The sequence below is a fragment of the Pelodiscus sinensis genome, chromosome 22, assembly GCF_052426305.1.
Source record: "Pelodiscus sinensis isolate ZL-2025 chromosome 22, ASM5242630v1, whole genome shotgun sequence".
Classification (NCBI taxonomy): Eukaryota; Metazoa; Chordata; order Testudines; family Trionychidae; genus Pelodiscus; species Pelodiscus sinensis.
In genome coordinates this window covers 27127501-27184217 of record NC_143073.1, presented here as the reverse complement: position 1 = coordinate 27184217, position 56717 = coordinate 27127501, and the positions used below count along the sequence as shown (strand labels likewise).

At 69.9% G+C, this 56717-nt stretch overlaps 2 protein-coding genes across 2 annotated transcripts; one reads left to right on the top strand and one right to left on the bottom strand.

The window, feature by feature from the left end:
- Positions 1-3974: 3974 nt before the first annotated feature.
- ARHGEF1 (Rho guanine nucleotide exchange factor 1) lies at positions 3975-33062 on the top strand. Its single transcript, XM_089772761.1, is given in 29 exon segments — positions 3975-4297; positions 4445-4519; positions 4591-4704; positions 4778-4876; positions 6735-6777; positions 8577-8682; positions 12310-12450; positions 13852-13881; positions 14057-14159; positions 16278-16365; positions 17425-17463; positions 17809-18011; positions 20416-21065; positions 21177-21361; positions 21446-21592; positions 21681-21763; positions 23904-24029; positions 24240-24354; positions 25094-25194; positions 25858-25935; positions 26316-26391; positions 28112-28279; positions 28715-28802; positions 29600-29707; positions 30239-30306; positions 31215-31358; positions 31541-31702; positions 32679-32830; positions 32909-33062. Coding segments are annotated over 29 exon segments (3744 nt in total). The 5' UTR covers positions 3975-4123; the 3' UTR covers positions 32987-33062.
- A 1621-nt stretch (positions 33063-34683) lies between these two features.
- ERFL (ETS repressor factor like) lies at positions 34684-39704 on the bottom strand. The gene is made up of 4 exons (XM_089772340.1): positions 39466-39704; positions 37868-38054; positions 37651-37771; positions 34684-36326 (listed from the first exon to the last, which is right to left on the bottom strand). The coding sequence occupies exons 1-4, from the start codon at positions 39495-39497 to the stop codon at positions 35815-35817; spliced, it is 852 nt and encodes a 283-aa protein (XP_089628466.1). The 5' UTR covers positions 39498-39704; the 3' UTR covers positions 34684-35814.
- Between the last annotated feature and the right edge of the window lie 17013 nt (positions 39705-56717).

The window sequence follows — 56717 nt, the reverse complement described above, 5'->3', positions numbered from 1 at the left end:
AGGGGGGTGCACGGGGAAGGGGGCAGGCGGGGGAGGGGTGCACTGGGGGAGGGGGCTGGCGGGGGAGGGGGCAGGCGGGGAGCGGGGGGTGCACGGGGAAGGGGGCAGGCGGGGGAGGGGTGCACTGGGGGAGGGGGCAGGCGGGGAGCGGGGGGGGTGCACGGGGAAGGGGGCAGGCGGGGAGCGGGGGGGGCACTGGGGGAGGGGGCAGGCGGGGGAGGGGTGCACTGGGGGAGGGGGCGGGGAGCGGGGGGGGCTGGGGGAGGGGGCAGGCGGGGAGCGGGGGGTGCACGGGGAAGGGGGCAGGCGGGGGAGGGGTGTGGGGGAGGGGGCAGGCGGGGAGCGGGGGGTGCACGGGGAAGGGGGCAGGCGGGGGAGGGGTGCAGGGGGGCTGGCGGGGGAGGGGGCAGGCAGCGGGGGGGGCGGGGAGGGGGCAGGGGGGGGGGGTGCACTGGGGGGGGGGTGGGGGAGCGGGGGGGGCAGGCGGGGGAGGCGGGGAGGGGGGGTGCACTGGGGGAGGGGGCAGGCGGGGAGCGGGGGGGGGGTGCACGGGGAAGGGGGCAGGCGGGGAGCGGGGGGTGTGCGGGGAAGGGGGCAGGGCGGGGGAGGGGTGCACTGGGGGAGGGGGCAGGCGGGGAGCGGGGGGGTGCACGGGGAGGGGGCAGGCGGGGGAGGGGTGCGCGGGGGGGTCCCGCGCTCTCGGGCCCGGGCAGGAAGCGCTGCAGGCGGGGGGGAGGGCCCGGAAAAGGCGGCGGCTTTTCCTGCTCCCTCCCCCGGCCTGGGCCCGCCGCGGAGCCGAGCGCAGCGGAGCCCTGAGCCCGGCCCGGCCCGGCTCGGCGCGGAGCGAGCGGCCGGTGAGACCCGCCCCACGCGGCCGGGCGGGGGGCGCGGAGCGGAAGTGGCGTTTCCGGTGGGAATCCCCGCGGGGCGGGGCCGGGGCGCGCGGGGGGGGGAAGGGCTCTAGGGGTTCGGGGTACGGGGGCGGGACCTGCGCTGGCCCCGTCCCAGGTGGCGCCCCCTAGCGGCGGACGGGCCCCCAAGCTGCCCCCGAATGACCCCCCTGGAGCGGGCTGTGGGGGGGGGGCAGGAGCCCCCGCCCCGCGGCTCTGCCCCTCGGCTCCCAGCGCTGGCCCAGGGAGCCGGGCTAGGGCGCCCGGTGGGGAAATGGGGCACCTGGGGGGCAGGGCTGGAGCATGTTAACCCCCCCCCCCCCATTTCCTGCCATGTCTGGAGTTGGTGAAATGTTTCACGGGCCTTTTCCTGCCACCTGCCCCTCCCGGGTCAGGCAGGGACCCGCGGCAGAGCGGGGGCTGCGTTTGGGAAAGCGCCCCCCCCCCCCCCGCCTGTAGACACAGAGACCCCCCCACCCTCCACCTGTCAGCAACAGCTGGGAGTAGATATGGGGGGTGGGGGGGGGGTGCTGCTGGCTCAGAAAGAGGAGGCCATAAGGGAATATGGGGTGGGAGTGGGGGGGGCACTGGCAGGGCTGGGGCACAGGGACAGGTTGGCAGGGCTGGGGGTTGGGCATGGGGGGTGCCAGCAGTGCTGGGGCCAGGGCTGAGGAGGCAGGGGCTGTGGGTCAGGTGTGGGGGGTACTGGCAGGGGTGGGGGTAGAGGCGAGGGTCAGGTGTGGGGGTGCCGGCAGAACTGGGGGCAGGGCGGAGGGTCATGGGGGGGTCAGGCAGGGCTGGGAGCAGGGTGGGGGGTTGGGTGTGGGGGCGCTGGCAGGGCAGGGGGTCAGGCCAGGGGGCGCCGGCCGGGCGGGGTGTCAGGCCAGGGGGCGCCGGCAGGACGGGGGGCCGGGCGGGGGGTCAGGCCAGGGGGCGCCGGCAGGGCGGGGGGCCGGGCGGGGGGTCAGGCCAGGGGGCGCCGGCAGGGCGGGGGGCCGGGTGTGGGGGCGCCGGCAGGCGGGGGGCCGGGCGTCGGGGTGCCGGCAGGGCGGGGGGCCGGGTGGGGGTCAGGCCAGGGGGCGCCGGCAGGGCGGGGGGCCGGGTGGGGGGGGCCGGCAGGGCGGGGGGCCGGGCGGGGGGCACCGGTAGGGCGGGGGGGCCGGGCGGGGGGTCAGGCCAGGGGGCGCCGGCAGGGCGGGGGGCCGGGCGTGGGGGGGCCGGCAGGGCGGGAAGCCGGGCGGGGGGTCAGGCCAGGGGGCGCCGGCAGGGCGGGGGGCTGGGCGTGGGGGGCCGGCAGGGCGGGGGGCCGGGCGTGGGGGGCCGGCAGGGCGGGGGGCCGGGTGTGGGGGCGCCGGCAGGGCGGGGGGTCAGGCCAGGGGGCGCCGGCAGGGCGGGGGGCCGGGCGTGGGGGCGCCGGCAGGGCGGGGGGCCGGGCGGGGGGTCAGGCCAGGGGGCGCCGGCAGGGCGGGGCGCCGGCAGGGCGGGGGGCTGGGCGGGGGGTCAGGCCAGGGGGCGCCGGCAGGGCGGGGGGCCGGGCGGGGGGGTGGGCGGGGGGCCGGGTGGGGGGGCGCCGCAGGCCCGTGTGTCCCTGGGGGGTGCCCGGCTGCAGGGGGGGCGGGGCCGTGGCTCCCCCCTGCGTTTCCTGCAGGAAGTCGAGTCTCTCGCTGTCAGTAATTTGGGGCCTCGTGTTGGTGTCGCAGCCCAGCCGAGCGGCCTTCCGGCTGGGGGAGGGGCGCGTGAGGGACCCGGGGTCCGGGCCTGAGCCCCCGGCGGGGGCCGGTTTGCTCTGCAGCCGCCTCTAGGTGTCCTCTGGAGGTAGGTCCCGGCTACGGGCGCCCCACGGCCGGGCCCTCACCCCGCTGGAGGGGAGTCAACTCCTGCGCCCCCTTGGTTCAGGCTGCCCCCCATCCCCTCCCTCTTCTTCCCAGCCTGATGCCCCCAGCCCGGCCCAAGCCCCTCCCCCCACGTACTGCCCCAGCCCTGCCCAAGCCCCTCCCCCCACGTACTGCCCCAGCCCAGCCCAAGCCCCTCCCCCCACGTACTGCCCCAGCCCGGCCCAAGCCCCTCCCCTCACGTACTGCCCCAGCCCGGCCCAAGCCCCTCCCCCCATGTACTGCCCCAGCCCTGCCCAAGCCCCTCCCCCCACGTACTGCCCCAGCCCGGCCCAAGCCCCTCCCCTCACGTACTGCCCCAGCCCGGCCCAAGCCCCTCCCCCCACGTACTGCCCCAGCCCGGCCCAAGCCCCTCCCCCCACGTACTGCCCCAGCCCGGCCCAAGCCCCTCCCCCCACGTACTGCCCCAGCCCGGCCCACGCACCTCCCCCCACGTACTGTCCTCTGCCCTCCTCCCCCAGCTAACATTTTTCAGCTGCTTTGGGAAGGCTAAGGGGGTCAATTTCCAACCCCAAGGAGGAAGAGGGGGGATCCCCCACACTCCCATTCAGCCAGGCCTGTGACACGCACACACACGCCCCGCGGGCAGGGTGGTGAGTACACGCACACGTACATACACACCCACAAGGGGGCGGGTGAGTACACATACACACATGTACATACACACACATGGGGAGGTGAGTACACACACGCGGGCAGGCAGGGGGGTGAGTACACACACACACACACACACACACACCTGTGCGCGTGGGGGGGAGAGCACACATACACATGTACATACACACACACGGGGGTGAGTACACGCACACAGGTACGTACACACATGCGGGCGTGCGGGGGGTGAGCGCACACACACACACACACAGGTACGTACACACACGCACACGCACACAGGTACGTACACACACGCACACGCACACAGGTACGTACACACACGGGCGGGCGGGGGGTGAGCACACACACACACACACAGGTACGTACACACACGCAAACGCACACAGGTACGTACACACGCGGGTGGGTGGGGGGTGAGCACACACACACACACATGCACACACACACACGCACACGCACACACGTACGTACACACGCGGGTGGGCGGGGGGGTGAGCACACACACACAGGTACATACACACACACACACGCACACACAGGTACGTACACATGGGCGGGCGGGCGGGGGGGTGAGCACACACACGCACACACGTACGTACACACACGCACACGCACACGCACACACCCCGCCGTGCGCGGGGGAGGTGAGTCAGGCTGGCGGGGATGTGAGGCTCTTTGTGCGGCACAGACCCTGCATTCATCCCGCTCACCTCCGCTCGCGCCGCCATGTCGGAGCCAGCCCGGGAGACGCGGTGCGCAGGAGAACCCCCCAGCGCCTGCGGGGGAGGGGCGGGCAGCCTTTCCCTTGGGGGCTCAGTCCGGCTGAACTGGGGGGCCGGGACTGACCCTGGTGCCGTTGGCAGGTGGGTCCCCTGGAGCAGCATGGAGCCGTACAGCGAGGTGAGTGGCTGGGGGCAGGGGAGGGTCCCCCGTACCCCATGCTGATGCGCCCCCCACTGACGCAGGTGGGGGGGCTTCCTCAGTCCTGACCCCTTTGTGTTCCCCCTGGAGTCCCCAGGGGCCGTCCCACCCTCTCTCTGCCCCCAGGGCCCGGGCCCCGGCGCCGCCAGCTTGCCCATCATTGGGGCGGAGGACGAGTACTTCGAGAACGACATGGAGCCGGTGAGGGGGCCGTGTCCCTGGGAAGGGGGGGCCGGGCCGGGCCGTGGGGCTGACTCTCGGCTTCCCCCCAGACTCCCGACGAGCAGAGCAGCGTCTTCCAGAGCATGGAGCTGGTGCTGCGGCACCCGGCCTACCTCATGGCCTTCCTGCACCACGTGGTGCTCCAGTTCGACTCCAGCCCCGTGGTGAGTGGGGGGCAGGTCGGGGGGTCGGGGGGGCTCCTCAGTGCCCCTGTGCTGACCCCCGTCCGCTCCTCAGCTCTGCTACCTGCACGTGGACTTGATCAACAGCATGAGCGCCAAGGAGGGCCGGAAACTCTTCCTGGATTTCTGCCACACCTTCCTGGACAAGGCGGGGGTGAGCCTGGCGCCCCCCTCGCGCTCCCACCGCCCCCACATCCGCCCACCCCCACAACCCTCTCGTGCCCCCCTTGCACTCCCACCGCCCCCACATCCCCCCTCGTGCCCCCCTCACACTCCCGCCACCCCCACAACCCCCCTCGTGCCCCCTCACACTCCCACCGCCCCCACATCCCCCCTCGTGCCCCCCTCACACTCCCGCCACCCCCACATCCCCCCTCGTGCCCCCTCACACTCCCACCGCCCCCACATCCCCCTCATGCCCCCCTCACGCTCCCACCGCCCCCACATCCGCCCCTGCCCCCTTGCACTCCCACCGCCCCCACATCCCTCTCGTGCCCCCTCACACTCCCACCGCCCCCACATCCCTCTCGTGCCCCCCTTGCACTCCCGCCACCCCCACATCCCCCCTCGTGCCCCCTCACACTCCCACCGCCCCCACATCCCCCCTCGTGCCCCCCTCACACTCCCACCGCCCCCACATCCCCCCTCGTGCCCCCTCACACTCCCACCGCCCCCACATCCCCCCTCGTGCCCCCCTCACGCTCCCACCGCCCCCACATCCGCCCCTGCCCCCTTGCACTCCCACCGCCCCCACATCCCTCCGTGCCCCCTCACACTCCCACCGCCCCCACATCCCTCTCGTGCCCCCCTTGCACTCCCGCCACCCCCACATTCCCCCTCGTGCCCCCTCACACTCCCACCGCCCCCACATCCCTCTCGTGCCCCCCTCACACTCCCACCGCCCCCACATCCCCCCTCGTGCCCCCCTCACACTCCCACCGCCCCCACATCCCTCTCGTGCCCCCCTTGCACTCCCACCGCCCCCACATCCCTCTCATGTCCCCCTCACACTCCCACCGCCCCCACATCCCCCCGTGCCCCCTCACGCCCCACCGCCCCCACATCCCTCTCGTGTCCCCCTCACACTCCCACCGCCCCCACATCCCTCTCGTGCCCCCTCACGCTCCCACCGCCCCCACATCCCTCTCGTGTCCCCCTCACACTCCCACCGCCCCCACATCCCTCTCGTGCCCCCTCACGCTCCCACCGCCCCCACATCCCTCTCGTGTCCCCCCCTCACGCCCCACCGCCCCCACATCCCTCTCGTGCCCCCCTCACGCTCCCACCGCCCCCACATCCCTGTCGTGCCCCCTTGCCCTCGCACCGCCCCCACATCCCTCTCGTGCCCCCTCACACTCCCACCGCCCCCACATCCCTCTCGTGCCCCCTCACACTCCCACCGCCCCCACATCCCTCTCGTGCCCCCTCACACTCCCACCGCCCCCACATCCCTCTCGTGCCCCCCTCACGCTCCCACCCCCCCACATCCGCCCTCGTGCCCCCCTCACACTCCCACCGCCCCCACATCCGCCCTCGTGCCCCCCTCACGCTCCCACCGCCCCCACATCCCCCTCGTGCCCCCTCACACTCCCACCGCCCCCACATCCGCCCTCGTGCCCCCTCACACTGCCACCGCCCCCACATCCGCCCTCGTGCCCCTCACACTGCCACCGCCCCCACATCCGCCCCTGCCCCCTTGCACTCTCGTGCCCCCCCACATTCACCCCACCCCCACATCCTTCTCGTGCCCCCCTCACACTCCCACCGCCCCCACATCCGCCTGTGCCCCCCTTGCCCTCCCGCCACCCCCACGTCCCCCCCTGCCCCCTCGAGTTCCCCTTGCACTGCCACCACCCCCACGTCACCCACGTCCCCCCTTGTGTCCCCCCGCGCCCCTGCCTGCCCCCATCCCCCTCGTGCCCCCCTCATGTCCCCGCCTGCCCTCCATCCTTCCCCAGCCCCCCTGCCCATCACAAGCTCCTCGTTCTAACCCCCCTTCTCTCTCTGCTCAGCTCCTGCGGGTGCCGGTCCCACCCCATGTGCAGTTTGAACTGGGTGAGCGTCGTGCTCCGAGCCTGCGGGAAGGAAGGAACCTGCCCCCCCCCCCGCCCTCCCATTCCCGGAGCATCAGATGGGGACACTGGGCCCCCGAATCCTGTCGCTTCTCCCCCCCCCCCCCGTGCTCGGCAGCTCTTTGTACCACCAGCACCTTAGAACAGGGAGCATTCTGGGGCTGGGGGGCAGCGGCGGGGCCGGGGGGCAGGGGTGAGAATGGGGGGCAGTGGTGGGGCTGGGGGGCAGGGGTGGGAATGGGGGGCAGCGGTGGGGCCGGGGGGCAGGGGTGGGAATGGGGGGCAGCGGCGGGGCCGGGGGGCAGGGGTGGGAATGGGGGGCAGCGGCGGGGCCGGGGGGCAGTGGCGGGGCCGGGGGGCAGGGGCGGGAATGGGGGGCAGTGGCGGGGCCGGGGGCCAGGGGTGGGAGTGGGGGGCAGTGGCGGGGCCGGGGGGCAGGGGTGGGAGTGGGGGGCAGTGGCGGGGCCGGGGGGCAGGGGTGGGAGTGGGGGGCAGCGAGAGGCCTGGGGGGCAGGGGCAGGAGTGGGGGGCAGCAGCAGAGCCAGGGGACAGGGTTTGGGGGTCTGGAGTGAGGGGCAGCTGGGGTCCCTGTCCTGGCCCAGCCGGGACGGGGATGGGGGAGGGGCGGAGCCGAGCCAGGCCAGGCCCTGCCAGGCTGGCACAGGGAGCCACCTGGTGGGCGTCCCGCAGCACTGCAGCCACAGAGCCGGGGCACCTCCCCCCTTCCTGTCCTGCCTCGATTTTCCTCCCCTCCCTGCCTGCCTCCAAGGAAGCGCCCTCCCCCCCCCCAGCCCAGGATTCACCTGCACTTCCTGTCCCACCATGGCTGGGTCCCCTCCTGCTCCCCGCTGTGCGTGTCCAGCCTGTGAACGCGTGTGGGCCTGGCCTGGGCGTCGGGCTGGGCCTGCTATTCCAAACGCAGAGCCAGGAGCCTTCGCTCAGTCCAGGCTACTGGCTGGAGGCACTGCTGGGGGAAGCTCGCAGCGCTGGGCTCCCTAGCAGGGGGAACTGTTGGGGGAAGCTCGCAGCGCCAGGGTCCCTAGCGGAGGGCACTGCTGGAGGAAGCTCACAGCGCCAGGGTCCCTAGCGGAGGGCACTGCTGGGGGAAGCTCGCAGCGCCGGGGTCCCTAGCGGGGGCACTGCTGGGGGAAGCTCGCAGCACCGGGGTCCTTAGCGGGGGGCACTGCTGGAGGAAGCTCGCAGCACCGTGGTCCCTAGCGGGGGCACTGCTGGAGGAAGCTCGCAGCGCCGTGGTCCCTAGCGGGGGCACTGCTGGAGGAAGCTCGCAGCGCAGGGGTCCCTAGCGGGGGCACTGCTGGAGGAAGCTCGCAGCGCAGGGGTCCCTAGCGGGGGCACTGCTGGAGGAAGCTCGCAGCGCAGGGGTCCCTAGCGGGGGCACTGCTGGGGGAAGCTCGCAGCGCCGTGGTCCCTAGCGGGGGCACTGCTGGAGGAAGCTCGCAGCGCAGGGGTCCCTAGCAGGGGCACTGCTGGAGGAAGCTCGCAGCGCCGTGGTCCCTAGCGGGGGCACTGCTGGAGGAAGCTCGCAGCGCCGTGGTCCCTAGCGGGGGCACTGCTGGAGGAAGCTCGCAGCGCAGGGGTCCCTAGCGGGGGCACTGCTGGAGGAAGCTCGCAGCGCAGGGGTCCCTAGCGGGGGCACTGCTGGGGGAAGCTCGCAGCGCCGTGGTCCCTAGCGGGGGCACTGCTGGAGGAAGCTCGCAGCGCAGGGGTCCCTAGCAGGGGCACTGCTGTGGGAAGCTCACAGCGCCTCGTCTCTCCCTGCAGACCGGAACCGCCCAGAGCTGATCCCGGACGACGTTCTGCGCCGGTTCCTGGCTGAGATCCAGAACTTCCAGCACCCCATGATCACCAAGCAGCTGGAGGATTTCAGGTGAGTCCCTGCAGGGCTCCCATGGGGGGGGGGGGGGGGGGGGGCGACAAGGGACAGTGGGGGATGGGCAGGGGAGCTTGGTGGGGCCTGGATTGCGGGGACTGGGTGGCTGGGGGGGTTGGGCAGTGGGGGGGAGGATTAGTGGCGTGGATGGTATGGGGGCGTGGGAGGCTGGGTAGGCAGTGCAGGGGCGGGTGGGCGGCACAGGGGAGTTGGGATGCGTGGGGGACTGGGGGCAGGGTGGGGCAGGGCGGGCAGCACAGGGGAACCAGAGTGGGCAGGCGGCTGGGGGTGAAGCGGGGCAGTGCAGGGGCGGGTGGTGCAAGGGGCTGGGTGAGGGGCGGGGCAGTGCAGGGGCGGGTGGCATGGAGGTGCTGGGGGCGGGGGGATGGGCGGCACAGGGGAGCCGGGGTGGGGGTGGGCAGAAGGCCGGGGGCGGGGCAGGCGGCACAGGGGAGCTGGGATGCGCGTGGGGCCCGGGTGGGGCGGGGCAGGGCAGGACGGGCAGCACAAAGGAGCCAGGACGGGGCGGGGCGGGCAGCACAGAGGAGCCAGGGCGGGGCAGGGCGGGACGGGCAGCACAGAGGAGCCAGGGCGGGGCGGGACGGGCAGCACAGAGGAGCCAGGGCGGGGCAGGGCGGGACGGGCAGCACAGAGGAGCCAGGGCGGGGCAGGGCGGGACGGGCAGCACAGAGGAGCCAGGGCGGGGCGGGGCGGGCAGCACAGAGGAGCCAGGGCGGGGCAGGGCGGGACGGGCAGCACAGAGGAGCCAGGGCGGGGCGGGGCGGGCAGCACAGAGGAGCCAGGGCGGGGCAGGGCGGGACGGGCAGCACAGAGGAGCCAGGGCGGGGCGGGGCGGGCAGCACAGAGGAGCCAGGGCGGGGCGGGGCGGGACGGGCAGCACAGAGGAGCCAGGGCGGGGCGGGGTGGGGTGGGCAGCACAGAGGAGCCAGGGCGGGGCGGGGCGGGCAGCACAGAGGAGCCAGGGCGGGGCGGGGTGGGGTGGGCAGCACAGAGGAGCCAGGGCGGGACGGGACGGGCAGCACAGAGGAGCCAGGGCGGGGCGGGGCGGGACGGGCAGCACAGAGGAGCCAGGGCGGGGCGGGGTGGGGTGGGCAGCACAGAGGAGCCAGGGCGGGGCGGGGCGGGCAGCACAGAGGAGCCAGGGCGGGGCGGGGCGGGACGGGCAGCACAGAGGAGCCAGGACGGGGCGGGACGGGGCGGGGCAGGACGGGCAGCACAGAGGAGCCAGGGCGGGACGGGGCGGGACGGGCAGCACAGAGGAGCCAGGACGGGGCGGGGCGGGACGGGCAGCACAGAGGAGCCAGGGCGGGACGGGGCGGGACGGGCAGCACAGAGGAGCCAGGGCGGGGCGGGGCGGGACGGGCAGCACAGAGGAGCCAGGGCGGGGCAGGGCGGGACGGGCAGCACAGAGGAGCCAGGGCGGGGCGGGGCAGGACGGGCAGCACAGAGGAGCCAGGGCGGGGCAGGGCGGGATGGGCAGCACAGAGGAGCCAGGGCGGGGCGGGGCGGGACGGGCAGCACAGAGGAGCCAGGACGGGGCGGGACGGGGCGGGGCAGGACGGGCAGCACAGAGGAGCCAGGACGGGGCGGGGCGGGACGGGCAGCACAGAGGAGCCAGGACGGGGCGGGACGGGGCGGGGCAGGACGGGCAGCACAGAGGAGCCAGGACGGGGCGCGGGCGGGGCGGGGCAGGACGGGGCGGGACGGGCAGCACAGAGGAGCCAGGGCGGGGCGGGACGGGGCGGGGCGGGGCGGGCAGCACAGAGGAGCCAGGATGGGGCGGGGCGGGACGGGCAGCACAGAGGAGCCAGGGCGGGGTCGGGCGGGGCGGGGCGGGCAGCACAGGGGAGCCAGGGCGGGGCGGGGCGGGACGGGGCGGGGCGGGCAGCACAGAGGAGCCAGGGCGGGGCGGGGCGGGACGGGGCGGGCAGCACAGGGGAGCCAGGGCGGGGCGGGCGGGACGGGGCGGGCAGCACAGGGGAGCCAGGGCGGGGTCGGGCGGGGCGGGGCGGGCAGCACAGGGGAGCCAGGGCGGGGCGGGACGGGGCGGGGCGGGCAGCACAGAGGAGCCAGGGCGGGGCGGGGCGGGACGGGGCGGGCAGCACAGGGGAGCCAGGGCGGGGCGGGCGGGACGGGGCGGGCAGCACAGGGGAGCCAGGGCGGGGCGGGCGGGACGGGGCGGGCAGCACAGGGGAGCCAGGGCGGGGCGGGCGGGGCGGGGCGGGCAGCACAGAGGAGCCAGGGCGGGGCGGGGCGGGACGGGGCGGGCAGCACAGGGGAGCCAGGGCGGGGCGGGCGGGACGGGGCGGGCAGCACAGAGGAGCCAGGGCGGGGTCGGGCGGGGCGGGGCGGGCAGCACAGGGGAGCCAGGGCGGGGCGGGGCGGGGCGGGGCGGGCAGCACAGAGGAGCCAGGGCGGGGCGGGGCGGGGCGGGGCGGGCAGCACAGGGGAGCCAGGGCGGGGCGGGCAGCACAGAGGAGCCAGGGCGGGGCGGGGCGGGGCGGGGCGGGCAGCACAGGGGAGCCAGGGCGGGGCGGGGCGGGGCGGGGCGGGCAGCACAGGGGAGCCAGGGCGGGGCGGGGCGGGGCGGGCAGCACAGGGGAGCCAGGGCGGGGTCGGGCGGGGCGGGGTGGGGCGGGGCGGGACGGGCAGCACAGAGGAGCCAGGGCGGGGCGGGGCGGGACGGGCAGCACAGAGGAGCCAGGGCGGGGCGGGGCGGGGCGGGGCGGGCAGCACAGAGGAGCCAGGGCGGGGTCGGGCGGGGCGGGGCGGGCAGCACAGGGGAGCCAGGGCGGGGCGGGGCGGGGCGGGCAGCACAGGGGAGCCAGGGCGGGGCGGGGCGGGACGGGGCGGGGCGGGCAGCACAGAGGAGCCAGGGCGGGGCGGGGCGGGACGGGCAGCACAGGGGAGCCAGGGCGGGGCGGGGCGGGACGGGGCGGGCAGCACAGGGGAGCCAGGGCGGGGCGGGCGGGGCGGGACGGGCAGCACAGAGGAGCCGGGGCGGGCGGGGCGGGGCGGGCAGCACAGGGGAGCCAGGGCGGGGCGGGGCGGGACGGGCAGCACAGGGGAGCCAGGGCGGGGCGGGGCGGGACGGGGCGGGCAGCACAGGGGAGCCAGGGCGGGGCGGGCGGGGCGGGACGGGCAGCACAGAGGAGCCGGGGCGGGCGGGGCGGGGCGGGCAGCACAGGGGAGCCAGGGCGGGGTCGGGCGGGGCGGGGCGGGGCGGGCAGCACAGGGGAGCCAGGGCGGGGTCGGGCGGGGCGGGGCGGGCAGCACAGAGGAGCCAGGGCGGGGTCGGGCGGGGCGGGGCGGGCAGCACAGGGGAGCCAGGGCGGGGTCGGGCGGGGCGGGGCGGGCAGCACAGGGGAGCCAGGGCGGGGCGGGGCGGGCAGCACAGGGGAGCCAGGGCGGGGTCGGGCGGGGCGGGGCGGGCAGCACAGGGGAGCCAGGGCGGGGCGGGGCGGGGCGGGGCGGGGCGGGCAGCACAGAGGAGCCAGGGCGGGGCGGGCAGCACAGGGGAGCCAGGGCGGGGCGGGGCGGGGCGGGCAGCACAGAGGAGCCAGGGCGGGGCGGGCGCCCAGCAGACCCCGGCTCGCCCCCCAGGTCGAAGCGCATGATGGGGATGACGCCGGGCGAGCCGGAGCTGGCGGAGCTGGAGTCCTACCTCACCCGCGACCGAGGCATCCGGGACAGCAAGGAGAAGCAGGTGGCGGAGCTGCTGCTGGGCCGGCTGGAGGAGATGCAGTGAGTGAGCCCTGAGATGTGGGGGGCTGGACGCCTGGTGGCCTGGTTGGCTGGGGGCTGAGTTGGGCTGGGGTGACCCCTGCTGGCCGGTGTCTGCAGCGCTGCCCGGGGCGGGGGCGGGGCAGCGGGCGGCTGTTTCCCAGATGGTTCCATGGAAGCCGGGGTCCCGCGAAGTGCAAAGGGCTCTGGGCCGAGATTCCATCACAACCCCCATGTGAGTGTGACGGCGCGTCGGGGTCCCCCCCCCCCGGAGCGGCGCGGACAGACCCCCCCAGCCAGGACAACGGGGGGGGGGTTTATCACTTCTCCCGGACACAGCCCAGCACAGATGGGATCTGGCTCCAGGGCCTGGGACGCCTCAGCCCCCTTCAGATGGGGGAGCCTGGGCCCCTAAACCCCAGCCCCTGCCTAGGCTGCTTCCCCCATGATCCCAGCCAGGAACTACCCAGCCCTGCCCCCCAGCTGGGGGCTGGTCTCCGCCCCCCTCCCTTTTTCTCTCCCTGGGGGGCTGAGCCTGGGTGTCTGGTTAGTCCACATCTAGGGGAGTCCGTGGGAATCCCCGTCCCAGCGCAGGGGGCCCCGGTCCCAGAGCCGCCAGCCCCCCGCGCCACAGTGAAAACAGCTCGCGCTGCGTGTCCCGGTGGAACGCCCCCGACGTCGCTGGCAGCCTGCGCGCTGTCCCGGCCCAGGGCGACTGAGTACGAATCGCTCGCGCCGCTCCGGCCGCCCGCCGGCGCCTGCCCCTGGCACGGCCCCCTGACAGCCCAGAGCCGCAGCCCGCGGGGGCTCGACACGGGACGAGCGTCTGCACGTCGTGACCTTGTGTCGCGTTTGCCTCGGGGGCGACTTGGCAGCTCCGAACCTCAGACTGTTCTCAGGGCCGCACGAATTCTTCCGCCTTTTCAAGGGATCCGTGGCCCAATAAAAGTGGCAAACGCGGAGGCAGACCCTGGGGCAGGCAGACCATGGGGGCACCGGGGGAGGAGGGGCAGGCTGAGCGCGGGGGAGCGTGGAGGGGGCAGAGTGACGCCAGTTCGGGGGTTCAGGGGCCTGTGAACCCCTCCCCCCGGGGCACTAGGGCCGTCGGCCTGCCCCATGGCCACGCCCAGCCTGCGCCGCGCTGCGTCTCGGAGCAGTGACCCCCCTCTGCTCCACGGGCCGGCGGAGTCACATCTGCAGATGGGGGTGCAGGGTCGGGGGGTCCCCAACGTGCTGCCACAGACCTCGGCCCAGAGCCACCCCCCTCCGGCCCAGACACAGCCCTTGAGCCGAGTGACTCGTGCTCCCTGCCCCACAGCCAGCACCATGCAGGGCCCCCCCGGGGCAGGCGCGAACGGGGGGGGGTCTGGAACCATCATCGACCCGGACGCCTGGGTTCACGTTTCCCTCTTTGTTTTCCAGCTCCACCATCTCTCGCGACGAAGAGAAAAGGTAACGAAAGAGGCGGCCGCCGGGGGGGGGGCTCCCTGCACCCAGCTCTCTGCTCTGGGGGGGTCGCACCGGACATGGGCTGTGGGGGAGTCTGTGCAGCCTGTCGGGGGCTGTCTCGGTGGGAGTCCCAGCTCCACCCTGCCCCTTGCTGACCCCCCAAACTGCCCCCCCCCAGCGCCGCGATTTTCGCTGCCATCGTGACGTACATGAAGCACCTGGGGGTTAAAACCAAACTGGGCGACAGCAAGAAATCGAAAGGGAATTTCTTCCGCAAGAAGGTGAGATACTGCTGGGGGAGGGGCTGGGTTCTCTGGGCGGAGAGCGGGGTGCAGTGGTTAGAGCAGGGAGGGCCGGGGGCCCAGACACTTGGGTTCTCTGGGCGGGGAGCGGGGTGCAGTGGTTAGAGCAGGGAGGGCCGGGGGCCCAGACACTTGGGTTCTCTGGGCGGGGAGCGGGGTGCAGTGGTTAGAGCAGGGAGGGCCGGGGGCCCAGACACTGGGGTTCTCTGGGTGGGGAGCGGGGTGCAGTGGTTAGAGCTGCGAGGGCCGGGGGCCCAGACACTTGGGTTCTCTGGGCGGGGAGCGGGGTGCAGTGGTTAGAGCAGGGAGGGCCGGGGGCCCAGACACTGGGGTTCTCTGGGCGGGGAGCGGGGTGCAGTGGTTAGAGCTGCGAGGGCCGGGGGCCCAGACACTTGGGTTCTCTGGGCAGGGAGCGGGGTGCAGTGGTTAGAGCTGCGAGGGCCAGGGGCCCAGACACTGGGGTTCTCTGGGCAGGGAGCGGGGTGCAGTGGTTAGAGCTGCGAGGGCCGGGGGCCCAGACACTTGGGTTCTCTGGGCAGGGAGCGGGGTGCAGTGGTTAGAGCAGGGAGGGCCGGGGGCCCAGACACTTGGGTTCTCTGGGCAGGGAGCGGGGTGCAGTGGTTAGAGCAGGGAGGGCCGGGGGCCCAGACACTTGGGTTCTCTGGGCAGGGAGCGGGGTGCAGTGGTTAGAGCAGGGAGGGCCGGGGGCCCAGACACTTGGGTTCTCTGGGCGGGGAGCGGGGTGCAGTGGTTAGAGCTGCGAGGGCCGGGGGCCCAGACACTTGGGTTCTCTGGGCGGGGAGCGGGGTGCAGTGGTTAGAGCAGGGAGGGCCGGGGGCCCAGACACTTGGGTTCTCTGGGCAGGGAGCGGGGTGCAGTGGTTAGAGCTGCGAGGGCCGGGGGCCCAGACACCGGGGTTCTCTGGGCAGGGAGCGGGGTGCAGTGGTTAGAGCTGCGAGGGCCGGGGGCCCAGACACTTGGGTTCTCTGGGCAGGGAGCGGGGTGCAGTGGTTAGAGCAGGGAGGGCCGGGGGCCCAGACACTTGGGTTCTCTGGGCGGGGAGCGGGGTGCAGTGGTTAGAGCTGCGAGGGCCAGGGGCCCAGACACTTGGGTTCTCTGGGCGGGGAGCGGGGTGCAGTGGTTAGAGCAGGGAGGGCCAGGGGCCCAGACACTTGGGTTCTCTGGGTGGGGAGCGGGGTGCAGTGGTTAGAGCAGGGAGGGCCAGGGGCCCAGACACTTGGGTTCTCTGGGCGGGGAGCGGGGTGCAGTGGTTAGAGCTGCGAGGGCAAGGGGCCCAGACACTTGGGTTCTCTGGGCAGGGAGCGGGGTGCAGTGGTTAGAGCTGCGAGGGCCGGGGGCCCAGACACTTGGGTTCTCTGGGCAGGGAGCGGGGTGCAGTGGTTAGAGCTGCGAGGGCCGGGGGCCCAGACACTGGGGTTCTCTGGGCGGGGAGCGGGGTGCAGTGGTTAGAGCAGGGAGGGCCGGGGGCCCAGACACTTGGGTTCTCTGGGCGGGGAGCGGGGTGCAGTGGTTAGAGCAGGGAGGGCCGGGGGCCCAGACACTGGGGTTCTCTGGGCAGGGAGCGGGGTGCAGTGGTTAGAGCAGGGAGGGCCGGGGGCCCAGACACTTGGGTTCTCTGGGCGGGGAGCGGGGTGCAGTGGTTAGAGCAGGGAGGGCCGGGGGCCCAGACACTTGGGTTCTCTGGGCGGGGAGCGGGGTGCAGTGGTTAGAGCTGCGAGGGCCGGGGGCCCAGACACTGGGGTTCTCTGGGTGGGGAGCGGGGTGCAGTGGTTAGAGCAGGGAGGGCCGGGGGCCCAGACACTTGGGTTCTCTGGGCAGGGAGCGGGGTGCAGTGGTTAGAGCAGGGAGGGCCGGGGGCCCAGACACTTGGGCTCTCTGGGCAGGGAGCGGGGTGCAGTGGTTAGAGCAGGGAGGGCCGGGGGCCCAGACACTTGGGTTCTCTGGGAGGGGAGGGGCTGGGGGGCTGGTGAGTGGAGCAGGGGGCCCGGACCCCTGGGATCTCTGGGTGGTCAGGGGACAAGCGTCTGGGGCCCCCATCTGCTTTCTGATCTTTCGACTCCCCTTCCCCGGCTGCAGATCTCGGGGAGCCGGAAGCCTGAGGAGGCCCCGAAGACGAGGAAACCCTTCAGCCTCCTGGATGCCACGCGCTGGAGGGAGCTGCACAGTACGTGGGGTCCCTGGCCCCTCTGCTCCCCCAGATTCCCCAAGCCCTCCCCTGCCGGCCCTCCGCCCCCAGAATCTGCCCTGTCCCCCGGACCCCTCAATTCCTATGAGCCCCCAACTTCTCTGTGCACCCCAACTCCCTGAGCACCCCAACCCCCCGACTCCTCTGTGCTCCCCCAAATCTCTGTACACCCCAATCCCCAACTCCCTGAGCACCCCAACCCTCCTGACTCCTCTGTGCACCCCCAAATCTCTGTACACCCCAATCCCCAACTCCCTGAGCACCCCAACCCCCCTGATTCCTCTGCGCACCCCCAAATCTCTGTACACCCCAATCCCCAACTCCCTGAGCACCCCAACCCTCCTGACTCCTCTGTGCACCCCGAAATCTCTGTACACCCCAATCCCCAACTCCCTGAGCACCCCAACCCTCCTGACTCCTCTGTGCACCCCCAAATCTCCACACCCAATCCCCAACTCCCTGAGCACCCCAAGCCCCCTGACTCCTCTGTGTACTCCCAAATCTCTGTACACCCAGTCCCCAACTCCCTGAGCACCCCAACCTCCCTGACTTCTCTGTGCACTCCCAAATCCCTGTACACTTTGATCCCCGACTCCCTGAGCACCCCAACCCTCCTGACTCCTCTGTGCACCCCCAAATCCCTGTACACTTTGATCCCCGACTCCCTGAGCACCCCAACCCTCCTGACTCCTTTGTGCACCCCCAAATCTCTGTACACCCCAATGCCCAACTCCCTGAGCACCCCAACCCTCCCCATTTCTCCTGCACCCCAACTCCTTTGTGCACCCCCAAATCCCTCTACACCCCTCAAGCCTGACTTCCTTTGCGCTCCCAGCTGTGAAGCTTGGAGGGTGTCTGCAACACCCCACTTCTGGGATGTAGGGGGCACCCTGTCTCACCGGGCCTGTCCCTTCGCTGCACCCCTGGGCCCTGCTCAGGCCCCAGAGGCTCTGGTCCAGGGTGGGGCTCCCCACTGGGAGGATGACCCCTGGGGACTTGTGGGGTGCCCCATTTCTCTCCCTCGCTCTTCTCTTGCAGATTCCGATTTCAGACCAAACAAAGTCCCCGAGGGTGAAGGTACCGGCCCCCCGGCCCCATGCATGGCCCCTTCCCCATAACCTCCTTAACCCTCTTCACAGAAGCTCAGCGTCTCTCTGACCTGGGGGGCAGGTGTCTGGGCTGCCCCCCCATACACTAACCCATCCCCCCCATCGCGCCAGCATGCGTCCGCCGCCCCCCATCTGCCTGTGTCCCTCAGGGCTAGGCTGAGCTGTCTAGTGGTTAGAGCGGGCGGCGGGGCGGGCGGGGAGCCAGGACTCCTGAGTCCTATCCGGGTTCTGGGAGGGGAGTGTGGTCTAGTGGTTACAGCAGCACTTCATGCTGATTTGGGGGTCTCTGACTCACCGGCCCGTGTCCCCCCAGCCGAGAAGGCCGCAGCCCCGGAGCGGAAGGCTCTGAAGTTGGAGCGTGAGAGCCGGGCCAGGGGGGCTGCGTCCGCCACTCCAGGCCCGGAGCTCCCCAGCGTTTCCCTGACTGTCAACCCCCCTCCGGGGGAGGGGGCCGAAGGAGAGCTGGGTAAGCCATGGGGGGCTAGGGGGTGGGGGAGGGGCCGAAGGAGAGCTGGGTAAGCCAAGGGGGGGGCCAGAGGGTGGGGGAGGGGCCGAAGGAGAGCTGGGTAAGCCAAGGGGGGGCCCCCCGGGGGGTGGGGGAGGGGCCGAAGGAGAGCTGGGTAAACCATGGGGGGGGCGGGGGGGGAGGGGCCGAAGGAGAGCTGGGTAAGCCATGGGGGGGCGGGGGTGGGGGAGGGGCCGAAGGAGAGCTGGGTAATAGCGTCCCCAGTGCTCCCCACAGCACCCCTACAGCACCCCCAGTGCCCCATAGCGTCCCCAGTGCTCCCCAATGCCCCATAGCGTCCCCAGTGCTCCCCACAGCACCCCTACAGCACCCCAATGCCCCATAGCGTCCCCAGTGCTCCCCACAGCACCCCTACAGCACCCCAATGCCCCATAGCGTCCCCAGTGCTCCCCACAGCACCCCTACAGCACCCCCAGTGCCCCATAGATCCCTAGTGCTCCCCACAGCACCCCCAGTGCCCCATAGATCCCTAGTGCTCCCCACAGCACCCCCTACAGCACCCCCAGTGCCCCATAGCGTCCCCAGTGCTCCCCACAGCACCCCTACAGCACCCCCAGTGCCCCATAGCGTCCCCAGTGCTCCCCACAGCACCCCTACAGCACCCCCAGTGCCCCATAGCGTCCCCAGTGCTCCCCACAGCACCCCCAGTGCCCCATAACGTCCCCAGTGCTCCCCACAGCACCCCTACAGCACCCCCAGTGCCCCATAGCGTCCCCAGTGCTCCCCACAGCACCCCTACAGCACCCCAATGCCCCATAGCGTCCCCAGTGCTCCCCACAGCACCCCTACAGCACCCCCAGTGCCCCATAGCGTCCCCAGTGCTCCCCACAGTGCCCCCTACAGCACCCCAGTGTCCCCATAGCATCCCCAGTGCTCCCCCAGTGTCCCCATAGCGTCCCCAGTGCTCCCCACAGCGCCCCCTACAGCAGTCCCAGTGCCCCATAGCGCCCCCATGAGCCCATAGTGCCCCCAGCACTTCCAGTGTCCCCACAGCATCCCCAGTGCTCCCCCCAGTGCCGCATAGCATCCCCAGTGCTCCCCACAGCAACCCCTACAGCACCCCCAGTGCCCCATAGATCCCTAGTGCTCCCCACAGCACCCCCAGTGCCCCATAGCATCCCCAGTGGTCCCCACAGCAACCCCCATAGCGTCCCCAGTGCTCCCCACAGCGCCCCCTACTGCACTCCCAGTGCCCCATAGCGTCCCCAGCGCCCCCTACAGCACCCCCTACAGCACCCCCAGTGCCCCGTAGCGTCCCCAGTGCTCCCCACAGCACCCCTACAGCACCCCAATGCCCCATAGCGTCCCCAGTGCTCCCCACAGCACCCCTACAGCACCCCAATGCCCCATAGTGTCCCCAGTGCTCCCCACAGCACCCCTACAGCACCCCCAGTGCCCCATAGTGTCCCCAGTGCCCCCCACAGCACCCCCTACAGCACCCCCAGTGCCCCATAGCGTCCCCAGTGCTCCCCACAGCACCTGTACAGCACCCCCAGTGCCCCAGAGCGTCCCCAGTGCTCCCCACAGCACCTGTACAGCACCACCAGTGCCCCATAGCATCCCCAGTGCTTCCCACAGCGCCCCCTACAGCACCCCCTGTGTTCCCTATAGCATTCCTCAAGCCCCTTGATGCTGCCTGTAGCATGGCCCCTCCCTGAGGCGGGTGCATGGTGGGGGCCCTGGTCCGGTGTCTGACCCCCCCCCATCTCCACCCCGGGCCTGACCTTGTCTTCCAATCCTTGCTGCCCAATGGCTTCTCCACCCCCTTGCTTCTCCCATTGGTCCATTTCTGCCCTCTGTGGCTTCTCTGTGATTGGATGGTTCTGCCGCTCTGTGTGGTTGGTTTGTGATCCCCCTCCCGGCTCTGCGGCTGACACCATCTGGGGCTCCTCTGTCCACACCCCCGTCCGTGGCTGGTCCGTGGTGCCCCGCTCCTCTCCGTGGCTGCTCCATCGTGCCCTCTGCTCTCCCTGTTTGTGGCTGGTCCATGGCCCCGCCATCCATGGCTGGTCCGTGGCCTCCTGTCTGTGGCTGGTTCATTACATCCCCTCATCCATGGCTGGTCTGTTGTGCCTCCCGCCATCCGTGGCTGGTCCATCGTGCCCCCTCCATTCGTGACTGGTCCATGGCACCCTGCTCCCCTCCCCATGGCTGGTCCATCATGCCCTCCGTGGCTGGTCCATGGCCCTGCCATCTGTGTGTGGTCCTTTGTGCCCCCTCTTTTGTGGCTTGTCCGTCGCACCCGCCGCCATCCGTGGCTGGTCCTTCATGCCCCCTGCCATCTGTGACTGGTCCATGGCGCCCCGCTGTCCGTGGCTGGTCTGTCATGCCCCATGCCATCCGTGGCTGGTCTGTTGCCCCCCTGCCATCTGTGACTGGTCTGTGGCACCCTGATCCCCCCCCCCATCGCTGGTCCATCATGCCCTCTATGCTCTCCTGTCCGTGGCTGGTCCATGGCCCTGCCATCTGTGTGTGGTCCGTCGTGCCCCCTGCCATCCGTGGCTGGTCCGTCGTGCCCCCTGCCATCCGTGGCTGGTCTGTCGTGCCCCCTGCCATCCGTGGCTGGTCTGTCGTGCCCCCTGCCGTCCGTGGCTGGTCTGTCGTGCCCCCTGCCGTCCGTGGCTGGTCTGTCGTGCCCCCTGCCGTCCGTGGCTCGTCCGTGGCCTCCCACCGTCCGTGGCTGGTCTGTCGTGCCCCCTGCCATCCGTGGCTGGTCTGTCGTGCCCCCTGCCGTCCGTGGCTGGTCTGTCGTGCCCCCTGCCGTCCGTGGCTCGTCCGTGGCCTCCCACCGTCCGTGGCTGGTTTGTCGCGCCCCCCGTCTGCGGTGTCCCCCGCTCCCGCGCCCACAGGCTGCCGGGGAGGCTGGGCCGGTCGGAGAGCCTGCGCGTGGCCGAGCGGAAGCGCTCGCAGCGCGGTTCAGCCAAGGGGAAGCAGCCGCGTTCCCGCAGCGACGTGGACCTGGACGCAGCCGCCCGCGCCGGGGAGCTGCAGGAGAGACCCCCCCTGGCGCAGGGGCGCCCGAGGCCCGGCAGTGTCACGTAGGTGCCGGAGCCCCCAGCCCCTGGGTGAACCCTTGGCAGGCCACGGGCAGAGATCTGGGGGAGCCAGGGGGCGGCTCTCCCGCCTCTCAGCCCTCTTCTCCCCACAGCCTGGAGCCCGGGGGGGGCCGGGGGAGGGGAGCCCCCGCCGTCCTTTCTGCCTCCCCAGTCTGAGGAGACTGAGCCGCGCGTTGTGGAGCTGGAGCCGGAGCCGGAGCCGCCCACGTGGCGCCAGCGCGTCCCCCCCGACGCCCTCCTCAGGCTGAAGAAAATCGAGGTCAAGCGGCAGGAGGTCATCAACGGTAAGTGGGGAGCCCTGGCTCCGCCCCCGGCCCCGCCCCCACGGGAGGCAGGCTGGAGGCCCCCCTGACGCCCGCCCCCCCCAGAGCTGTTCCTCACTGAACACGCCCACGTGCGGATGCTGCGGGTGCTGCTGGAGGTTTTCTACCAGCCGCTGCTCAGCGAGGGCTTCTTCCAGGAGACGGAGCTCACCAACATCTTCCCCAGCCTGGACGACCTCATCGAGGCGCACGGTGAGCGGGGGGGGCTGGGCCTGGGGGCCAGGGCGGGGGAGGGGCTGGGGCACTGACTGGCTCTGACACCCCCCCCCCCCCCCCGCAGCCCTTTTTCTCGAGAGTCTGAAGAAACTTCGGGAGGAGAGTGACTGTGTCATCGCTGAGATCGGGGACGCGCTGCTGGCCCGGGTAGGGGGGCCGGGAAGGGAGGGGGGCCGATTACCCATGTACGGGGGGGCTGGGGAGGGATGGGGGGCCGGTTACCCGGGTATGGGGGGCCGGTTACCTGGGTATGGGGGGGCTGGGTAGGGATGGGGCCGGTTACCCGGGTACGGGCGGGGAAGGGGGGGCCGGTTTCCCGGGTACGAGTGGGGAATGGGGGGGCCGGTTACCCGGGTCCGGGGGGGCTGGGGAGGGATGGGGGGCTGGTTACCCAGGTAGGGCGGGGAAGGGGGGCCGGTTACCCGGGTACGGGCGGGGAACGGGGGGGCCGGTTACCCAGGTACAGGGGGGCTGGGGAGGGATGGGGGGCCGGTTACCCAGGTAGGGCGGGGAAGGGGGGGCCGGTTTCCCGGGTACAGGCGGGGAAGGGGCCGGTTACCCGGGTACGGGGGAGGAAGGGGGGGGGGGCCGGTTACCCGGGTATGGGGGGGTTGGGGCGGGATGGGGCCGGTTACCCGGGTACGGGGGGGCCTGTTACCTGGGTATGGGGGGGCTGGGTAGGGATGGGGCCGGTTACCCGGGTACGGGCGGGGAAGGGGGGGCCGGTTTCCTGGGTACGGGCGGGGAAGGGGGGGGGGCCGGTTTCCCGGGTACAGGCGGGGAACGGGGGGGGCCGGTTACCCGGGTACGGGGGGGCTGGGGAGGGATGGGGGCTGGTTACCCAGGTAGGGCGGGGAAGGGGGGGCCGGTTACCCGGGTACGGGCGGGTGAACGGGGGGGCCGGTTACCTGGGTACGGGGGAGGAAGGGGGGGCCGGTTTCCCGGGTACAGGCGGGGAAGGGGGGGCCGGTTACCTGGGTACGGGCGGGGGAACGGGGGGGCCGGTTACCTGGGTACGGGCGGGGGAACGGGGGGGCCGGTTACCTGGGTACGGGGGAGGAAGGGGGGGGCCGGTTTCCTGGGTACGGGCGGGGAACGGGGGGGCCGGTTACCTGGGTACGGGGAGGAAGGGGGGGCCGGTTTCCCGGGTACAGGCGGGGAACGGGGGGGCCGGTTACCCGGGTACGGGGGGGCTGGGTAGGGATGGGGCCGGTTTCCTGGGTACGGGCGGGGGAACGGGGGGCCGGTTACCTGGGTACGGGGAGGAAGGGGGGGCCGGTTTCCCGGGTACAGGCGGGGAACGGGGGGGGCCGGTTACCCGGGTACGGGGGGGCTGGGTAGGGATGGGGCCGGTTTCCCGGGTACGGGCGGGGGAACGGGGGGGCCGGTTACCTGGGTACAGGCGGGGAACGGGGGGGGGGGCCGGTTTCCCGGGTACGGGGGGGCTGGGTAGGGATGGGGCCGGTTACCCAGGTAGGGCGGGGAAGGGGGGGCCGGTTTCCCGGGTACGGGGGGGCTGGGGAGGGATGGGGGCCGGTTACCCAGGTAGGGCGGGGAAGGGGGGGCCGGTTTCCCGGGTACGGGGGGGCTGGGGAGGGATGGGGGCCGGTTACCCAGGTAGGGCGGGGAAGGGGGGGCCGGTTTCCCGGGTACAGGCGGGGAACGGGGGGGGCCGGTTACCCGGGTACGGGGGGGCTGGGGAGGGATGGGGGCCGGTTACCCAGGTAGGGCGGGGAAGGGGGGGCCGGTTTCCCGGGTACGGGGGGGCTGGGGAGGGAGGGGGGCCGGTTACCCAGGTAGGGCGGGGAAGGGGGGGCCGGTTTCCCGGGTACAGGCGGGGAACGGGGGGGGCCGGTTTCCCGGGTACGGGGGGGCTGGGGAGGGATGGGGCCGGTTTCCCGGGTACGGGCGGGGGAACGGGGGGGGCCGGTTACCTGGGTACGGGGGAGGAAGGGGGGGCCGGTTTCCCGGGTACAGGCGGGGAACAGGGGGGCCGGTTACCCGGGTACGGGGGGGCTGGGTAGGGATGGGGCCGGTTTCCCGGGTACGGGCGGGGGAACAGGGGGGCCGGTTACCTGGGTACAGGCGGGGAACGGGGGGGGCCGGTTTCCCGGGTACGGGGGGGCTGGGGAGGGATGGGGGCCGGTTACCCAGGTAGGGCGGGGAAGGGGGGGCCGGTTTCCCGGGGCCGGGGGGATCGGTGGGCCCAGGACAGGCTGTGGGGCTGGAGGCAGGGACCCTGGGACGGGCGCAGAGCTGCAGGCAGTTGACACCCCCTGCCCCACAGTTTGACGGGCCGGAGGGCGGCTGGTTCCAGAAGATCTCGTCCCGGTTCTGCAGCCGCCAGTCCTTCGCGCTGGAGCAGCTCAAGGCCAAGCAGCGCAAGGAGCCTCGCTTCAGCCAGTTCATCCAGGTACCCCCGGCCCCTCCCAACCCCGGCCCTGCCTGCCCCCCAGCAGCCCTGCCCCCCCCACACTCCCTGGCCCCGCCCTCTCCCAGCCCCCCATGCCCTGCCTCTGGCCCCGCCCTCCCCTTCCCTCCCCTCCCCCACCAGCTGCCCCGTCTCTGCGAGGGGCGCCCCAGTCCTGGTGTGGCCCGGGGCCCAGCCGGCCTGTTCCCGCAGGAGGCGGAGAGCCTGGCGCGGTGCCGGCGGCTGCAGCTGAAGGACATAATCCCCACCGAGATGCAGCGGCTCACCAAGTACCCCCTGCTGCTGGAGAACATCGCCAAGTGCACGGGTGGGTGGGGGGGAGGGACCGGGCGAGGAGGGGCCGGCTGGGGGGCGGGGGAAGGGCCGGTTGGGATGGCCGGCAGGCGGGGGACGAGAGAGGGGCTGATTGGGACAGGGCTAGCTGGCGGGGAGGGGTCGGCTGGGGGAGGGGCAAGGCCGGCTGGGGGAGGGGCCAGCTGGCGGGGAGGGGCTGGCTGGGGGCGGGGCAAGGCCAGCTGGCGGGGAGGGGCTGGCTGGGGGCGGGGCAAGGCCAGCTGGGGGAGGGGCCAGCTGGCGGGGAGGGGCCGGCTGGGGGGCGGGGGAAGGGCTGGTTGGGATGGGGCCGGCAGGCGGGGGGACGAGAGAGGGGCTGATTGGGACAGGGCTAGCTGGCGGGGAGGGGTCGGCTGGGGGAGGGGCCAGCTGGCGGGGAGGGGTCGGCTGGGGGAGGGGCCAGCTGGGGGGCGGGAGAGGGGCCGGTTGGGACAGGCCCGCTGGCGGGGGGGGCTGGCTGGGGGCGGGGCAAGGCCGGCTGGGGGAGGGGCCAGCTGGCGGGGAGGGGCCGGCTGGGGGCGGGGCAAGGCCGGCTGGGGGAGGGGCCAGCTGGCGGGGAGGGGCCGGCTGGGGGCGGGGCAAGGCCGGCTGGGGGTGGGGCCAGCTGGCGGGGAGGGGCCGGCTGGGGGCGGGGCCAGCTGGCGGGGAGGGGCTGGCTGGGGGCGGGGCAAGGCCGGCTGGGGGCGGGGCACTGACCAGGCCCACGCCCCCAGAGGAGGAAGAGGAGCAGGCGAAGGTCCAGCGCGCGGCCGATTGCTGCCGGCAAATCCTCAACCACGTCAACCAGGAGGTGCGGCACATGGAGAACCTCATGGTGAGTCGCCCGCTGCCCCCCCCCCCCGTCCGTCCGTCCGCGCCCTGCCCCAGCCCCCGTGCATGGGCCCCTCCCTCCCTCCGTCCGTCTGTCCCTCCGTCCGTCCACACCCTGCCCCAGCCCACGTGCACGGGCCCCTCCCTCCGTCCGTCCGTCCGCACCCTGCCCCAGTCCCCATGCACGGGCCCCTCTGTCCGTCCGTCCGCACCCTGCCCCAGCCCCCGTGCACGGGCCCCTCCCTCCGTCCGTCCGTCTGTCCGCGCCCTGCCCCAGTCCCCATGCACGGGCCCCTCTGTCCGTCCGTCCGTCCGCGCCCTGCCCCAGCCCCCATGCACGGGCCCCTCTGTCCGTCCGTCCGCGCCCTGCCCCAGCCCCCGTGCACGGGCCCCTCTGTCCGTCTGTCCATCCGTCCGTCCGCGCCCTGCCCCAGCCCCCGTGCACGGGCCCCTCTGTCCGTCTGTCCATCCGTCCGTCCGCGCCCTGCCCCAGCCCCCGTGCACGGGCCCCTCTGTCCGTCCGTCCGCGCCCTGCCCCAGCCCCCGTGCACGGGCCCCTCTGTCCGTCTGTCCGCGCGTCCGTCCACGTCCTGCCCCAGCCCACGTGCACGGGCCCCTCTGTCCGTCTGTCCTGCCCAGCGCTAACCACCCCCCCCCCCCCCCGTAGAAGCTGAAGGACTACCAGAAGCGCTTGGATCTCTCCAACCTGAAGCAGAGCACAGACCCGCTGCTGAGCGAGTTCAAGGTGGGCTTTGCTGGGCGGCGTGTGGGGAGCTGGGCTTAGGAGTGGGGGGGGCTGATTGGGGGCTGGGTTGGGCGCACAGGCAGGTGGGGGCCGGGGCCTTGGTTAAGGGAGCAGACAGGTGGGGGTGGGGGGCTGGTTGGGAGCTGGGTTGGGGACAGGGGGCTGGCTGGGGGCGCAGGCAGGTGGGGGCGGGGGCTGGGTTAGGGACAGGGGGCTGGCTGGGGGCACAGGCAGGTGGGGGCGAGGGGCTGGATTAGGGACAGGGGGCTGGCTGGGGGCGCAGACAGGTGGGGGCGGGGGCTGGGTTGGGGACAGAGGGAAGAGGGGGAGGGGTTCTGCCTGGGGTTCAGGGCTGCTCCCTTCTAACTGGGTCCCCCCAGAACACGGATATCACCACGCGGAACCTGGTGCACGAGGGGCCCCTGACCTGGCGCGTCAGCAGAGACAAGGCAGTGGGTGAGTGATGGGCTGGGGGGCCAGGCTGGGAGGGGCTGGGGGTCAGTGGGGAGCGGTGGCTGGGAGGGGCTGGGGGGGCAGTGGGGAGCGGTGGCTGGGAGGGGCCGAGGGGGCAGTGGGGAGCGGTGGCTGGGAGGGACTGGGGGGGCAGTGGGGAGCGGTGGCTGGGAGGGCCCTGGGGGGCAGTGGGGAGCGGAGGCTGGGGGCGCAGTGGGGAGCGGTGGCTGGGAGGGGCCGGGGGGGCAGTGGGGAGTGGTGGCTGGGAGGGGCCGGGGGTCAGTGGGGAGCGGTGGCTGGGAGGGGCCGGGGGGGGCAGTGGGGAGCGGAGGCTGGGGGGGGCAGTGGGGAGCGGTGGCTGGGAGGGGCCGGGGGGGCAGTGGGGAGCGGAGGCTGGGGGGGCAGTGGGGAGCGGTGGCTGGGAGGGGCCGGGGGGGCAGTGGGGAGCGGAGGCTGGGGGGGCAGTGGGGAGCGGTGGCTGGGAGGGGCCGGGGGTCAGTGGGGAGCGGTGGCTTGGAGGGGCCGGGGGGGCAGTGGGGAGCGGTGGCTGGGAGGGGCCGGGGGTCAGTGGGGAGCGGAGGCTGGGAGGGGCCGGGGGGGCAGTGGGGAGCGGAGGCTGGGGGGGGCAGTGGGGAGCCGTGGCTGGGAGGGGTCGGGGGGGCAGTGGGCAGTGCTGGCTGGGAGGGGCCGGGGGACTCTCCAGGATCTGTGGGAACATTAGGGGGCTGGAGCCGTGGGGAAATTGTGTCACTGAGTGTGGGGAAATCTCTGGGCCCTGCCCCACACCCGCAGCCAGAGGGGACTCTCAGGCGGCAGGTAGAAGAGAAGGTCTGTCGGGTCCCAGGGCTTGTTACAGGAGCCAGGCGCAGCCAGCACAGCCCGGGGGGGGGGGTCTAGAGCCAGGGCCCTGCCCCCCCAGGACAGCAAGAGCCCCCCCTCCCTCAGCCAGCTGAAAACTAACTCAGCAACTGGCCCCAGCCCCCGAGGCTGCTCCCCCCCGTCCTGCTGCCCGGCCCCTGGTGCTATCGCTGTCACTGGACCTCAGGCTGAACCTGCTCCCCAGTGAGTCGCGCCCGCCCCCCCCCCCAATGCTGCAGTGCCCGGGGAAACTGAGGCACAGACACACACAGTCCCTCCAGAAGCGCACAGGGCCCCAGACTCCCACACCAGCGAAGACAGGGGCTGCGAGCGTGATACAGCGCCCACTAGGGAACACGGCCTCCCTGCATCCCTCCGGAGGAGCCCCCATGTGACAGCCCTTTCAGGGGCTGGGCCCCCGGCATTGGGGCTCTGCTGTGGCCCTTTTGGGGGACCCCATCTCCAGGACAGGGCCTCTAGCTAGTCACCCAGGAGGGTCTGACCCAGCCAGAGCTGCTCTCAGGCCTCCGACCAGCCAGCCGGGTGTGTCCCATCCCCCCGTCCTGGGTCCCGTCCTGTGCTTTGGCCCCCACACCGGCTGGTCGGTCCCTGGGCCCCGTCGTGCCCCCGGCCAGACCTGGCTGCTCCCTTCAAGCCGCTGTCTGCGCGGTGAGGTCACGCCGGGTCCCCCAGCTCCTTACACTGCAGCGCACAGGGAAACTGAGGCACGCAGCCCACCGGAACCCCCCCGTTTGGCATGGGGAGGGCGGTGGGTGTGTTGGCTGAGGCAGATGGGGCCAGGGCGGGGCCAGGGCCCACGTGGGGGGCAAGGGCAGCCCCTTGGCTGACCCCGCCCTGCCCCCAGAGGTGCACGTGCTGCTGCTGGACGACATCCTGGTGCTGCTGCAGCGACAGGAGGAGCGGCTGGTTCTTCGCTGCCACAGCCGCCCGGCCGGCCCGGTGCCCGAGGCCCGCCAGGTCCTGAGCCCCATCATCAAGCTCCGCTCCGCCATGACCCGGGAGGTGGCCACAGGTCGGCAGCTGGGGGCCCGGGGAGGCAGCGGGGAGGATCCAGGGGGCAGCCAGGGGGAAGCCTGGGGGGCCCTGGGAGGCAGCAGCGGGGAACCAGGAGGCAGTTGGGGGGTTCTGGGAAGCAGTGGGGGGGACCCAGGGGGAAGCCTGGGGGGCCCTTGGAGGCAGCGGGGGGGAAGCCCTGGGCGGCAGGGGGCTGGGGGGTCAGCGGGGGGGGCCCTGACCCCACTCTTGCCCCAGGCGGTGAGGATGCACCCGTGTTTGATGCCTGGCTCTGCAGAGTCTGAGCCAATCACTGCTGGGCAGGCTGCCCCAGTGCATTGTGGGTAGTTTAGTCCTCCCCCCCCCCGGGGCGCTGATGGGGGGGCCGCTGGGTAGGGCCGGGGGGGCTGCGTGGACACAGGGGCCCCCTCTGATTGGCCCCTGCTCCTCCCAGACCACAAGGCCTTTTACGTCATCTTCAGCTGGGAGAACGGAGCGCAGATCTACGAGCTGGTGGCCCAGAGTGTGTCCGAGAGAAAGAAGTGGGTGTCGTCCGGGGAGGGCTGGGGGGGGCTGCAGGGTGGGAGGGGGGGCCTCATCAGGGGTGGGGGGCGGGGGCAGGGGCTGTGTTTCAGGAGTGGGGGGTCCTGGAAAGGCTGGCTGGGGGGACGGAGGGCTGTGTGTCGGGCGTGGGGGGCCCAGGCAGGGCTGGGCGGGGGGCTGCAGGGCGGGAGTGGGGGGGCCCCAGCAGGGCTGGGGGTCGGGAGTCTGTGTGTCGGGAGTGGGGGGCCCTGGAAGAGCTGGGCGGGGGGCTGCAGGGTGGGAGTGGGGGGCCCCGGCAGGGCTGGGGGCAGGGGCTGTGTCGGGAGTGGGGGGCCCCGGCAGGGCTGGGGGCAGGGGCTGTGTCGGGAGTGGGGGGCCCCGGCAGGGCTGGGGGCAGGGGCTGTGTCGGGAGTGGGGGGCCCCGGCAGGGCTGGGGGCAGGGGCTGTGTCGGGAGTGGGGGGCCCCGGCAGGGCTGGGGGCAGGGGCTGTGTCGGGAGTGGGGGGCCCCGGCAGGGCTGGGGGCAGGGGCTGTGTCGGGAGTGGGGGGTGCCGGCAGGGCTGGGGGCAGGGGCTGTGTCGGGAGTGGGGGGCCCCGGCAGGGCTGGGGGCAGGGGCTGTGTCGGGAGTGGGGGGCCCCGGCAGGGCTGGGGGCAGGGGCTGTGTCGGGAGTGGGGGGTGCCGGCAGGGCTGGGGGCAGGGGCTGTGTCGGGAGTGGGGGGCCCCGGCAGGGCTGGGGGCAGGGGCTGTGTCGGGAGTGGGGGGCGCCGGCTGGTCTCACCGTCTCTGCTCCGGTAGCTGGTGCGCTCTGATCAGCGACACGGCCGGGTCTCTCAAGCTGCCAGAAGTTGGTCGCCTCAAACCACGTCGTTCTGGGCAGAGCCTGTCGGCCCCACACAGCCCCAGGTAGTGAGTGCAGAAGGCAGGGGGGGCCAGCTGTACGGGGACCCCTCCCCTGGCGCTGGGGTGCAGCTGGCTCTGGGGTGGGGGAGGGGCTGGCTGTACAGGGACCCCTGGCCCGGCGCTGGGGTGCGGCTGGCTCTGGGGTGGGGCAGGGGCTGGCTGTACAGGGACCCCTGGCCCGGCGCTGGGGTGCGGCTGGCTCTGGGGTGGGGCAGGGGCTGGCTGTACAGGGACCCCTGGCCCGGTGCTGGGGTGCGGCTGGCTCTGGGGTGCGGCTGGCTCTGGGGTGGGGGAGGGGCTGGCTGTACAGGGACCCCTGGCCCGGCGCTGGGGTGCGGCTGGCTCTGGGGTGGGGGAGGGGCTGGCTGTACAGGGACCCCTGGCCCGGCGCTGGGGTGCGGCTGGCTCTGGGGCGGGACGTTTACATGGGGGCAGAGTAGGACGTGGCCTGACCTGCAGCTCTGGAGGGATGGGGATGGGGGGGCCTTGTTCTTTCTATCTCTGCTGACACCCCCCCACCCCCGCACCCCATAGCTACCGGGAGCCGCTGCTGAGCAGTTCGGAGAACGGGAATCCTGCCAAGGAGACGCTACCCGTGGACGGTGAGGGGGCCAAATCTGCCTCTGCCCCTGGCTCCTCTCTCCCTGACCCCCCCCGGCCAAAGCAGGGGGGCTGGGTGGGGACAGGAGGTACCTGAGCTGGTGGGGAGGGATCAGGACACGTGGGCTCCGTGGTGGCTGGGCTGGGACAGGATTCCTGGTTCTATGGGGCCCACAGGGGCCCTGGGTGACTGTGCCCTGCCCCCAGAGCGGGAGAAGGACGGGGCGCCGGAGGGGGGGTGCTGGGGGCCTACAGGGGCCCTGGGTGACTGTGCCCTGCCCCCAGAGCGGGAGAAGGACGGGGCGCCGGAGGGGGGGTGCTGGGGGCCCACAGGGGCCCTGGGTGACTGTGCCCTGCCCCCAGAGCGGGAGAAGGACGGGGCGCCGGAGGGGGGGGCGCTGGGGGCCCACAGGGGCCCTGGGTGACTGTGCCCTGCCCCCAGAGCGGGAGAAGGACGGGGCGCCGGAGGGGGGGCGCTGGGGGCCCACAGGGGTCCTGGGTGACTGTGCCCTGCCCCCAGAGCGGGAGAAGGACGGGGCGCCGGAGGGGGGGTGCTGGGGGCCCACAGGGGCCCTGGGTGACTGTGCCCTGCCCCCAGAGCGGGAGAAGGACGGGGCGCCGGAGGGGGGGCGCTGGGGGCCCACAGGGGTCCTGGGTGACTGTGCCCTGCCCCCAGAGCGGGAGAAGGACGGGGCGCCGGAGGGGGGGCGCTGGGGGCCCACAGGGGTCCTGGGTGACTGTGCCCTGCCCCCAGAGCGGGAGAAGGACGGGGCGCCGGAGGGGGGGCGCTGGGGGCCCACAGGGGCCCTGGGTGACTGTGCCCTGCCCCCAGAGCGGGAGAAGGACGGGGCGCCGGAGGGGGGGTGCTGGGGGCCCACAGGGGCCCTGGGTGACTGTGCCCTGCCCCCAGAGCGGGAGAAGGACGGGGCGCCGGAGGGGGCCGTGTTTGAGAAGCTGGAGAAGGACCCGGAGCGGACGCTGGCGGAGCTGCTGCTGCTGCACAAGCCCCGGGCGGCGGGCGAGGAGGCCTTGGCTGAGGCTGCGCTGGAGAGAGGTGAGACCCCCCCCCTCCTCCTGTCCCACTCCCTGGGGGGCGCAGGGGGAGCAGCCTGGCCCATGGCCGGGAGCAGGGCTGGGCCCGGAGCCACCAAGCTGCTGGGCCTTGGGTCACATCCTGGCGGCCCAGCGGGGGCGGGGGCCTGTGGAGGGAACCCCCACATCTGCCCCTCCCCGCAGTGGTGGCACTGAAGAGGCTGCTGCTTGGGGAGCCCCCCCTGCCAGAGGACGGGGACCCTGGCTCCCCTGGGGACGCCTGGCACCGGGCGCCGGAGAACAGGGGCACCGGAGACGAGGCTCAGGAGAGAGACGCCGGCACCAGGAGCGAGGGGGAGCCACCAGGTACGAGAACAGCCTGCGGGGAAGGGGGGGCCATGGGAGCGGGGGCTGCTGGGAAGGGGGGGCCATGGGAGCAGGCGCTGCTGGGAAGGGGGGGCCATGGGAGCGGGGGCTGCTGGAATATGGGGGGGCCATGGGAGCGGGGGCTGCTGGGAAGGGGGGGCCATGGGAGCGGGGGCTGCTGGGACATGGGGGGCCATGGGAGTGGGGGCTGCTGGGAAATGGGGGGGCCATGGGAGCAGGCGCTGCTGGGACATGGGGGGGCCATGGGAGCGGGGGCTGCTGGGAAGGGGGGGCCATGGGAGCAGGCGCTGCTGGGAAGGGGGGCCATGGGAGCGGGGGCTGCTGGGACATGGGGGGGCCATGGGAGCGGGGGCTGCTGGGAAGGGGGCTGTTCCCTAGTGGGCACTGTGTTCACTCTTGCAGCCCCTGTATTCACCAGCTGCTGTGTGGGGTGTGAGTCTGGGGCCCTGTGCGCTTCTGGAGGGACTGTGTGTGTCTGTGCCTCAGTTTCCCCGGGCACTGCAGCATGGGGGGGGGCCGGGTGCGACTCACTGGGGAAGCAGGTTCAGGCCTGAGGCCCAGTGACAGCGATAGGGCCAGGGGCTGGGCCGCAGGACTGGGGGGGTGGGCTGGGGGAGTTGGTGGGTGTGTGTTAGTTTTCAGCTGGCTGGGGGGCAGGACGCTGGCTCTGTTCCCCCCCCCCCCCCCCCCCCCGCGGGCTGTGCTGGCTGCGCCTGGCTCCTGTGACAAGTCCTGGGACCCGACAGACCTTCTCTTCTACCTGCCACCGGAGAGTCCCCTCTGGCTGGGGGGCGGGGGAGACGGGGAGGGCCGGGACTCCCCCACACTCGTGACAGGGGCCATGGGAGCTGGGGCACGGGGGCAGAGATGCATGCTGGGACATGCCATCGGGCGGGGGGGTGGGGGGAGTCTGCTTGGGAGGCTGGACTGACCTGACTCCCTTGTTCTCTGCCAGGGGAGGCCCCGAATGGCCCCAGCTCTGTGGATTGGGGGTCGCGGCCCCCGGCCGGGGAGGGACCCGCCTCCACCCTCGTCCTGGCCCCCCAGCAGCGGGAGGGCCTGCGTCTCCACTTCCAGCAGCTGGAGGAGACTGTCCTCAGGCTGAAGGTACAGGGGGGCTGCCGGGCCTTGGGGGAGTCAGGGAGTGGGGAAGGGGAGCAAGTTCTCACTGCTGAACCCCCCCAGGACATGGAGGAGGGCTACTCCCAGCTGCAGCAGCTTCTGGCGAAGCACAGCTCCGACGCCGCGCCCAGCTGCACGTGAGGGGCAGCCACGGACACAGGTGGGGCAGGGGCCCGGCGGGGGGGCTGGGCCTTGCCCATCAGCCCTGGGGGGCCCGGGGAGTGGCTGGGAGGCGACATTGGAAGGGAGGCAGGGATGGGGGGGCCGAGAGGTGACGTGGGAAGTGGAGCGGGGGGGCTCGGGACACGGCGGGGCAGGAGACGGTGGGGGCCTGGGAGGCGACATGGGGAGCGGGGCAGGGGTGGTGGTAGTGGGGCTCGGGACATGGGGGGTGGGAGGCAGCAGGAGCCGGGAGGGAGCAGGGCGTGGGGCTTGGGACATGGAGGGAGGCAGCGGGAGCCAGGAGGCGACATGGGGAGGGGGGTGAGGAGCGGGGCAGGGGGCTCCAGACGTGGAGGGAGCCAGGAGGCGACATGGGGAGGGGGGCGGGGATGTGGGGAGCGGGGCGGGAGGGCTCGGGACGTGGAGGGAGCCAGGAGGCGACATGGGGAGGGGGGCGGGGATGTGGGGAGCGGGGCGGGGGGGCTCGGGACGCGGAGGGAGCCAGGAGGCGACATGGGGAGGGGGGCGGGGATGTGGGGAGCGGGGCGGGGGGCTCAGGACGCGGAGGGAGCCAGGAGGCGACATGGGGAGGGGGGCGGGGATGTGGGGTGCGGGGCGGGGGGGCTCGGGACGCGGAGGGAGCCAGGAGGCGACATGGGGAGGGGGGCGGGGATGTGGGGAGCGGGGCGGGGGGGCTCGGGACGCGGAGGGAGCCAGGAGGCGACATGGGGAGGGGGGCGGGGATGTGGGGAGCGGGGCGGGGGGGCTCGGGACGTGGAGGGAGCCAGGAGGCGACATGGGGAGGGGGGCGGGGATGTGGGGAGCATTCAGCCCAGCCCTGGTGCTCTGCGTTGATTGGGGGGTTCTAAGCTGAGGGTTTCTGTCTCTGCAGCCCCCACAGGGCTCCGCTGGCCACTGGAAGGAGTGGGGCGTGTCTCTTCGGCAGGACCCGCTCTGGGCCCCGCATACAGAGCCTGGATTCGCCTGGGACCCTGGGGATATTGGGGGGGCTGCCTCAGCCCCCAGCCACAGGACAGCCCTGCGTGGGGCTCACCCCAAATTCCTTCCAGAAAACTCACGTACCTGCCCCCATCCACAGGGCCGGGAACGCCACGTCCCCTTCCTCTGCGCAGCCGCCCCATGGGGCGGTGCTGTTCTGGGGCCTGCCAACGGGGGGCGCTGTGGCTGACCAGTGCCTCTGGGAGGGGACCCCCATTCCTCTGCCATGTGCCTTAGGGCCCAGCCCCAGAGCCCTGTTCAGACAGGGCCTAGTGTTTAGCTTTTGCTGGGATATTTTTATATTTGTGCTTTATAGGACAGGGCGGGGGGGGGGGGGGGGGCTGAGCCCAGCCTGGGGGGGGCTGGCCCGCGAGCTGAGCGCTTAGCTTGGGCCGTTTCAAGGGGGGCGGGTGATGGGGGAGGGACCCTCGTCCCCTTGTATCCCCCTCCCCCCGTGGACGGCTCCTCCAAGGGCTTCCTTTGCTTGCAGCAAACCGGTAGCAATCCCCTCCCCCCCCTGCTGATTTCAGGGTGCCCCCCCCAACTCCTGCCTCTCTGCCCCCCCCTGCCCAGGATTCTGTCTTTTTTTAAAGTATTTTCAGAATGTTTCCAATTCTGCTTTTTAAGGAGGCGCTTGTGCGGAGATGGGGGGGGGGGGTTATGTGCCCCTCCCCCGCACGCCAAAGGTCGAATTCCCACTGTCCGGCAGGCGGTGCTTTGCCGGTGTGACGGGTGACGGATTTGGGGGGAGACGCTGGTGGGGGACCAAGGGCCGGCAGGAACCAAAGAAACTAAAGCTCTTGAATAAGCCCGTCCTGGCGGCTCGGCTCCGTCTGTCCGTCTGGCCGCAGAGCCGGCCGTGGCCTGCGGGGTGTGGGGCCTGTGGGGTGTGGGGCCTGTGGGGTGTGGGGCCTGTGGGGTGTGGGGGCCTGCGGGGTGTGGGGCCTGCGGGGTGTGGGGGCCTGTGGGGTGTGGGGCCTGCGGGGTGTGGGCCCCGCGCCGCCTCCGCGTGTCTACCCGCGGCGCTGCACAAACACAGGAATTCTCCGCAGGCTTCTCCCCGGGAGCCGGCCGGGCCGCGAGCTCCCAGGGGAGTTTATTGCTTGGGGGCCAGCGCCCCGGGCTGGGCCGGCCGTGGGGCTGGCGTGTCACACTCCTACATTCATATTTACAGACCGTGGGAACGGCAGGGGCCACGCCTCCTTTCACCCCTGGACACAGGGCTGGGGGGACACAAGGACGCACAAGCCTGGGCGGGGGCCCTGGTGCGGGGGGGGGCATTTGTACACACGGGGGGCACACACAATATTGCACTTTGAGCATTGGAGAAGGGCAGGAAAACAGCCTGAGGCCCTGATGGGTCCGGCGCAGCCCCTCCCTTCCCAGCCCCCTGGCTCCCTGCTCCGGGCTGGGGGGGGCAGCTGGGAGCCAGGGCTCCTGGGGTCTCTCCCTGGCTGTGGGCCTGAGCGCTCGGAGCAAGGCTGCGGCAGCTGGTCCCAGGGCTGGGCGGGCAGGGGCGGCAGGAAGGGCACGGGCAGGGCTGGGGGGAGCCCTGGACTGGCAGGTGGGAGTGAGGGGGGGCTGGGCAGGCAGGGAGTGAGGGGCACTGGTGTGGGGGGGCCATGGGGCCGCGCCCCCCCCAGTTGCCAGCCCGGACTGGGGCCGTGGCAGGGCCTGGGGGGGGGAGGCTCGGGGCCTGTTTGGAGTCAGATTCAAGTTCTATGAATAAAACTTTCCTATAAAAATAGTGGGGGGCGCTGGGGGGCTGCTCGGCCGGGCGGGCTCCGCTCGGTCCCAGGGGCCAGGGCTCAGCTCCCGGCCGGACTCTTCCCCCCCTCGCTGGCCGCCCCGGCCCCCTCCAGCGCCCCCACTTTGAGCTCCAGGCTCTCGGGGCCGGACTCGTTCTCGGAGCTGCATTCGCTCAGGTCTGTGATCTCCAGCTCCGAGTCGGAGCCCGGATCCTCCTTGGGGCCCCCGGAAGGGCTCGGGCCCCGGGCCCCCGGCCCTTCCCTGTCCCGCCCGCCCAGCCCGTGGCCCTCCCCCCTCAGGGGCAGGGCGGCGCCGTGCGGGGGCAGGCAGAGGCGTGGCACGGTGGCTGTGCCCAGGGCCCCCCGCTCGGCCCCCTCCCCCGCCAGCAGGCCCGGGAGCGGGCCCAGGGGGCTGGGGTAGAAATGGGGCGAGTAGAGGGAGGCGGGGAGCTTGGAGCTGCTCAGGGGGAAGGCGCCGGAGAGGTAGGGGTTAAAATTCCAGGGGTACTCGGGAAATGGGGGGCTCCTGCCGTAGGGGGCCAGCAAGGGGGGCTTCGAGTAGCCGGACACACCTGCGGGGAGAGAAAGGGAGACATCAGAGCCCAGCCCCCCAACCAGTTCACCTTGCGGGTGCCGACAGCCCCTCCCCAGAGCCCCCCCGCACTCCAGTGAGCCAGGCGGCCGGGGGCCTCAGAACTATGGGGGGAGGGGGCCAGGCGGCCGGGGGTCTCAGGGCTACGGGGGGGCCAGGCCGCCGGGGGTCTCAGGGCTGGGGGGGGCCAGGCCGCCGGGGGTGTCAGGGCTGGGGGGGGCCAGGCCGCCGGGGGTCTCAGGGCTGGGGGGGGGTCAGGCCGCCGGGGGTCTCAGGGCTGGGGGGGGTCAGGCCGCCGGGGGTGTCAGGGCTGGGGGGGGCCAGGCCGCCGGGGGTCTCAGGGCTGGGGGGGGCCAGGCCGCGGGGGTGTCAGGACTGGGGGGGGCCAGGCCGCCGGGGGTCTCAGGGCTGGGGGGGGCCAGGCCGCCGGGGGTGTCAGGGCTGGGGGGGCCAGGCCGCGGGGGTCTCAGGGCTGGGGGGGCCAGGCCGCGGGGGTCTCAGGGCTGGGGGGGGCCAGGCCGCCGGGGGTGTCAGGGCTGGGGGGGGCCAGGCCGCGGGGGTCTCAGGGCTGGGGGGGGCCAGGCCGCGGGGGTCTCAGGGCTGGGGGGGGCCAGGCCGCCGGGGGTCTCAGGGCTGGGGGGGGCCAGGCCGCGGGGGTCTCAGGGCTGGGGGGGGGCAGGCCGCCGGGGGTCTCAGGGCTGGGGGGGGCCAGGCCGCGGGGGTCTCAGGGCTGGGGGGGGCCAGGCCGCCGGGGGTGTCAGGGCTGGGGGGGGCCAGGCCGCCGGGGGTCTCAGGGCTGGGGGGGGGTCAGGCCGCCGGGGGTGTCAGGGCTGGGGGGGCCAGGCCGCCGGGGGTGTCAGGGCTGGGGGGCCAGGCCGCCGGGGGTCTCAGGGCTGGGGGGGGCCAGGCCGCGGGGGTCTCAGGGCTGGGGGGGGGGCCAGGCCGCCGGGGGTCTCAGGGCTGGGGGGGGCCAGGCCGCGGGGGTCTCAGGGCTGGGGGGGGCCAGGCCGCCGGGGGTCTCAGGGCTGGGGGGGGCCAGGCCGCGGGGGTCTCAGGGCTGGGGGGGGGCCAGGCCGCCGGGGGTCTCAGGGCTGGGGGGGGCCAGGCCGCCGGGGGTCTCAGGGCTGGGGGGGGCCAGGCCGCCGGGGGTCTGTGCTCACCTGTGGCTGAATCAAGCCTGTCACCGTTCGACCCACCCCTCCCGTTCCCATGCGGGCGGAGGGGGGCTCAGAGCCGGAAAGGGCAGAGTCCGGCGCCTCGCGCAGCGGGGGGGGGGAGGTGGCCGGGGGGGGGCGGCCTCTCACCTGAGCCCAGGAAGGGGAAGGCCGGGTCCAGGCGCAGCTTCTCGCTCTCGGGCTGGCGCTCGAAGAGGGGGCCGCGGGCGGGGTCCCCCAGGCGGGCGCTGGAGAACAGAGTCTGCAGGGCCTGGGGGGGGAAGGGAGTGAGGGGAGGCCAGGCGCCCGCCCCCCCCCGCGTTACCCCGCCCAGGCCCCGCTCCCTCCCAACCTGCCCCGCTCATACCTCGGGGGTGAGGGGGGGGCAGTCGGGGCCGTGCGCCCCCCCGGGGCAGGGGCCCGGGGCCAGCAGCAGGGGCGCGCTGGCCACGTCCAGCAGCGGGTAGTTCACCAGCACCACCTTGCTGAAGTTGAACTTGTAGGTGAAGCGTTTGCCCTTGGTCTTGTGCAGGATCCGCTTGTTGTAGTAGTACCTGGGGGGAGCGGGGGGGTCACGGGGCAGAAAGGGATTCCACCCGCCCCGGCCAGCGCCCCCCCCGCGCCCCAATGGCCCAGCCCCGCCGGCCCGGGAGAGCGCCCCTTGCTGAGCCCAGCCCCCCCCCCGGCGCCCCAATGGCCCAGCCCAGCCGCCCCGGGAGAGCGCCCCTTGCTGAGCCCAGCCCCCCCCCCCGGCGCCCCAATGGCCCAGCCCCGCCGGCCCGGGAGAGCGCCCCTTGCTGAGCCCAGCCCCCCCCCCGGCGCCCCAATGGCCCAGCCCAGCCGCCCCGGGAGAGCGCCCCTTGCTGAGCCCAGCCCCCCCCCCCGGCGCCCCAATGGCCCAGCCCAGCCGGCCCGGGAGAGCGCCCCTTGCTGAGCCCAGCCCCCCCCCCCCCCCGGCGCCCCAATGGCCCAGCCCAGCCGGCCCGGGAGAGCGCCCTTTGCTGAGCCCAGCCCCCCGGCGCCCCAATGGCCCAGCCCAGCCGGCCCGGGAGAGCGCCCCTTGCTGAGCCCAGCCCCCCCCCCCGGCGCCCCAATGGCCCAGCCCAGCCGCCCCGGGAGAGCGCCCCCTGCTGAGCCCAGCCCCGCCCCGGCGCCCCAATGGCCCAGCCCAGCCGCCCCGGGAGAGCGCCCCCTGCTGAGCCCAGCCCCGCCCCGGCGCCCCAATGGCCCAGCCCCGCCGGCCCGGGAGAGCGCCCCCTGCTGAGCCCAGCCCCGGCGCCCCAATGGCCCAGCCCCGCCGGCCGGGGAGAGCGCCCCCTGCTGAGCCCCACTGGGGTGACCGGCTTTGGCACAGTTTATTTCCCGGCGGGGGGGGCGGGGGCGGGGCTCGGGGCCAGTAGCGCGGCAGCACTGAGCGTTCATGAACCCAAAAGGGGAGAAGTCTCAGGCGAGCCCGGCTACCCTCACGTGACGGGAGACAGCCAAGAGCTGGGCGGGGCCGTGGGGGCTTCAGATAAACCCGCCTGCTCCTTTTATGTGGGGGGAAACTGAGGCACGGCAAATAGCGGTTCTCGCGTCTCTCAAAGGCTGCCGCAAGGACCCGGCGGACAATCGTTCCCCTTGGCCCGAGGCCGGGCCAGGCAGCGAGGGGCGGACGCTGCAGCCCGGGCGGCCTGGGTTGGACACGAGGGAAACCGTCCTGCCTGGCCGGGGGCTGTGGAGGCTCCGTCCCGGGTACCTCGGAGCAGGCGGGACACGCGCCTGGCGGGGCCGGGTCCTGCCGTGGGGCCCCTGCCAGCCCTGGGATCCCGTGAGAGGCCTCAGCCTGGTCTGGCCGCTCTGAGAAGGGACCGCGGGAGTCCCGGGACCAGGCCTGACCCCCCCCCCCCCGCCCACCCTTCGCCCCTGGGGTGCCCGGTCCATTGCGCGCCTGGCTCCCGCTGGGCCCCCGGCCCAGCCCCTCACCTCAGCGCCCGGCTCAGCTTGTCGTAGTTCATGTGGGGCTTGCACTTGCGGATGCCCCAGAGCCGCGCCACCTCGTCGGGGTCCTTGATGACGAACTCGCCGTAGTCGCCCTGCCAGGCGATCACGCCCTGGTACTCCTCCTTCTGCAGCAGCTCCAGGATGAAGTGCCAGAGCTGGATCTGCCGCGAGCCGGGGCTCGACTCGGGCTTGTAGGCCCAGTCGGGGAAGGCGAACCCTGCGGGGGACCCCTCAGAGTCTGAGCCCGCCCCAGGCCGCTCCAGCCGCTGCGCCCTTGGCTTGGCGGCGCGGCTCAGGGCGCACGGGGCAGGAGAGCCCCCCCCCCCACCGATCCGGGCGCACGGGGCAGCGGAGCCCTGGAGAGCTGAGCCGGTTGGCCCCTTCCACCCCAGTGTGCCGGAGAGCTGCAGGAGTTCGCCCCCGCCAGCCTGGCGCAAGGGCACCCATGGGTTCCCCTCCTCCGGACGGAGCCCCCGCCCAGCCCTTTGGCACCGGAGTCGGGGGGTGGAGGCGACGCAGCCTCATTGCTCATTCCAGCCTGAGCCGCCCGCCCCCCAGGGCAGCCAAAGTCGGGGGCACCCCTCTCCCCTCGGCTCCAGGACCCGGGGACAGAATTTGCCTCTGGCTTTGGGGAGGGTTGCAAAATGGGGGAGAATTCCGGTGTTACCCAAGTATGAGAAGGGGATTTCTAGGCAGCGCTGGCTGAGCAGGCGGGGCTCCGGGGTGTCGGGCGGATTTGGGGCGCTGCAGAGGGGGATCCCAGGGCCTCCGTTTTCTGCTCCCGGGCGGGCGGAGCCCCGGTCCGGACCCCCAACAAACGGCCAAGAAGGGGGGCAGTTTGCTCGGGTTGACATCACTGCTGGCCCCTCCGCGCCAGCCACAGAGCCCCGGGCTGGGTCCTTGCTCACCCGCGGGGCGCAGAGGCGGTGGGGGCAGAGCGCGCTGGCCGGGCCCAGGGGCTCACCACTCTCACGCTCACGGGCCAGCGGGCCTGATGTCCAGGCTGGGCTCTGGCAAGGCCCGAAAAGTCCCGATGCGAGACGGGTGTGTCTGGGTGTGCAGCACAACTGAGGCGCTGAAGTGTGTGTATAACATAGTTGTAATGCGTGTGTAAAACATCTGTAGTGTGTGTGTAAAACACAGTTCTACTGCGTGTGTGTAACAGCTGTAGTGTGTGTGTAACATAGTTGTAATGCGTGTGTAAAACACATCTGTAGTGCGTGTGTAAAACATAGGTCTACTGCGTGTGTGTAACAGCTGTAGTGTGTGTGTAAAACACAGTTCTACTGCGTATAACAGCTGTAGTGTGTGTAACAGTGGTAATGCGTGTGTAAAACATCTGTAGAGTGTGTGTGTAAAACACAGTTCTACTGCGTGTGTGTAACAGCTGTAGTTTGAGTGTGTGTGTGTGTAACGCACAGCCGTTGTGTGAGTGCACATGTGGTCGACTCTGTGTGTATGAACATCTGGACAATTGCCCAGGGACAGGAACCCCCGGACCAGACCAGGCGTGCGCGGGGCCGCGTAGGGTGAGGGAACCCCCGGCCCTAAACCTGTAACGGTAACCAACGAGCGGTCCTCTGGCACCTTAGGAACTGTCAATATCTCCGTCCGCAGGCACCCCCCCCGCGTCTGTCCCCAACCCCCCCGTATCTATCCCAACCCCCCCCCGTATCTATCCCCGAATCCCCAACCCCCCGTATCTATCCCAACCCCCCCGTATCTATCCCCGAATCCCCAACCCCCCCGTATCTATCCCAACCCCCCCCCGTATCTATCCCCGAATCCCCAACCCCCCCGTATCTATCCCAACCCCCCCCCGTATCTATCCCCGAATCCCCAACCCTCCGTATCTATCCCAACCCCCCCGTATCTATCCCCGAATCCCCAACCCCCCCGTATCTATCCCAACCCCCCCCCGTATCTATCCCCGAATCCCCAACCCCCCCGTATCTATCCCAACCTCCCCGTATCTATCCCCGAATCCCCAACCCCCCGTATCTATCCCAACCCCCCCGTATCTATCCCCGATTCCCCAACCCCCCCGTATCTATCCCCAACCCCCCGGATCTATCCCCGAATCCCCAACCCCCCGTATCTATCCCCGAATCCCCAACCCCCCGTATCTATCCCCAACCCCCCCGTATCTATCCCCGAATCCCCAACCCCCCCGTATCTATCCCCATTCCCCAACCCCCCCGTATCTATCCCCAACCCCCCCGTATCTATCCCCGAATCCCCAACCCCCCGTATCTATCCCAACCCCCCCCCGTATCTATCCCCGAATCCCCAACCCCCCCGTATCTATCCCAACCCCCCCGTATCTATCCCCGAATCCCCAACCCCCCCGTATCTATCCCAACCCCCCCGTATCTATCCCCGAATCCCCAACCCCCCCGTATCTATCCCAACCCCCCCGTATCTATCCCCGAATCCCCAACCCCCCGTATCTATCCCAACCCCCCCGTATCTATCCCCGAATCCCCAACCCCCCCGTATCTATCCCAACCCCCCCCGTATCTATCCCCGAATCCCCAACCCCCCGTATCTATCCCAACCCCCCCCCCGTATCTATCCCCGAATCCCCAACCCCCCGTATCTATCCCAACCCCCCCGTATCTATCCCCGAATCCCCAACCCCCCCGTATCTATCCCCAACCCCCCCGTATCTATCCCCGATTCCCCAACCCCCCCGTATCTATCCCAACCTCCCCGTATCTATCCCCGATTCCCCAACCCCCCCGTATCTATCCCCAACCCCCCCGTATCTATCCCCGATTCCCCAACCCCCCGTATCTATCCCCAACCCCCCCGTATCTATCCCCGATTCCCCAACCCCCCGTATCTATCCCCAACCCCCCCGTATCTATCCCAACCCCCCCGTATCTATCCCCGAATCCCCAACCCCCCGTATCTATCCCCAACCCCCCCCCGTATCTATCCCCGAATCCCCAACCCCCCGTATCTATCCCCAACCCCCCGTATCTATCCCCCCCTCTCTAATCTCTCCTGGCCCAAGCCGGGACGAACCCGCCGAGGTTCCCTTGGTCCTACCCGCTGCCCCGCGGCTCTCCTGCGTCGGGCCCTCGGTTGCTGCGGAAGCCGCGGCGGCCGGTCCGAGCGAGGCTTGGGGGGGGGGGGCTGGCTGGCACCGCAGTGCTCCCGGACGCCCCCTCCAGAGACCCGCTTTGAACGTGCGCGGCTGGGCGCTCCCTCCTCGCTCCCCCCCCCCGCAGCGGCTGGCGACCCTCCCCCCCCCAGGAAACTTGGGGGGCAGTTTGTGTGTGACCATGTGTGTGTGTGTGTGTGTGTGTGTGAAGGCGTAGCTCTGTGTCTGGAAGTTTGTGTGTGGCTGTGTGTGTGGCTGTGTGGCTGTGTGACTGTGTGTGTGGCTGTGTGTGTGGCTGTGTGGCTGTGTGACTGTGTGTGTGGCTGTGTGTGTGGCTGTGTGACTGTGTGTGGCTGTGTGACTGTGTGGCTGTGTGTGTGGTTGTGTGTGTGGCTGTGTGGCTGTGTGTGTGGTTGTGTGTAGCTGTGTGGCTGCGTGTGTGGCTGTGTGTGTGGCTGTGTGTGACTGTTTGGCTGTGTGTGTGGTTGTGTGTGGCTGTGTGTGTGGCTATGTGTGTGGTTGTGTGTGTGGTTGTGTGTGGCTGTGTGTGACTGTGTGGCTGTGTGTGTGGCTGTGTGTGACTGTGTGGCTGTGTGTGTGGTTATGTGTGGCTGTGTGTGTGGCTGTGTGTGACTGTGTGACTGTGTGTGTGGCTGTGTGTGTGACTGGCTGTGTGGCTGTGTGTGTGGTTGTGTGTGGCTGGGTGTGACTGTGTGTGACTGTGTGACTGGGTGTGTGGCTGTGTATGGCTGTGTGGCTGTGTGACTGTGTGGCTGTGTGGCTGCGTGTGGCTGTCTGAATAGCCATGTGGCTTAGGGTTTAGTTACACTAGCATGACACATACACACACAGACACACGCACGCTAGGTAGGTGCCGCTGCCAGTTTCGTACTCCCCGGCACAGGGCCGGTCCCGCTTCCCCCCAGGCTCCCCCCCCAAGCCCCACTTGCTGACAGAAGCTCTGGGCCCGGCGTGAGCCCCCTCCGCTCCGGGTCTCGGGGCCGCTGGGCTGGGCGATCGCGTGCCTCAGTTTCCCCGCGGTGAAATAGGGAGTCGCTGAGCCCCCTTTGATCCGCGGGGCGGGGGGGTTGCGGAGCCCCCCCCCCGCAGCACCCGGGCGGTTCTCAGCCCCCCTTGGGTCCCAGCTCCTAGCGGGGCGGGGCGGGGCTCGGCTCTGGGGGGTTAGAGTCTCCCCCGCCCCACAGCCCGGGCCGGCGCTGCCCGCAGCCTGGGAGAGAGAAAGGGGCGGGGCGGGCTGGGCTGTCAGTCACCGGGATGGGAGCACGTGTGTGTACATCACACCCGGAAACTCCGCCCACGGGGCACGGGCGTGGGCCTCGCGCGCCTCTGTCCTCGGCACGCGTGCTGGGTACACACACACACACACACACACACACACACACACACAAATCTATGCAGGCATGCTGGGCGCGCACACACACACACACACACATCTATGCACGCATGCTGGGCACACACACACACACATCTATGCACGCATGCTGGGTACACACACACACACACATCTATGCACGCATGCTGGGTACACACACACACATATCTATGAACGCATGCTGGGCACACACACACATCTATGCACGCATGCTAGGTACACACACACACACATCTATGCACGCATGCTGGGTACACACACACACACACACATCTATGCACGCATGCTGGGCACACACACACACACATCTATGCACGCATGCTGGGTACATACACACACACACACATCTATGCACGCATGCTGGGTACACACACACACACATATCTATGAACGCATGCTGGGCACACACACACACACATCTATGCACGCATGCTAGGTACACACACACACACATCTATGCACGCATGCTGGGCACACACACACATCTATGCACGCATGCTAGGTACAGACACGCAGTCTCACACACAGACACTCACACAAAGGCACAGACACACACACACACACACACGGGCCGGCCCTGCCTCCAGGCCGAAGCGCTTCCCTCAATGGTTCTCAGCCCCGGGCCCACGCGGGACGGAAAGTGCGGGGGGGGGGGCGTTGCTCTCGCTGGGCCGCGCCCGGGTCCTTGTCCCGCTCAGGCGCCGCCTGCTCTCGGGGTCCCGATCCCGGCTGGGGCGGGCGGTGTTCCGGGTTTCCCGCGGGGAGCGGCCCCAGCGTGGGCGGGAATCGCCCGTGTCCAGCCCCGCTGTGCGCTCCCTGCGGGGTGTCCGTCTGCCCCGGCCGGGCCCGTGTCTCGTCACAACTACAAAGCCCAGCCGTGTTCCGGGAGCGCCGCCAGCCGTGTGCGCGCGGGAGTGTGGTGCGTGTGCACGCGGGAGTGTGGTGCGTGTGCGCGCGGGAGTGTGGTGCGTGAGCGTGTGCACAATTATCAAGAGCCAGCTGTGTGTGAGTGTGTGTCATTAGCAGTGTGTGGGGACTGATAGTGTGAGGATGTCACTCGAGGCTGTGGATAGACACATGTTGTGCGTGGGTTTGTGTGTGTGTGTGGTCGCCGTGTGTGTATTCATCGGTAGGTGTGTAGCTGTCTATAGTGTGAGGATGTCATTCGAGGCTGTGCATAGATACGTGTGTGTGGGTTTGTGTGTGTGTGTGGTCTCTGTGTGTGTATCGGTAAGTGTGTAGCTGTCTATATAGAATAGTGATAGAAATGTAGCCGTGTTAGTCTGGGGTAGCTGAAGCAAAATGCAGGACAATGTAGCACTTTAAAGACTAACAAGATGGTTTATTAGATGATGAGCTTTCGTGGGCCAGACCCACTTCCTCAGATCAAATAGTGGTTGTAACTATTTTCTTCCACTATTTGATCTGAGGAAGTGGGTCTGGCCCACGAAAGCTCATCACCTAATAAACCATCTTGTGAGTCTTTAAAGTGCTACATAGTCCTGTGTTTTGCTTTACCTGTCTATAGTGTGAGGATGTAACTCGAGACTGTGCACACACACGTTGTGTGTGGGGGGGGTTGTGTGTGTGTGGTCGCTGTGTGTGTATCGGTAGGTGTGTAGCTGTCTATGGTGTGTGGATGTCACTCGAGGCTGTGCACACACACGTTGTGTGTGGGTTTGTGTGTGTGTGTGATCGCTGTGTGTGTATCAGTAGGTGTGTAGCAGTCTATAGTGTGAGGATGTCACTCGAGGCTGTGCACACACACGTTGTGTGTGGGGGGTTGTGTGTGTGTGGTCGCTGTGTGTGTATCAGTAGGTGTGTAGCTGTCTATAGTGTGTGGATGTCACTCGAGGCTGTGCGCACACACATTGTGTATGGGGGGGTTGTGTGTGTGTGATCGCTGTGTGTGTATTGGTAGGTGTGTAGCTGTCTATAGTGTGTGGCTGTCACTCAAGGCTGTGCGCACACACATTGTGTGTGGGGGGGTTGTGTATGTGTGGTCGCTGTGTGTGTATCGGTAAGTGTGTAGCTGTCTATAGTGTGTGGATGTCACTCGAGGCTGTACACACACACGTTGTGTGTGGGGGGGTTGTGTGTGTGTGGTCGCTGTGTGTGTATTGGTAAGTGTGTAGCTGTCTACAGTGTGAGGATGTCACTCGAGGCTGTGCACACACACGTTGTGTGTGGGTGTGTGTGTGTGTAATCGCAGTGTGTGTATCGGTAAGGGTGTAGCTGTCTATAGTGTGTGGATGTCATTCGAGGCTGTGCACACACACGCTGTGTGGGGTGGTTGTGTGTGTGTGGTCGCAGTGTGTGTATCGGTAGGTGTGTAGCTGTCTATAGTGTGTGGATGTCACTCGAGGCTGTGCACACACACGTTGTGTGGTGGGGTTGTGTGTGTGTGTGTGTGTGTGTGTGTGGTCGCAGTGTGTGTATCGGTAGGTGTGTAGCTGTCTATAGTGTGTGGATGTCACTCGAGGCTGTGCACACACACGTTGTGGGGGGGTTGTGTGTGTGTGTGTGGTCGCTGTGTGTGTATCGGTAAGTGTGTAGCTGTCTATAGTGTGTGGATGTCACTCGAGGCTGTGCACACACACGTTGTGTAGGGGGGTTGTGTGTGTGTGTGTGTGTGTGTGTGTGTGGTCGCAGTGTGTGTATCGGTAGGTGTGTAGCTGTCTATAGTGTGTGGATGTCACTCGAGGCTGTGCACACACACGTTGTGTGGGGGGGTTGTGTGTGTGTGTGTGGTCGCAGTGTGTGTATCGGTAGGTGTGTAGCTGTCTATAGTGTGTGGCTGTCACTCGAGGCTGTGCACACACACGTTGTGTGGGGGGGTTGTGTGTGTGTGTGTGGTCGCTGTGTGTGTATCGGTAAGTGTGTAGCTGTCTATAGTGTGTGGATGTCACTCGAGGCTGTGCACACACACGTTGTGTGGGGGGGTTGTGTGTGTGTGTGTGGTCGCTGTGTGTGTATCGGTAGGTGTGTAGCTGTCTATAGTGTGTGGATGTCACTCGAGGCTGTGCGCACACACGTTGTGTGGGGGGGTTGTGTGTGTGTGTGTGGTCGCAGTGTGTGTATCGGTAGGTGTGTAGCTGTCTATAGTGTGTGGATGTCACTCGAGGCTGTGCACACACACGTTGTGTATGGGGGGGTTGTGTGTGTGTGATCGCTGTGTGTGTATCGGTAGGTGTGTAGCTGTCTATAGTGTGTGGATGTCACTCGAGGCTGTGCACACACACGTTGTGTGTGGGGGGGGTTGTGTGTGTGTGGTCGCTGTGTGTGTATCGGTAAGTGTGTAGCTGTCTATAGTGTGTGGATGTCACTCGAGGCTGTGCGCACACACGTTGTGTGGGGGGGTTGTGTGTGTGTGTGTGGTCGCAGTGTGTGTATCGGTAGGTGTGTAGCTGTCTATAGTGTGTGGATGTCACTCGAGGCTGTGCGCACACACGTTGTGTAGGGGGGTTGTGTGTGTGTGTGTGGTCGCAGTGTGTGTATCGGTAGGTGTGTAGCTGTCTATAGTGTGTGGATGTCACTCGAGGCTGTGCACACACACGTTGTGTGTGGGGGGGGTTGTGTGTGTGTGGTCGCTGTGTGTGTATCGGTAAGTGTGTAGCTGTCTATAGTGTGTGGATGTCACTAGAGGCTGTGCGCACACACGTTGTGTAGGGGGGTTGTGTGTGTGTGTGTGGTCGCAGTGTGTGTATCGGTAGGTGTGTAGCTGTCTATAGTGTGTGGATGTCACTCGAGGCTGTGCACACACACGTTGTGTGGGGGGGTTGTGTGTGTGTGTGTGGTCGCAGTGTGTGTATCGGTAGGTGTGTAGCTGTCTATAGTGTGTGGATGTCACTCGAGGCTGTGCGCACACACGTTGTGTAGGGGGGTTGTGTGTGTGTGTGTGGTCGCAGTGTGTATATCGGTAGGTGTGTAGCTGTCTATAGTGTGTGGATGTCACTCGAGGCTGTGCACACACACGTTGTGTGTGGGGGGGGTTGTGTGTGTGTGGTCGCTGTGTGTGTATCGGTAAGTGTGTAGCTGTCTATTGTGTGTGGATGTCACTCGAGGCTGTGCGCACACACGTTGTGTAGGGGGTTGTGTGTGTGTGTGTGGTCGCAGTGTGTGTATCGGTAGGTGTGTAGCTGTCTATAGTGTGTGGATGTCACTCGAGGCTGTGCACACACACGTTGTGTGGGGGGGTTGTGTGTGTGTGTGTGGTCGCAGTGTGTGTATCGGTAGGTGTGTAGCTGTCTATAGTGTGTGGATGTCACTCGAGGCTGTGCACACACACGTTGTGTATGGGGGGGTTGTGTGTGTGTGATCGCTGTGTGTGTATCGGTAGGTGTGTAGCTGTCTATAGTGTGTGGATGTCACTCGAGGCTGTGCACACACACGTTGTGTGTGGGGGGGGTTGTGTGTGTGTGGTCGCTGTGTGTGTATCGGTAAGTGTGTAGCTGTCTATAGTGTGTGGATGTCACTCGAGGCTGTGCGCACACACGTTGTGTGGGGGGGTTGTGTGTGTGTGTGTGGTCGCAGTGTGTGTATCGGTAGGTGTGTAGCTGTCTATAGTGTGTGGATGTCACTCGAGGCTGTGCGCACACACGTTGTGTAGGGGGGTTGTGTGTGTGTGTGTGGTCGCAGTGTGTGTATCGGTAGGTGTGTAGCTGTCTATAGTGTGTGGATGTCACTCGAGGCTGTGCACACACACGTTGTGTGTGGGGGGGGTTGTGTGTGTGTGGTCGCTGTGTGTGTATCGGTAAGTGTGTAGCTGTCTATAGTGTGTGGATGTCACTAGAGGCTGTGCGCACACACGTTGTGTAGGGGGGTTGTGTGTGTGTGTGTGGTCGCAGTGTGTGTATCGGTAGGTGTGTAGCTGTCTATAGTGTGTGGATGTCACTCGAGGCTGTGCACACACACGTTGTGTGTGGGGGGGGTTGTGTGTGTGTGGTCGCTGTGTGTGTATCGGTAAGTGTGTAGCTGTCTATTGTGTGTGGATGTCACTCGAGGCTGTGCGCACACACGTTGTGTAGGGGGTTGTGTGTGTGTGTGTGGTCGCAGTGTGTGTATCGGTAGGTGTGTAGCTGTCTATAGTGTGTGGATGTCACTCGAGGCTGTGCACACACACGTTGTGTGGGGGGGTTGTGTGTGTGTGTGTGGTCGCAGTGTGTGTATCGGTAGGTGTGTAGCTGTCTATAGTGTGTGGATGTCACTCGAGGCTGTGCACACACACGTTGTGTGGGGGGGTTGTGTGTGTGTGTGTGGTCGCAGTGTGTGTATCGGTAGGTGTGTAGCTGTCTATAGTGTGTGGATGTCACTCGAGGCTGTGCACACACACGTTGTGTGTGTGTGTGTGTGTGTGTGTGTGTGTGTGTGTGTGTGGTCGCTGTGTGTGTATCGGTAAGTGTGTAGCTGTCTATACTGTGTGGATGTCACTCGAGGCTGTGCGCACACACGTTGTGTAGGGGGGTTGTGTGTGTGTGTGTGGTCGCAGTGTGTGTATCGGTAGGTGTGTAGCTGTCTATACTGTGTGGATGTCACTCGAGGCTGTGCGCACACACGTTGTGTGGGGGGGTTGTGTGTGTGTGTGTGGTCGCTGTGTGTGTATCGGTAAGTGTGTAGCTGTCTATACTGTGTGGATGTCACTCGAGGCTGTGCGCACACTCATGTCGTGTGTGCCGGTGGGAGGGGGCGGGGTGTGGTGTGTCCGGGGGTGTTTGTAAGGGCACACGCAGAGGCCGGCCCGCGCAGCGCCGCGTGCGGGTGCCCGGACTCTGTCTAGCCCGCGGGAGGGAGCGGGGAAGCTTTCCTGCCTGCGGAACCGCGGAGGGGGGACGAGGGGAGGCGGAGGGCGGCCCGGGGAGTTGGGGCGGCCCCGGGCGCTCTCCGTCGGGGGTCCGGGGACCTTACCTGGGGCCCAGAGGGCGGGCACGGGCGCGGTGAGCAGCAGCTCCGAGGCGCAGTTACAGTCCATGCTGGGCCGGGGCGCGACCTGCGGGCGGAGAGAGGCTGGAGCGAAGGGGCCAGAGGCAGGAGGGTGCAGAGCGGGGCAGGTGGAGGGAAAAGTCGAAGGGCTGCGGGAGCCGGAGTGAGGAGCCGGGCTGGGGAGCCGGGCTGGGGAGCCGGGCTGGGGAGCCGGGCTGCGGGAGCCGGAGTGAGGAGCCGGGCTGGGGAGCCGGGGTGGGGAGCCGGGCTGGGGAGCCGGGGTGGGGAGCCGGGCTGGGGAGCCGGGCTGCGGGAGCCGGAGTGAGGAGCCGGGCTGGGGAGCCGGGGTGGGGAGCCGGGCTGCGGGAGCCGGGCTGGGGAGCCGGGGTGGGGAGCCGGGCTGGGGAGCCCAGGGAGGCGAGGAGAACGCGGGGAGAGGAGATAGAATCGGCCCGCGGCGGCCAGAGCGGCAGGGGGGCAGAGGGAGACGAAGGCTGCGGGGAGGTCGGGCCCGAGGCCATGGTGATGGGCGCTTCTTGGGCTCCCCCCAGTTGGACCCTTTGTTAATCGCCGCCGCCTCCGTCGCCCCAGCACTGGGTGGATTTGCGGTCCCGGGCCCCGCTCCCCCGGGCAGCCCAGAAGTGACCCGCACGGAGATATGGGAGCAGGACAGCGGCAAACGGCCCGTCGCCATGAGCAGCCCAGACTCAGAAGCAACGGTGACAGGCGGCCACTTCCCGGCCCTGGGCAGCGGGTCCCGGCTGCGAGCGAGCCTCCCGCTGGGCTCCCAACCACCCTAACCCGGCTCCCACTCCCACCCTCACCCCTGCGCCCGGGTCCCAACCTCCCCGCGGCCGGCTCCCACCCCCCCGGCGCCTGGGTCTCCCCCCCCAGTCCGCAGTCGGGGGGCGGCAGGACAGGGAGTTCTGGGCACAGAGTTAACTAGAGAAAAGACTCGTCACCCCTCCCGACAGACCCCCCCCCACTTGCCCCCTGCCCGATCTCCCCACATTGCCTTCCCCCAAACCGCCCCGGCCCCTGCCCTGAGACCCGTAACCGACCCCTCCCGCCACCCCTTCCGCCCCCACCCGACCCCCCAACACCCCGCCCCCTTCCGCCCCCAAAACCCCGGCCCCAAACCCCAACATCCCGACCCCTTCCGCCCCCAAAACCCCGACCCCAAACCCCAACACCCCGCCCCCTTCCGCCCCCAAAACCCCGACCCCAAACCCCAACACCCCGCCCCCTTCCGCCCCCAAAACCCCGGCCCCAAACCCCAACATCCCGACCCCTTCCATCCCGACCCAAACCCCAACACCCCGACCTCTTCCGACCCCTTCACCCCGACAGTCCCCATCCCGGCCCCAACACCCCTGAATCCCAGCCCCCCCAATGCCCGGACACCCCTATTCTGTCCCCTCCACCCAAGGACCCTCCCCGCCCAGCTGCTAGTTGTTTACTGGCAGGACCCCCCCCCCCCGCACCCCGGGGCGCAGAGCAGGGTCAGGGTAATTACCGCTGCCGGGCAGGTGCCTGGCGCCTGTCAGCCGGGGGGGGCGCCCAGCACCCTGCATGGCTTCGGCCCGCGCCCGTCGGCCAGCCTAGCGCCCCGTCCCCATCCGCGCAGGATGGCTGCCTGCCCCTCTGTCCGTCTGTCTGCGCACCCCTCTGTCTGTCTGTCTGTCTGCGCACCTCTTCTGGCTGGCCCTCTATCCCGCACCCTTTCTGCCTGTCCTATCTCCGCACCCCGTCTATCTGTGCACACCTATATATCTGTCTGTCTGTCTGTCTCCACACCCCCTCTGTCCGTCTATGCACTATCTAGCAAGGCTATCCCCATGCACCGCTCTCTCTCTCTATCCCCACACCCCCTCTCTATCTATCTATCTATCTATCTATCTATCTATCTATCTATCTATCTATCTATCTATCTATCTATCTATCTATCTATCCCCACACACCCCCTCTATCTATCTATCTATCTATCTATCTATCTATCTATCTATCTATCTATCTATCTATCCCCACATCCCCTCTCTCTATCTCTCTATCTCACACTCCCCCTCTAGCTGTCCCTACAACTCCCCCCCCCCCCGCACTGAGTCGGGGTCGCTGGGGACCCGGCTGCCCAGCCTCTGACCGTCTCTCCCAGACTCGCAGCAGCTCTGGGAAGCGGCCGGGCCTGGCAGCCACTTACTTTGTCTTCATTAACTCTGAGCGAGTGCGTGAGTTTCCTCCAACTGCTCCCCCTGCAACGCGGGGACTGGGGGGGGGGGGCGGGCCAGACCCGCGGCTCGGCGGGGGAGGGGAACCTGGCGAGGCCGCTGCGTGGCTTGGGGCAGAGACAGAAAGCGCCACTGGAAATGTTGGCAGAGATTTGGGGGCGGGTTCAGGGGTTATGGGGCGGGGGGCATGCGCGCACACACAGACACCCCCACAGACACCTCCCCCCCACAGACACCCCTCACAGAGATACAGACTCCTCCCCCATACACGGACACCCCACGGACACCCCACAGACTCCCCTCACAGACACACACAGACACCCCCACAGACACACACAGACATCTCCCCCCCACACAGACAACCCCCACAGACAAACACAGACACCTCCCCCACACACAGACACCCGCACAGACACCCCCCACATAGACACCCCCACAGACACAGACACCCTCCACAGACACCTGCACAGACACCCACAGACACCTCCCCCCCACACAGACACCCCCACAGACACACACAGACACCTCCCCCCACACAGACACCCCCACAGACACACACAGACATCTCCCCCCACACAGACACCCGCACAGACACCCCCACAGACACAGACACCCGCACAGACACCCACAGACACCTCCCCCACACACAGACAACCCCCACAGACGACCGCACAGACACACACACACAGGGACACCCCTCACAGACACCCACACACAGGGACACCCCCCACAGATACTCCTCACAGACACCTCCCCCACACACAGACACCCCACAGACAGACCTCGCAGACACCCACACACACGGACACCCCCCACAGACACCCCTCACAGAGATACAGACTCCTCCCCCATACACGGACACCCCACAGACACCCCTCACAGACACACACAGACACCTCCCCCCCCACACAGATACCCCCACAGACACACACAGACACACACACACTCGCAGACACCCCTATAGACATCCCCACAGACACCCACACACAGACAACCCCCACAGACACACACAGACATCCCCTCACACACAACCCTCACAGACACCCCCTCACATACAGACACCACCAGTAGACACACACAAACACCTCTCACAGATACACACGAACCCCACACAGACACCCGCCAGTTGACACACACACAGGCACAGGCACACACAGAGACACACCCACCCACAGACATACACACACATGAACACACACCCCGTGACACTGACACAGACACGCATGCAGACAACACCGGCCCACAGACACAAGCACAGGACTGAGCTCACGCAGGCAGACAGACAGACAGACGCACTGACACTCGCTCCGCGGGCTCTGCGCATGGCACTGGGGGGGGGGGGAGACTCGCGCAGAGTAAACGCAGCCCCCCCCGTCCCAGCCTTTGGAAGGCGCGTGCACACCAGCCGCTCTCCGCACACCTTCCCAGCAGAGTTCACAGTGTGCGCGGCTCGCCTAGCTACACCCTTCGGTGGGGCCTCGGGTCCCCAGCCTACAGCCCGGTGCAGGCTGTGTGTCCTACACACCGCCCCCGCAGGCAGGGCCACACGCACACACCTGAACACCTCGCCGAGGGGAGGCCACAGAGAGAGGCGGAGATAGACAGGCAGATGGACAGACAGACACACAGATAGATAGATGGGGTGCGGGGATCGGGAGGCGGGCAGGGGGGTGCGGGGATCGGTAGTTAGGCAGGGGGTGCGGGGATCGGGAGGTGGGCAGGGGGGTGCGGGGATCGGTAGTTAGGCAGGGGGTGCGGGGATCGGGAGGCGGGCAGGGAGGTGCGGGGATCTGTAGTTAGGCAGAGGGGTGCGGGGATCGGGAGGTGGGCAGGGGGGTGCGGGGATCAGTAGTTAGGCAGAGGGGTGCGGGGATCGGGAGGTGGGCAGGGGGGTGCGGGGATCAGTAGTTAGGCAGAGGGGTGCGGGGATCTGTAGTTAGGCAGAGGGGTGCGGGGATCGGTAGTTAGGCAGAGGGGTGCGGGGATCGGGAGGCGGGCAGGGGGGTGCGGGGATGGGCAGGAGGCTTGGTTGGGGCTGTGCACGGAGCCGGATGGGTTGATCCTTCTCAGAGCAGAGTCTGTCAGCACCACGGACAGCTCCGTGCTGGGGGGGGCAGCCCCGCTCTCGCCCTCCCCTCCCCTCCCCCCCGCCCGGAGGCTCCCCCCTCCGCCCCTTGGGTTGCAGTAATTTTCCGTTTGATTGGGGAGGTAATGCATTTTTTACAAATCAAAGAGGAAGCTGCCAGCCCCATGGCCCCAGGAGCCGGGCCCAGATGAGAGGCCGGATCATTTCCTTGTTAGTTTTGATTTCGGTTACCGAGGCTTTCAACTTCCCCGCTACCTCCTGGAGAAACGTTATAACAAGTAGCTGAGGGAATTTCCCCCCGTCCTCCTCCTGCCCCCCCGCTCGCCTCCTGCCTCCTCCCCCACCGCCGCGGCGCCTCGACCGCCCCCCAAAACAAAGAGAAGGCGGCGCCCTCCGCAGCCACCAGCTTTTCTCCCTTCTCCCTTCTCCCCCCCGCCCCCCGACTAGCCCCAAGCCTGCCCGGGACGTGCCGTGTTGAACGCGCTGTGACCAAACAGAAGGGGGGGGGGCTGTTCCCACCAGCCCGGACTTTTCGCTTTCTCTTTGGTGGCAGCCGGGCTCTCGCGCCCCCCCCCGTGCACACGCCCCCGGAGGTAACCCACACCCAGTGTTGGGGTGTGCGCTGAAACACGTGCAAGCCTCTCTCTCCCTGACACAAATACCGGACACCGAGGCCCTCACAGACACAGAGGGTCAGACACACAGGCACACACACACGGGGACACACACACACAGGGCTGCACACACACACGGGGACACACACACACAGGGCTGCACACACACACGGGGACACACACACACAGGGCTGCACACACACACGGGGACACACACACACAGAGCTGCACACACACACGGGGACACACACACACAGAGCTGCACACACGGGCACGGGCACACACGGACACATAGAGACGGGCACGCACACACAGGAACACACTCACACGAGCACACAAACAGGGCACACGCACAGGGACACTCAGACGGGGACACGCGGGCACACGGACGGGCACACACACAGGGGAATACACACACGGGGGCACACACATGGGCACACGGACACACACGGGGGACACGGGCACACACGAGCACACGCGGGCGCGTGCACACACACGCGGGCACGCACACACACTTGGTCGCACACACGGGCACACACACGGGAGCACACTGGCGGATCCCCCTCGCCGCGCGAAGCCGGGCCGGGCCGGCAAGGGCGCGCGGGGCCGGGGGGCGAGGGCTGCAGGTTGTTTCGTTATTTTTCACGCCCCCCCCCCCCCCCCGGAGCCGGAGCTGTAAATTATTCACTGTCATTAATTATCGATCGGCTCCGGCGGCGCTGGCGGGATGAGCCGGGCTCGGCTCCTTCCCTCATTGTTTTATAACCCGGGGCGAAAAGGGGGCGGGGGGGGCCGCGGAGCCTTTGGCAGCCGGGCCGCGCACAGCCCCGCGCCGCGCGCCGCCCGAGGCCGGCCCGCCGCGCCCCGCCCGATCGATGCGGGTCGATGCGCGGCCCTGGGCCCTGTGGCCAGCCGGGGGCTTTGATGTGCGCTCAGGTCCCGGCGCAGAGGCGGCTCCCGCAGGGCCGGGCCGGCCCGCAGTGTCCGGCCGAGGCGGGGCTGTCCGTCCCGGGCTGCGCGGCGCCCCTGGCGGGACAGGGGGGTGCCCGGGTGGCAGCCACTTCCCTGCGGACAGCGCGGGTTCCCAGCGCGGCTCCCCGGCCCTCGCTAGCGGCTGGCTCCGGGCCGGCTGTCCAGGGACTCCGGGCCGCGGCGGGTCCTGCACAGCAGCGGGGCGCCAGGGCCTGCAGCCTGGGCCAAGCAGCGGCTCAGCACGGCGCGCCCCAAGGCTGAGACGGGCCGGCCCGGGCAGGCGAACCCAGGCGCGCTCCGTACCGCGCGGCGCCCACGGCTGCGCTCGGCCCGGACCCGGCGCTCACCGGCTACACGAAGCGCACGAGCCACGCGTGGATTTTAAGATACATCCCGTCCCGCAGCGCAGCGGCCCAGTCTCTCCGCCCGGCTCGGAGCTCGGGGCACCCCGCGGCCCAAACAATGCACCGCGGCGGTATTCGCCGGCTGGGCACGTGGCTACCGCGCCCTCCTCCGCAGATACCGGAGCGTGGAACACCCCGCAACGCAAACACCGGCCACAGAGCCGCTCCAGCCTCCCCGGCCTCATCCGTGGCCACAGAGCCCCGCGCACGGCTCTCAGCACCGCCTCGGTCTACCACTCCTCGATAGACAGTGTGCGGGGATGGATGGGGTGTGTGTGCGGGGATAGATAGATAAAGGCGGTGTAAGGGGATGGATGGATAGACGGACAGACAGATAGAGTGGATGTATGGGGATAGATCTATAGATGGGGCGCGTGGGGATAGATGGATAGATGGGGGGGGGGTGCGTGGGGATAGATGGATAGATGGGGGTGCGTGGGGATAGATGGATGCGGTGCATAGGGATAGATAGATAAACGGTGGATGTGGGGATAGATAGATCGATAGTGTAC

Excerpts from the sequence above, each read along its gene's own strand:
- ERFL (XM_089772340.1), bottom strand. The coding sequence starts at position 39,497 with ATGAACTACGACAAGCTGAGCCGGGCGCTGAG. Across the intron at positions 37,772-37,867 it reads GCCCCCCCCTCACCCCCGAG|GCCCTGCAGACTCTGTTCTC; the intron begins GTATGAGCGGGG and ends TTCCCCCCCCAG. Across the intron at positions 36,327-37,650 it reads CTTCCCCTTCCTGGGCTCAG|GTGTGTCCGGCTACTCGAAG; the intron begins GTGAGAGGCCGC and ends CTCTCCCCGCAG.